The 72,089-nt window shown below is 34.9% G+C and overlaps 2 protein-coding genes across 3 annotated transcripts; one reads left to right on the forward strand and one right to left on the reverse strand.

Moving 5' to 3' along the window:
• The first annotated feature begins 18,666 nt into the window (after positions 1–18,666).
• On the forward strand, positions 18,667–22,466 carry LOC131612217 (uncharacterized). Of its 2 annotated transcripts, XM_058884021.1 has the most exons (4): positions 18,667–18,724; positions 18,780–19,061; positions 22,015–22,142; positions 22,277–22,466. In XM_058884021.1, exons 2-4 carry the CDS (start codon positions 18,854–18,856, stop codon positions 22,370–22,372), a joined length of 432 nt encoding a protein of 143 aa, XP_058740004.1. In that variant the 5' UTR covers positions 18,667–18,724; positions 18,780–18,853; the 3' UTR covers positions 22,373–22,466. The 2 variants fall into 2 exon arrangements, with proteins under 2 accessions (XP_058740004.1, XP_058740003.1); XM_058884020.1 differs by having other exon boundaries at positions 18,670–19,061.
• Positions 22,467–31,468: 9,002 nt separating this feature from the next.
• LOC131612218 (uncharacterized) lies at positions 31,469–35,960 on the reverse strand. Its single transcript, XM_058884022.1, has 11 exons — positions 35,694–35,960; positions 34,942–35,037; positions 34,549–34,633; positions 33,783–33,904; positions 33,644–33,668; positions 33,467–33,550; positions 33,348–33,377; positions 33,144–33,249; positions 32,790–32,854; positions 32,655–32,706; positions 31,469–32,550 (listed from the first exon to the last, which is right to left on the reverse strand). Exons 1-9 carry the CDS (start codon positions 35,781–35,783, stop codon positions 32,791–32,793), a joined length of 702 nt encoding a protein of 233 aa, XP_058740005.1. The 5' UTR covers positions 35,784–35,960; the 3' UTR covers positions 31,469–32,550; positions 32,655–32,706; position 32,790.
• Positions 35,961–72,089: the final 36,129 nt, after the last annotated feature.

Raw genomic sequence — 72,089 nt, forward strand, 5'->3', positions numbered from 1 at the left:
TCGAAGCCAGTGAGTGGATGGCGCTCTATTTGGGTATGGAGCCCGAAGTTGCTGACTATAAGTGCATCACGACATCTGGGCCTCATATCCGGTTCACCATACTGAGCACTTATTTCGAGCACCACCTGGTGGCGGCGGCCGAAGCCGAGGATGCGGGTGACGACCTATTTACACATTATCACCGTGGCTGCGCTCTTCGGTGCTGGTACATGTTTGTGGTAGGCGCTGCAATCTTTGTGGACAAGAGTGCAAGGTACGTCGACGTGACCTACCTCCGCTACTTCATGGACTTGACTACCGTTCACCAGTGGAACTGGGGGGCAGCTACTCTGGCATACCTATATCAGAAGCTGAATGAGGCCTCCAACTAGAGGACGAGGCAGTTGACCGGATCCTGCACACTACTTACGGTACGTTTCATTTTAATTGTTTCGTATTTATTTATATTTCATATTTATTTTTAATACATTATCGTGTTTGTGTTTCAGAGCTGGATCATCTCTTACTTCTCCCGCATCCACGGCTTCCACATTGATCCTGAGTACGATGACGCCATGCCCAGGGCCGCCAGATACTTTCTCCATAGGGGGAACAATGTAGTGGGACCATATCGTGGGTACCTCGACCGCACGATGCACGATGACGTCACTTGGAGGCCATTCAGCGACTACACTCATGTTGTCCCCTTTGACGGCATATCTTTATATTCTGGCTGGTTAGCACGCGGGACCAGCACCATGGTGCGGTATCTCCTTGAGCGGTGCATGCGACAGTTTGGGTATGTGCAGATGATACCCAGGTCACCTTTTGAGGCTGCTCCCGACACGGTGACCCGAGTGCAGCTCACTGGCATATTTGAGGATTGGGAGCGTCATGTGGTACCGGAGGAGTATCGTCGCATTTGGGTCACCCAGGACTGGCACAGTGTGGAGGGGTATGTCACTTGGTTCTATCGGGTGTCACATCCTCTGCTGAGACCCGAAGCTCCCGGCACTCCTAGGCCAGCACACGAGGAGATCCTGGAGAACCAGCAGGCCGAGGATGACCACGCCATTGATCTCCTACCGATCTGCCAGCGGATAGAGATACTTGGGCGGGACGCGTTGGATCGAGGTGTAATTCATCAGGGCGGTCCAGAGGCAGTCGCCGTGATGGAGATGATCGTCACTGATGTGGGCCGTGCGGCGGAATACAGGCGGCAGAGGAGGTCCCAGGGAGAGAGGGTTAGGCATACCTAGTAGGGGTCCGGGTTTATTTTTTTTGTTTTCGGATTGTATCTCTCGCACACTATTACTATTTGGATCGGCTTGTATATATTATTTGGATTTGATTTATCATATTAGTATTTTCTGTTTATATGTCGCTTATTTTATTTGGCATTTTCCTTTAATTAAAAATACGAGACTGTTTCGAAAAACATTAAAAAAAACACAGTTTCTGCATAATTCGGAAGTGCATTTTGGAAACCCCCCAAAATCTGAAAAAAGGTGTTTTCGGAAGTGCATCTCCGAAAACACCCCCCATTTGGTGTTTTCGGAGATGCACTTCCGAAGTCTGAGAAAATTTAAAAAAAAAATACTTCGGAAATGCATTTCCGAAGCAGGGGTAAAGTGGGGTTTTCGCTGGGGTGACCCCCATAAGGAGGTGGGTAAAGAAATTAATTTAGTTACAAAACTACAACTTACTTGCAAAAATATAATTTAGAACCAAAAATACAATTTAATTTAGTTACAAAAATACAATTTACTTGCAAAAATATAATTTAAAACCAAAAATACAATTTAGTTATAAAAAGTAAATTTTAAACACAAAACATCTCAAAATAATAAAGTGGCAAACACAACCAAGAAGTTAAGATATATAAGTCATAAATAACAAATCATAAAAATTTAAAAAGTTTATAGTGTTATTAACTTGTTGGGTGGATGATGTAATTCAACTAGTACGAAAGTTTAATATTTGATAGCGAAAGTTTAATATTTGATAGCGAAAGTTTAATATTTTAGAGTGACATATTTTTTGTATTTTTTATAGAGGAGTTTTAAAAATACTTTTTTTAACACTATCTCATACATTCACTCTCCTAGTATTGTTTTACAAATTTATGTGTCGAAAACTAACATAAGTTAGTTTATTAGTTAAGATTTCAGTCCAAATTTCACAAAAATTTGGGTTGAAATTTCATTGGTGATGTGAGTATCTTGTTTCTAAATAGTATATATTACTATAAATGTTTTTTTTTTATTCTTGATACATTCTTTCATTTTGGTGAGCCTTCTAAAGGTGTTTTTTTTTTTAAAACAAGAATATATTAATAGGAGAATCCAAGTTCTCAAACTTGATAAAAAAATTGGACGTAAACCACTAAAAAAAAATTACACGCCTTAAAATAGAGGATTTCTACTAAACTCGTAAAAATTACAATTGAGTTGGATAATTTTTCCAACAAAAGTCCATCTCCAAACCAAAGATTCACCTCTCAAACAATATCGGAAATGTTCCACGAATCTCCCCTAAACACGACATCGTTTCTAACCAACCAAAGGGTCCAACACACTGCCATCCACACCACTCCCTCCTTACCATTTCTAACTTTCGCATTCTTACTAAACAAGAACCAATTCAAAAAACTTTCCTTGAAATTCTCCGCTTTATAACCTTCAAAACCAATACAATTGGCTATGTCCTTCCAAATTAAACTCGCATTATGAAAAAGCAAAAGAGAATGAAGCGAAGATTCACCATTCGCACAACAGAAAACACAAGAAGAACTAGAAAAGAGGAGAATACCTCTAAAAGCTAACGCATCCCGAGTCGGAAGCTTATTGATAAAACACTTCCAAGCGAAGACTTTGATCATGATCGGAGTTTCCATCTTCCAAACCAACTTAAACGCCGAGTCAAACTTTTTCGTTCGGGCCATAGGTTGTACGAAAGCTATTAATCAATGTGTAACAGCTCTTGACCGAAAAGCAGCCCTCAGCGTCGGGCATCCACGCAACAGAATCAGTTATGTCCAAAACAGGCGCAGAATTCTACAACAATTGTTGTAGCAGCAGCGTTTGAGTTGTTATAGCAACGTTGGGCAGTGAGCCTCGACACATACCGAAGTCGCTCCACCACCACGTTCCTAACCGCCAACAGCTCATAAGAACCATTGAGACATCTTGTAAATGAGAAACAGAATATAACAGAGGAAAACAGTCTTTTAGAATGCCCAAATCCGTCCATCTCGAATGCCAAAATGAAGAAACATAACCGTTTCCCACAGAAAACTTGCAGGCCAAATTGAAGAAATCGTTAGGAAAAGAACTCTCCCATGACAATATATCTGCCACCATGAAGACATAGAAGTCGTTCCCTTGATATTACCTCCCCCATGAACGACTCGAAGCTTTAAATCGTCGTATCTTGCTTTCAAAGTTCTATACCACAAAGATTATATTTCCTCTAAAATTCTTCATTTCCACTTGCAAAGAAGCGCCAAATTAAAATCCTCAATCCTCCTAATACCAAGCCTCCCCTTCTCGATCGGAAGACTAACCACATCCCATTTATCCCAATGAATGCGTCTTTTACCATCCGTTCCTCCCCACAAGAAGTCGCTTTAGATTTTTGTGATTTCCTTAACGATTTTATTAGGAGCCTTATAGAAGGATAAAGTGAAAATAGCTAATAAGCTTCCTAACACCGATTTTAATAGCATTAATCCTCCTCTGAAGCTTAGTAACTGCCATTTCCAACTAGCAAGCCAACCTCTTCTTTAGCTTCCTCAAGAGATTATCCCAAGTAGAAACTCTTCTAGGATTACTTCCTATTGGAATGCCTAAGAACGTAAACTACTTTTTGGAGGTGGCAACTACATTAAGGTGTAACTCAATGTTAATCCATCATTTCTTATTGATAAAGTGCCTTACAGAGGGATAGTTTAAAATTTCAAAGGCATATTTAGTCCTCAAGTCTATTAAGTTAATTTAATATTTCTCTTTAGTCCCTTAACTAAAAAAAATCTAATAAGTTATTCCCTTAGTTTCACTTCAGTTATCTTATTTGGTCCCTTCCGTCAATTTATGACAAAAAAACGTTAAGTTCTGGTAATGTAAATGTACAACAATATTCAAAGTCCAAATGAATGTGTACTATAAAGTAGAGTTTTCACTTAAGTAGGTACCATAAAAATAGGTACCATAAAGGCTCTTTAAGTAGGTACTATAAAATGTGTTTAAATGTAATTGTTGGAATTCGAAGACGTGTTTCCTGATTACATTTTCTCCTTGGTTGTTAGGTCAACTGAGATAATAAGTCATAAACAAAAATATATTAAAAACAAAAAAACAAATTTTCTAAAATTTAATTGTTGAGATTTGAATGTGTATCTGTTGAATACTGTTTCTCTCGCTTACCAGCTCAACCGACGGTGTAAGTACTACTTTTTAAAAAAAAATAATAAAATAAAATGTGGTGCACATTTAGTTCACATCTCGTGTGTTAGTTGGCTAGGGTGAAATATTTGTAGTGGTGAATGTCTTAACATATGCTTAATAGCACACATAAAAAATAAGAAAATTTCTTTACCAACCTCCCAACCTTCTAGTTCACCTCTGGTGAAAAACCCAAACTACCCCTGACTTCGGAAATGAACTTCCGAAATGCAAGAAAAAGGTGTTTTCGGAGATACATCTCCGAAAGCGCCTTTTTTTTAAAAAAATTTGACATATTTCGGAAGTTCATTTCCGAAAACAGCATTTCGGAAGTTCATTTCCGAAATACTGCGCGTTTTGCAGATTAAGCAAAACGGCCCCCTCCCCCAAATCATTTACCCTAATCTTCTTCAAACTCAACCCCAAAGAGATTTTTGTGCAAACCAGTTCCAAGCTACCTCAAAGGCTCCATCTAGTTGCTCTATTACATTCTAAAGTCCTCCAATCTATTCAATAGGTAAGCATTTTGATTTTAAGATCTATGATTAAAATGTATATTAGGGTGTTTACAAATAGCAAAAAATGTATTAGGTTAGGTTTATACTGATATTTAGGATGTTTAGAATGTGTATACATAGGTTTGAATTTTGATTTTGGGGTCTGCCATTGAAGGTTGCAGAAAAGCTCTGCGCAGGGGTGTTTCGGAAGTTCATTTCCGAAAACACCTCCATCCCAGTTTCGGAAATGAACTTCCGAACTGTATCAGAAGTGCAATTTTTTTTTGTTTTTTCATTTGTCTCGCATATTAATCGATTTCAATTTCGATTGTTTACAGGAACATGACAGGCAACCAGCCAGCACGCATCAGACAGGGCAGGGAGTCCCAGACTACGTCGGCTAGACGCGAGCGGGCGGCGGCGCAGCTGGCGTCGACACGCGGGCGGGGCCGGGGACGCCGTGTGCGCGTTACACAGGACTTGGTGGAGAGTTCATCTCCTTCAGGCTATAGGAGTAGGCTGGCTCGGGTATCTTCTTCCCGCCAGCGAGAGGAGGAGGATGATGATGAGGAGGAGGAGGAGGAGGTCATACCGGATGTTGACTCTCCAGTCGGGGAGGAGGAGGAGCAGGAGGAGCAGGAGGAGCAGGAGGTGGATAGCTATCCGGGAGGGCCTTTTGACACTTCCCTGCTGATTCACTACCAGGATCACGTCGCTCGGCGGATCTGGGAGGGAGAGGTATTTTTTTTAACTTAGCCGTTTATTTGTCACTATTTTTTATAATTTTACCGTTTATTTCTCGCTTATTTGTTTTTTGTTTGTAACAGGAGAGAGAGCCATTGAAAATGGTTAACCACTCCAGGAAGATTTTCGGTCTGTTTAAACCAGCAGCTCAGTGGTTTAACGACCATGTGCGAGGTTCAGGGCTTAGCGGGCTCTGCATGACCGGGTACACCACCATCAGCACCGGCATGCAGGGGGCATTTGTGGAGCGCTGGCACAAGGAGACGTCATCTTTCCACCTGCCGGTTGGGGAGATGACGATCACCTTGCATGACGTCCAGTGTCTTCTCCACCTGCCTATTAGGGGGCCGCTGTTGACCCACTCCAAGATCCAGAGGGTGGAGGCCATTGAGTGGATGACGCTCTATCTGGGCATGGAGGAGGAGGTTGCTCACTTTGAGTGCGCCACGACTTGTGGGCCTCATGTCCGGTTCACTACACTGAAGATCTATTTTGAGTTCCACTTGGACGCGGCGGCCGAGGCCGAGCAGGAGGATAACGACCTGTTCACACAGTATCACCGCGACTGCGCTCTCCGGTGCTGGTACATGCATGTGGTAGGCGCTGCATGCTTTGTGGACAAGAGCGCCAGGTACGTCGACGTGACCTACCTCCGCTATTTCATGGACCTGGATACCGTTCACCAGTGGAACTGGGGGGCAGCTACTCTGGCATATCTCTACCAGAAGCTGAATGAGGCCTCCAACTGGAGGACGAGGCAGCTGGTCGGATCCTGCACTCTGCTTACGGTACGTTTGATTTTAACACATTCTCGTATTTATTTATTTATTTATGTTTCGTATTTAATTTTAATACATTATCTTGTTTCTGTTTCAGAGCTGGATCATCTCCTACTTCTCCCGCATCCACGGCTTCCACATCGATCCTGAGTATGTGGACCCAATGCCCAGGGCCGCCAGATACGTTCTCCAGAGGGGGAACGATGCGGTGGGACCATACCGCCTGTACCTGGACCGCACGATGCACGACGACGTCACCTGGAGGCCGTTCGCCGACTACGCTCAGGTTGTCCCCTTCGACGGGGTTGCTCTATATTCAGGCTGGTTGGCATGCGGGACCGGCATCATGGTTCGGTATCTCCCGGAGCGGTGCATGCGTCAGTTCGGATTCGTGCAGATCATACCCAGGTCACCCTTCGAGGCTGCTCCTGACACAGTGACCAGAGTGCAGCTCACTGCCATATGGGAGCATTGGGAGGATCATGTGGTACCGGAGGAGTACTGTCGCATGCGGGTCACCCAGGACTGGCACAGTGTGGAGGGGTACGTCACATGGTTCTACCGGGTGTCCCATCCTCTCTTGAGACCCGACGTTCCCGGCGCTCCTAGACCAGCACACGAGGAGATCCTGGAGAACCAGCAGGCCGAGGATGATCACGCCATTGATCTCATGCCGATCTGTCAGCGGATATCGATGATTGGGCGGGACGCGTTGGATCGAGGTATCGTGGAGCGGGGCGGTCCAGAGGCAGTCGCGGTGATGGAGATGATCGTCCTTGATGCGGACCGTGCGGCGACATACAGGCGGCAGAGGAGGGCCCAGGGTGAGAGGGTTAGGCACACCCAGTAGTGGTCGGGTTTATTTATTTTTTGTTTTCAGATTGTATCTTTAGCACACTATTTTTATTTGTTTCGGTTTGTATATATTATTTTCATCGGATTAGTATTTTTTTTTGTTTATTTATCATATTAGTGTTTTCAGTCTATCTATTGTTTATTTTATTTGCCGGTAACGTTTAATTAAAATGCGGTTGCGTTTAAGAAAAAACATTAAAAAAAAACACAGTTTCTGCATAATTCGGAAATGAACTTCCGAATTCACCCCCCATGAGGCGTTTTCGGATGTTCATCTCCGAACGCACCCCCCATGAGGTGTTTTCGGAGATGAACTTCCGAATCAAGGAAATTTTTTTAAAAAAAAAAAGCGCTTCGGAAGTTCATTTCCGAAGCAGAGGTAGTTTGGGAATTTCGCTGGGGGTGACCCCCCATAGGGAGGTGGGTAAAGAAATTTTCAAAAATAAAGACTCCTAAAAAATAAAAAATCAACAAGTAAGATGTAAAAAGAAACTAAGAGAGTATAGTATAGTTCCTAGATTATCTAACTTTCTCAGCTTCATTTATATTATACAAATGATAATTTTGATTTTACTAATGAAGAAAATAATTGGATTTAAGGTTGATTGTAATGTTCCATAAGTGAATATTTTTGAAGCATCACATACTACGGGATCTTCCAGATCTACTATTAGGACAATGGGTAAGACTTAAGATCATGTAACTAAATTGAAGATGAGGAAGAAGTGTGGCATGAAAGAAAAACAAAATAATAATGAAAATAAAATCATGGAAAACTCTTACAAGTGAATTAGTTAACAATAAAAAAAAATGTTTAATTAAGTGGTCTCAATATTTCATTAAAACGAATGTAAGACATAATTAAGGATGAAAGCTTTCAGTAACCCATCAAAGAATCCCACGGTTTCAACATCACTGGTCAATGATATTATTAATCAGACCGTAACATATGGTGCCGTGGAAGCCTTTGAGGGTAACGGAATGCTTTCTCCTACCTACTTACACAAGCCATGCTGTGATTTTTATTATCAACAACAAAGATTGAATCCCTATTTATACACAAAAATTTTATTCATTTAACATCAATTGATTCTCGTGTATCTTATCATTATTTTAAAATATTGACAGCAAATAACATGCATGATTCGCATTCTTTGGTGTTATGAGTGTCACTGTTTGATTCACCAAATTTTAGATGAGGTTACTTTATGGATCAGGGCTTTAGAATTTATTCTTCACGAACTTGACTGTTTCAATGTGTCTATGATAGAGACAGTGCTTTCTATTAGCTTTTTTAATTTTGACACATAAAAGGATTCATACTTAACAACATAACATAGCCATATAGGAGTGTAAATAATAGCTGAGTGTACATAGCAGAGTTTATATATATTTACTATATATAGTTGTCACCACTGTAACTGTAAATAACTTTTTACCATAATGGAAATTACTTTTACTTTACTCTCTCCTTCTTCTTGTGATACCAACATGGTATCAGAGCTGTAAAAAGCTCTGGTGACCTCGATCCGTTCCTCTTCCTCAATCTTGTTCGTTCAAGATTTGCAGCTCCTTCTTCGTTCTTTCTCGATTTTATTTCTCTTTCTCTCTCTGCAAATCTTCTTCCTCACCATGGATCACCAGAGCTATGCTGACTTTGCTACGAACTCTGCGAATCCCTTCTACCTCCACCCTAACGAAAGCCCTGCCTTGATTCTTGTTGCTCCACCTTTAGACAACAAGAACTATCACACATGGTCGCGCTCGATGCACATCGCCTTGATTTCGAAGAACAAAGAAAAGTTCATCGATGGATCGTTTCCCAAACCGTTCGTCACTGATCCTTTGTATGCTCAATGGATTCGATGCAACACTATGGTGCTTTCTTGGATTCAACGATCAATTTCAGATTCTATCGCGAAGTCTGTGTTGTGGATTGATTCGGCTTCAGGAGTGTGGAAGAATCTCCAGATTAGGTTTTCGCAGAGCGACGTGTTTCGCATCTCAGATATCCAAGAAGAACTTTATCGCTTCCGCCAAGGTACACTCGATGTTTCTGAATATTTTACTCAGTTAAAGATGCTTTGGGATGAACTTGAGAATTATCGTCCTCTTCCGTTTTGTACATGTTCCTTTGCTTGTTCTTGTGGTGCTGTGGATTCTGCCAAGGTGTATCGTGAGCAAGATTACGTTATCCGGTTCTTGAAAGGATTGAATGAACGGTTCACTCAATCAAAATCTCAGATCATGATGATGACACCACTACCTTCCATTGACAAAGCCTTCTCTCTTGTTATCCAACAAGAGCGAGAATTGAATTATGCATCCCCAGCTGAGTCTGTCAATTCTGAGGTCACAGCTCTCCATGTTAAGGCTCCACAAGGGAAACAGTCACAACCTCCAAAGGGAAGAGGATCATTTCCACCTAAGGGAACAAACCGAGTTTGCACGCACTGTGGGAGAACTAACCATACCATAGAGACTTGTTTTCAAAAACATGGATATCCACCTGGATATTGGCAGAAGAATAAAGGCCAGAATGCTCCAAATCCTACAAATGGTTCTCCACAATCACAGGCCAATAATGCATCCAATGGTTCAGTGTCTGCAGAATCTTCTCCAACCTCTGCGTTTGGTTTCACTCAAGAGGAATTTCAGAGTCTTCGAGCCTTACTTCAGCAATCAAAATCCACACCTACTGCAAATTCAATCACCACCTCACCTTTGGCCTTGAATTCTCAAACACCTATGAGTATTGGTAAGCATTCTAACATTTGGATCTTGGACACAGGCGCCACTGATCACATTACTTTTGACCTTGCCAATTTTTCCTCTTATCATACTATTGTTCCTATCTCTGTGTCATTACCAAATGGATCCCACATTAAAGCTTCTATTTCTGGAAATGTTTCTGTCAATCCTAACCTTACTCTTTCCAATGTACTTTTCATTCCTTCATTCCATGTTAATCTGATCTCTGTTGCTAAGCTCACTTCTAATCTAGAATGTCATCTTAATTTCTCTTCAAATGCTTGTCACATTTTGCAGAACCATTCGAGGCAAACGATTGGTACAGCTAGGCTGCACAGAGGGCTTTACATCATAGATACTAATACTCAGCATTCCCATTGTAATGCTCTTGTTTCCAATTCTTTTGAAACTTGGCACCTTAGGCTAGGCCATGCTTCAGATTCTTGTATAGATACACTTGCTAAGAATTTTCCTCTCATTCCATGTAATAAGAATACTATGGCACCTTGTGATTCTTGCCACTTAGCAAAACAGAAAAAGCTGCATTTTCCTACTAGTATTACTTTTACTTCTGCTCCTTTTGAAATTCTCCATGCTGATTTATGGGGACCCTTTGCTACTGCATCCATTCATGGACATAAATACTTTCTCACACTAGTAGATGATTTTTCTAGGTTCACATGGATAATATTTCTCAAAACAAAAATTGAAGTAACACAAAGCATTATTCATTTCATTGCATCTGTAGAAAATCAATTCAATACTTCTTTAAAATGCTTCAGGTCAGACAATGGTTCTGAATTCCTTCCCTTAATGAATTTCTTTCTGTCTAAGGGTATTTCTCATCAAAAATCTTGTGTAGAAACACCTCAGCAAAATGGGGTGGTTGAACGCAAACATCAACACATTCTCAATGTAGCTAGGGCTCTTACTTTCCATTCTAATGTCCCTGACACTCTATGGAACTATAGTATCAAACATGCTGTCCACCTAATAAATAGGATTCCCACTCCTCTTCTTAAGAACAAATGTCCTTATGAAGCTCTTTTCAATTCTTTCCCTGTGCTAATCCATTTGAAAGTCTTTGGTTGTCTTTGCTATGCAACCACCATACAAGCTCATAGAACCAAGTTTCAACCACGAGCTAGGAAGGCTGTCTTCCTTGGTTTCAAAGATGGCATCAAAGGTTACTTACTCTATGATCTTTTATCTCATGAACTTTTTGTTTCCAGAAATGTTGTTTTCTATGAGAGTATTTTTCCTTTTAAGCATGTCATTAGTCCTGTGGATAATACCATGCCTAGACCATTAGATCATAGTACTGTTTTAGATGATTTGTCCCCTGTTTCTAATGGTCCTTCCTTGTCTAATGTGCCCTCTACTCATGACAGTCCTATTCCTCTTTCTTCTCCTAATGTCATAGACTTTGATCCTAATGATATCTTGGATACTCCCTTGTCTGCATCACCTCTGTCCCAGCCTAATTCCCCTCTGCCCCAGCCTATCACATCCCAGCCTGCTATCTCTGTACCCTCTGTACCTATTCCCCATAACCCTCCACGAAAATCCACTAGACCCAAAAACCCTCCCTCTTACTTAAAAGACTTCCACTGCAATCTAATATCCTCTGGTCCAAAACCTTCAGCCAATGCCTCCTATCCTATCTCCAAATATCTGTCCTACCAAAACTGCAGTCCCTCTTACAAACATTTTTGTTGTACTATCTCAGCCATATCCGAACCTAAAACATACCTTCAAGCATCCAAACTTGATTGTTGGAGAAAGGCCATGGATTCTGAAATTTCTGCTCTTGAGGCAAACCATACTTGGACTGTTGTGGATCTTCCTGCAGGTAAGGTTCCAGTTGGATGCAAATGGGTGTACAAAGTCAAATATCTTGCTGATGGTACAATAGAGAGATATAAAGCCAGGCTCGTGGCTAAAGGATATACCCAACTTGAAGGTGTAGACTACTTTGATACATTCTCACCTGTTGCTAAGATTACTACAGTGAGGGTTCTCTTGGCTATTGCTGCTATTAAAAACTGGCATTTGGAACAGCTTGATGTGAACAATGCATTCCTTCATGGTGATCTCAATGAAGAGGTTTACATGCTTCCTCCTCCTGGCTATGGCAGTTCTGACTCTTCTAAGGTATGTAGACTCACCAAATCTTTGTATGGCTTGAAACAAGCTAGTAGACAGTGGCAGGCAAAATTGTCTTCAGCTCTTCTTGACTTAGGGTACAAACAATCTGAAGCAGATCATTCTCTTTACACAAAATGTAATGCCCAACACTTCACTGCTCTGCTCATCTATGTTGATGACATAGTTCTTACAGGTAATTCCTTCACAGAGATCTCAAATGTCAAGAAGTTCCTAGATCACAGGTTTAAAATTAAGGATCTTGGCCAACTTAGATATTTTCTTGGTTTGGAAATTGCAAGATCTTCTTCTGGCATTTTTCTTAATCAAAGGAAATATGTGCTTGAGTTACTTGAAGACACAGGTTTCCTAGGAGAAAAACCTGTCTCTACTCCCATTGATCCAAATGTCAAGCTCTCTTCCACTGGTGGTACTCCACTTGATGACCCTTCTTCATATAGGAAATTGATTGGAAGACTTTTGTACCTCACCAACACCCGCCCTGATATTTCTTATGCTGTGCAGCACCTTAGTCAGTTTGTTGCCAATCCCTTTGTCTCTCACTATCAAGCTGCAACTCGGGTTCTCAGATATCTGAAATCTTTTCCTACACAAGGGGTCATGTTCTCAAGTACAAGCTCGCTGAAACTTCATGGATTTGCAGATTCTGACTGGGCCCGTTGCCCCGATTCAAGGAAATCCGTGACTGGTTTTTGTGTTTTGCTGGGAGATTCTCTCCTTTCATGGAGATCTAAGAAACAAAATACAGTGTCCAGATCCTCCACAGAAGCTGAGTATCGGGCCTTGGCTTCCCTAACGTGCGAGATACAGTGGTTACACTACTTGTTTGCTGATTTTGGCATTAAATTTCCTGAGCCTGCATCCTTGTATTGTGATAGCAAATCTGCTATATATTTGGCTCACAACCCAACATTCCACGAGCGCAGCAAACATATAGAGTTGGATTGTCACGTTATCCGCGAGAAGCTCCAATCCAAGCTCATACACCTTCTGCCTGTTTCTTCCTCCTCACAACTGGCTGATGTTCTTACTAAGCCACTCCACTCTCCTTTATTTTCAACTCTTCTCTCCAAGTTAGGATTGTGTACTGTACACATTCCAACTTGTGGGGAGGTAACAACATAACATAGCCATATAGGAGTGTAAATAATAGCTGAGTGTACATAGCAGAGTTTATATATATTTACTATATATAGTTGTCACCACTGTAACTGTAAATAACTTTTTACCATAATGGAAATTACTTTTACTTTACTCTCTCCTTCTTCTTGTGATACCAACAATACTCCTACATAGTATATTTGAGATATGCAATTGCCTAAAATGCGATTACATTTTTACTTATAAGCACTAAAAACGCGATTGGTAGTTGACATTCTTATATCCACGAGAGCTTCAGCATCCCATAAAGAGCATTATAATTATATTAAAACATTGATTTAGTGGGTTGTTTCCGGTTGTTTTACTTGTTTTATTTTGGTGCTTCTTGTGTCAATATATCTTTTGTTAAATAATACTTCTAAGTTGAGTGTATAGTGACAAGAGTATCACGATTTCTCTGATGCGTCGTGTTCAAGTGTCGTCTACAATGCGTTACTAATATTTTTACGCCAACGTTCTTGGATCCAGTTCCAGAATTAGAATTTGTGACGACACGTGTGAGAGAGTGTGGAGAAGACAGGTGGCATAAGATCTAGGACACCACATTTGTCCATGTGATACTTTATCCTCTTTAGCTTCTTTGTTGAGTTAATGAATGTTAAGTGAGTGATATTTTCTATGAGGGGTTATTTCTCATGCATTGATTATTCATTTTCTCACTTATATGTTTTTATGTCATTTTAGAACACATCCATTGTAATTATTATTGTTATTAATTAAAACAATCCCCCTACTTGTTCTTATAATGACAAGACCAATTCCAAAAAACGAAAAATAAAGAATGTAAATATAGTTAAGTCTCTTTCGATTTAAACATAACATTAGTAAGTACAACACAAAGTCTAATCATAATATTAGGTAGCAATGCTTTGAACATATTATTCGTTGTTATTAGACCAACATTACCTTACACGCTGTCTTTAATAGTTCCTCTTATGCATCTCTCGCCTAACACTATTTATAGCCATGTGATTTTCCTATTTCGTAAACTTATCGTGAGAGAAAACTCTAGTTCTCACTTTGAGATGGCACCATCTTGAAATTCACATAGATGAAGTTCATATCGTATCCTCTTTACTTGAGATACACATTCTTGGCATTGAACTTCATTAAAAACTCAACCCTCCAAATGCAATGGTGAACATTATTACATAATGTTGCACAAACATCCAAATCAACGACTTGTTGTTATCCATTGAATCTTGAGGTTAATATTTTATTAACGTTAGATTGGGTTGTCGCTGTTGTTGAAACTCTTACTCTAGGAGTTTCAAACTCATACCTCTCGAGGTAGTCTTTACTAAATCTCTGGCCAGTGGCTTAGTAAATGAATTAGATAAGTTATAGCTCGATCATATATATGTGAGTGAAATGATTCTATCCTTAATCAATTTTCTCATGAAATAATGTCTAAGACCTATGTGCCTAGACTTTCCATTATACACTTTGTTGAATGCTCTAGCTAAAGTGGTTTGACTATCGAAATATATCATCACCTTTGAAATGTTGTCTTTAGCCAAAGTTACTTCCAACATAAGGTCTCTCAATCATTCAACTTCTTGACCAGCGGAAGCAAGAGCCGTGAACTCTGATTCTATGGTTGAAAAATTAATACATGTTTGTTTCTTGTTCTCCCAAAAAATTGCACCTCCAGCTAGTGTAAATATCCACCCATTTATGATCTCCAACACTCAATATACAATGCTAACCATTTGGATTGTTAGTAAATCTACTCATTTTAGTAACTACCAATGCTATGTCGAGTCTGGTGCATTGCATCAAATACATTAGACAATCAATTGCAATTACATATTCTAATTGAGCCACAACTCTTCCATCATTCTTTAAAAGGTTGATACTAGAATCAAATGGAGAGTTCATTTCTTTAAAACGTAAGTGTTTGAACTTGTCAAACATTTTCTCAACATATTGTATTTAAGTAAGTTCATAACCCTCACTATTTCACTTTACTTTGATCTCTGAAATAGTATCAACTACTCCAAGATCTTTCATCTTGAATGTGGAAGTTAGAAAACTCTTTGTTTCTAAAATTTCATTCATCTCTTTGCTAATGATCAACATGTCATCAACATAGAGACAAACAACTATTGCAATGTTTTCAAGCACCTTTGGGTACAAACACTTGTCACAAGAATTGGGAATAAATCTTTTTGTCAATATAATAGAGTCAAACCTTTGATGTCATTGTTTTAGTGCTTGTTTAAACCATATAAGGGTTTTACAAGCTTTCACACCTTTTGTTGATTTCCAGAATGCACATAACCTTCTGGACCTTCCATGTAGATTTCCTCATCGAGATCAAGCGGCCTGATACATGTTGTGGGTGATCTCAGAAGCGTGCTTGATTTTCTTCGCAAAGATATTCTAAATGAAGGACATGTCCATCATCCATACAGTAGTAACAGCCTCCTCAAGAGTGTGATCAAGTCGAGGCGAGAAAATGTCAAGCATCTACAACAAGGGAATTATCTCCCTTGAAGCATTGTCCCTAGAAAGACGAGTCCATTTGGGATAACCCTCTTTCTAGGGGTAGTGTTGGTCTTCATCCTGGCCCGTCTTTGTTAAAATTAGGGACAAAGTGCCTCCATAATTAAAGTGGTTGCAGCAATAAAAAGCTTGTCGAACCCGGGGGTAATAATAGCAATCTCATCCGGGGGTAATAATAGCAATCTCATTGGTTGAGATGGGAGCAACGGACGGAGCATGAGTAGTGGTCTAGGGAGAGGGTATCACAGCCCTGCTAGAGGGACTAGTCTTGATGCCTTAGGCACTGACCAGATCAAAGAACATCTACAACTTATCCATGGTGTCTGCAAAATACAATCACGCGTGTCAAAAAAACTTTTAAGATTTTGTCCTCATCAAAAATCTCTTTTCTTTTTTCCTGGCTAACCACACTCACGTCACGATGGCGTAAGTGTCAAGTAGCCTCTTCCTTACTTCTGTGGGAGGCACCTCATCGGAATCAAATCCTTCTTCATAGTCAAGCCCTTGAAACCAAAAATGCAAGTCTCTCTACATCGCCGTTTCATCAAGGGAAAGGAGATTTGGTTTGGTGCAGTAAGAAAGGAAGTCTCAGCAAAAATGAGATGAATAACACAAGCGAAAAGATTTAACAGGAGAATAGCACAAGGTGAGGTGAGCCTCTGACATAGGGGGCTTCCCTAACAAGTTTAAATCTCTCAATTACAATGATGATCAAAACATCAATCGAATTTCATTAAGTTCTCTATTTCTTCAAGAAAAAGATAACACATTTGATTTGATTTAATAATAATAATAATTAATAATAATAATAATAATAATAATAATAATAATAATAATAATAATAATAATAATAATAATAATAACCAAAATAAAACTATAAATCTATGATTATTGCATCATCTATGAGCCTCTTGCTTTAAAATCCATGCATTTTAATTAAGATTCGGTGGAGAACAGATGATATTTGCATTTCATTCGTATGTGTTAGAACTTAGAAGGGTTTCAATGTGACCGACAAAAATGATATTAGTGCATTGACATTCTGGTACGCAAAACGTGTCAGTTTACGATAAAACGGCATCATATCGCATATCAAGCGTGCTTTAGAGATACATGCAACTCTCTCCATGCAGAATAAGCTATCCATCCAAAGTGCCACATACATATTCTACACCAATTTTGGTAGATAATTGAATCAACTATACATGTTATTTTGACTTTATTTCCATTTTTTCTTTAATCCAAACCTATAAAAGTCTCATAGGAGTATAAATAGTAATTGTCGGTTGACTCTCTGCTCATGAGCTGATAGATGAGTAAAGAGATGTGTGATCTTATTCATAGAACCTTTAAAGGAGCCTACAATACTATGGTGAAATATTACATTGAACAAAGAGCACCTTGCCCACTAAATTTTTACCAAAAATGGTAACGCACTAAATATATGGATGATTTCACGTCCGTAATCCAACACCAATAACCACTCATGTTCATCCAACAAGTTGAATTGAGCTTTTTACCATTCTTGAAACTTTTGGAAGAACCTACAATGGATAGTCATAGTGGAGAAAAACACTATAAGTTAACATGAATTCTTGCATACACAAAAAAGTTTCATACACTAATAAAATATTGATTTTCAAACGAGTTTTCACCTAGAATGAATATTGGACTGAGGTGAAAATGATAGCGTCACATATCCCCTCGATTGGGAAATGCAATGGAAAAAATAGAGGCTGTTTGGTTTGGCGGTGGGATTCCTAAAAGCGCGGCGAAAATTCATGGTAGATTAAAAGCTACCTTTTGTAGCTTCTCCAAATCACGGTGGGAGGACAAGTGAACGTGCGTTTGCAGCACCAGATGCTAAACCAAACAGACCAATAGATGGTTATGCATCTTTGATTCTCAACAATTACACTTTTTAATCTATTTTAATATATAAAAATCAATTACCATCAAATTCCCTTAATTACCCTAATCACAATCAATTAAACATGGTTTTACATACCCCTGAGCGTCATTTTACATCTAATCATGATTACATTCCAACATCCAATTTAATGCAAAACTTCTTTATTGGAACACGCTTTTTTATTGCATCGGTGCATTTTCATTGGGTCATGCAGACATAGAGTCAAGTGAAGTCTGCATAATTTCAAATTTGCATACCTTTTCCATTCCTCTCATTCAATTTCCTTTGCCTCTTGAATCCTATAATAACTACATAATGCATCTCTCATCCACAAGTTCAACCCTAAACCCATTTGCTTTATTCCATACACAACAGTATTTTTATTGCTTTTACGGTTTAGTGTATTGCTTTTACGGTTTAGTGTATTGGGAATTGTTGAACCATTGTATGAGTCACTACTAGAAATTTGGCCTACGGCCACGCTAAAATTTTCCACAGCTCAGAAACTGTGGCCACCTATATGATTTGGCCATGGTTATCAAAGCGTAGACTGTGGCCACATATATGATTTGGCCATGGTTATCAAAGCGTAGACATATGTTATAGAATATTGAATCCGGAGTGTAAAACTGTGGCATGTACTTCAATTGCCACGGTTAGACAACCGCGACCTTATAATTTTGACTACAAACTGTGGCCCAAATCCAAAAATTTGGTGCCCGCCATGTTTTCCCTCTTTTCTTTTGGTTTCCCTCTTTCTCTTGTTTTATATTTTATTTTATATTTTATTTTTTTTAAGATTAAAAAGAAAAAAAAACTAAAACAAATAAATAAAAGGGAATTAGGGTTAAGTGACCTTTGGAATTCTTCTCTTCTCCCTCTCACGATCGTGAAGCAGCGACGACCTCACTCTCTAACATTAGTGTACAGGCCTCACTCTCTCATGTTTCTCTCTCTCAACTCTCAGCTTAACATTAGTGTACAGGCCTCACTCTCTCATGTTTCTCTCTCTCAACTCTCAGCTCACCTCTCGATCGATATCTCTGTCGGCTCTATCTCATGGTCTCTCTGCTACCGATTCTTCACTCCCTTTGCTATCACCGATCCAACTCTCTCTATCATCATCGTTTTGTTTCGAATTCAGTAACAGCAAACATACAAACCTTCAATCTTACCCTTTATCCCAAACAAACCCTAAGCCCCAATTCGTTATTGATTTTCGGTGATTTCAAGAGTATATTTATAAGTGAATCAAAGCAATTGCAAGGTAAATAACAACGGCAATTCAAGAGCTGATTGTACTTTGTTTGAATCTATAATTTTTTAGCTTCTTGTTGTTGTGTTTTTGGTTGGTGATTGTGATATCTTAAGGATCTGTTATGTTATGAGTTTTTAGGATGATTAGGATTTAAGAATATACAAGATTTTTTAGAGTTTCAAAATTATCTACTTAATATAAATCCAAGGTTGTCATGATGGCAACCTTGAAGAGAACTCTAACCCTAATGCTTATGTGGCATGATTTTAGCAACTCTTAACACAACTCTAACTTATGTGGCATAATTTTAGAATTTTCAATTTTTATAAACCAATTTTTTTCTAACAATATTATTAAAGCCATTGCTTTAACCACTATCTTTTTTAACAATATTGATCTTTCTAACAATATTTTTTTATTAAATCATCTTTCTAACAATAACATCAAATAGTAAAATATTAATAAATAATCATTACTTTATTACTGATCCTTCAATAATTATAAAATATACACTTATAAAAATAAAATTTTGAAATTTTACTATTTCTTTATATATTATCATAATCATAATTCACCTACACTTCTTCAATTAAATAAATAAATAAATATAATAATAATAATAATAATAATTACCAGTAGTAATAATAATAATAATAAAAAATAATTTAATCAATTAACTAATTCTATATAAATACTTTTTTATGTATTTTCACATAGTTATAACCTCCTCCCAAATATATTCTTCTAATAAATTAAATACTTTAAATAAATACTAATAAATTTTTATAACTCCACCTCTTCAAATAATATTCGTAACCTCTCCTACTAATTAAATAATACTAATTAGCAATAAATAAGATTTAGTGAACGGTTGGTAAAAATTAGCAATAAATAAGACTCTATGAATTCTCACGCATATAATTCATACCATTAAAAGGTTTTTATATTTAATTTTTGACATTAAATGATGGTTATGAATTTCAAAGGTATATATTATACCTTTTGCGGGCAAGAGGATTGTTTCAATTTAGTTTTTCTATACTAGAATTAGAATTAGAAGAATAATCTGGTATGAAAATTTTGATATTTTCTTTTAATTCTCCTTTTTTTTAACTCTATTCAATGACTACGAATATTTAATTTTGTTTATTTTTATATATTATATATATTTATATATAATTTTTAAAATTTATTTTAATTTCCCCTTTTTTAAATCTATACATTGATTTAAAATATTTAATTTAATTTATATAAATTGTATATGTTTTTTTCCTATTCTAGATCAGAAGAATAAATGGTATGTAATTTCTCCTGGTACTTAGATGTGGGGCGAAAACGATTCAATGGATGGATGATGATGGCGCATGGTATTGTCATGGAATGAGAAGCACCAGATCCGAGAGCCCTCTCAAGCAAATGCGTGCGTTTTTACTTTTCAAACTGGCCAATGATAGCGTGCCAGCACATCGTCTCCTACCTTGGGAATATATATACACTTTAAAATTCTCTTTTCTCTTTATACACTCCATACATTTATTTAATATATTTATTTTTGTTTATATATTTATATTTTTATGTTAGTTCAGAAGAATAAATTTATATATATATATATATATATTTGTTAGCTCAGAAGAATAAGTTGCATTAAAATTATTAATTGCAGTAATGATATAATCATTTATTGTGTTTGTGGTTTTAAGAAGAAAAAAATTCTATTATGCCTACACTAATTTTTTAATTTGTTCTGTTTTCAATAATTTGAATAATGTTCTTTTATTTAGGTATTGCAACCGATTGACCAAATATTAAACACAAATTTTTTTCATAACAAAAATAATATATAAAATTAATGAGTTTTAATTTTTCATTTAATATCATATAAAATAGGAACATGAGTGGTGAGTACCCACTTTAAAAAATATTGTATCATCAATAATATTGCATTTAATATATCGAGAAAATTTGTTAAAGATTATAATTAAAAAAATAATAAATATAACCGTTTATATTAATAAATGAAATTAATTAAAAAATATATAACTACAATATTATAATAAAATATAAAATATTTCTAAAAACTTATTAAACATCATAAAAATATCCAAAACCATGTTTAATACTCTAATTTTTATTTATTTATAAAATTAAACATCAAAACTAATATAAATTCCTGTATTGATAATTATTTATTAATTTTAAATTAATTAATAATAAACAAGACAATATCACTATACTTCAAAATATATTTAATTATTGAACTATTTTATGATTATAGACTATACAATTTGTTATATAGAACAATGACTTGCAATGAATTAATATATAAAAAAATGAGAACTGAAATATATACAAATAACGTGATAAAACAAATCTTTTAAATTAATTTTAAAATAATAAGCACTATTAGGATGACATATAAGAAATTCTCCATTTCACTCTCTTCAAGTTTTCATTTTTTTTATTTTATTTAATTTGTAAATTTACAGTGGCGGAAAGTTATTAATATATTATTATATAAAAATAATTATTCATTAAAGTCATTGAATTTTTAAGATACAAATTAATTGGATATAAAATTTAAAATAATTCTTATATTATTTACAATTACGTTAATTTTTTTATTGCTCCTTGAAATTCAACATATCTCAAATATTATAAACTCATATATAATAATAATTGATCCTCCATATTATTCTTAAAATTTAACTTTTTCTCAAATATATATTTATACTATATATAATATTTATTTAAATAAAATTATTTAAAAAACACTCTACAATCAAAACAATAATCTAAATTTTTAATGAAGTTTAAAATTTTATAAACAATGACAATAATATATTATAAGGCAACCGCGCAACGCGCGGGTTATATACTAGTTGTTTAGAAATGTTATGGTTTAAGAAGTTAGGTGATTTGATGATTTAATTTTAATAAGTTTGTTTGTTGTTGTTATTTTTAGGTCCTGTTGCTGAGGATATGTTTCACTGGCAAGCAACCATCATGGGGCCGGCTGATATCCCCTATTCTGGTGGTGTGTTTTTGGTTTCGATCCATTTTCCTCCGGATTATCCATTCAAGGCACCAAAGGTAGTCAAACCCTAACTTGTTTCGACGTTAGTTGCTTGTTTGTATTGTCTATTTTTATGATGTTAATAATTCATTGAGATAAGTTTGTTTGTTATTCAAATTGCTGCTTCAAGGCGGATCTTGTATCTTGGCAGGAGGTTGTTCGTGCTTTTGAAAGAGTTAAGAAGGTTTGTCATCTTAACTTTAGTGTGCACTTTGTTTATGTTTCTTCGGTTGTTGATTCTGGTTGAATATGAAGCATATACACATACACCGGACATGACACTGACATATAGACAAAAGTGTCCGTATATGAGTGTCTGCCTTCAACTTGAAGTGAAATATGTTGCATAATAAGGATAGTTTTGCAGTGGAATTTGTTGCGTAGTGCTGATAGTTTTGCAGTGGAATCTGTTGCATAAATATGATAGCTTTGTAGTGGAATCTGTTGCGTAACTTTTTCAATTTGGTTAGAAGGTTCCTTGTGTAGAGTTTTTCAGTAGATAAGTTATTTGCAGTGTAAGGGTCAGTTTAGTGTACCGCTAGAAATTGAAGGATGAAATGTGCATGAACGATTTTTCCATGGGGTGAAATTTACAAAAAATTCATGTTTGATTTTTCACGGGGATGGATTTTATTTTAATAATCATGTCTTAGATTTTTGTTGTATAGTACTTTCATAAGGATTAACAGTGATGCATAGCTAGAACTAGAAGTCATATAAAAACGAGGGGTCAATGCTAGTATTTTAAAATTAGTAAACCCCCAAATTTGTCCATAAGAAATTTGATAGATGGCACATTAATCTTCGAGAAAGAGAAAACCTTACCCATGTTGATGAAGGTGCTGTTTTAGGTTCGTAAGAATATTGAATTGTTTGTAAAGCTTAGTTTTTTTATTGCAATATCACTGAATTGACTTTTCTAATTTTACTAAGGTCTAGGTATAGTTGAATTTGAATTATGATATGTGATTCTCTAATGTTTTTATTTCTTAAGCTTAAGGTTAAATTTGATACTTTTTATCATTCACAAAAACATATGAGGTGCTGACTAAAATATCATTATTAACAGTATCATTAATAAATACTAAAATATCATTATTAGCAGTTTAGCAGTTACTTCACTACTACATTTTTGACTCACTTTGCTTGTTGTGAGATTAAATTTGGTTCTATATAAGTAGGTCTTGGTAAAGGTACAGCAGCTGGTATATCTATAGCAGGAATTTGGTTCTACGGCGCTTTCAGCGCAAGATGGTAATGGTATATTTTTGTATTCATATTCTAATTGAAGTTCTTATTAAACTATTTATTTGAACTTATCTTATGGTATAAGCACTTGTATAGCATTTGAGAAGTCCTATAAGAAATACTATATGACATACTCGGAAGTTGTTCTTTTATTTCAAAAAGCTTTTGGTGATAGCTTATGAAAACAGAACATTCTATAACTATCAAGCAAAATCATTTCAGCAATGCAAAATACATGTAAAACATTTAATATGTAACCCGTTGACCATTATCCGTCCTATAAAGTTAAAAAATATTTAAGACACATAACAAATGCTTAGGATTTGGTAAAAAATAGGTTAATCTTGTGAAGGTTTTGCAGCCAATGAGTTTATCAGAAAAATTGATGGGGGGGTTTCGATCCAAGTTCTGGTTAATTATAATTTATAGTGTACATGGTTCAGAATTATGGTAAAGTTGTTTTTGCTTATGTATAGATGTTTTGGCAGGTTGGTAGCATGGTTATGGACATGGCATACTATTGGTTGTGAATGCACTTGAAGCTAGGACTTGATTACTTGAAGAAGCAGCAAAGTGGAGATGTAAAGAGGGAGTGAAAAGGAAATGGAAGCTTTGTAGTGAGCTGGAAATTGTACTTGTTACTATTGGTCGATGTCGATATACTTTGATGCATGGTTGTTTTGAATTTTGGATGACATCCAAATTTAATTATCTTTATTTTATCGAACTTATTAGTGGGTACGCAACGTCACTTAATGAATATTTTGTTTTTGACGTTAATGATAATTTGCTTGTAATTAATTAGATTCTAATCATCAATATTATTGTTAATTTTATATTGATAAATATTATTGTTAATTTAATTTTATATTGATATATATATATATATATATATATATATATATATATATATATATATATATAAATTGACATATTTATGTAATGATACAGAAATAAACCGTGGCAAGATAAATGGTTTAGAAAGCATAAATATAACAACGGTTTTAAATATGTGGTCATAACCAAACCGTGGCTATATCTTGAACTAATACTGTGTCGTAAACGTTAAAATGAAACTGTGGCTTTACAATATAGCCACAGTTATTAAGTCATGGCAAATACAAACCGCGGCCTTAATCAAGCTACCTAAACGTGGCCTAAAAATGCCACGGTTGTAAAAATGGCGTGGTCTATACCAAAAAACCGTGTACTTTACTTTTGGCCACGGCCGTATACTCCACCGTTAGATTTCCGTGGCCGAACCGTGGCCTCAGCGTTACGCCACGGTTATTTTGCATAAAGCCTCGGTTTTCTGGGCGTGGTAGGAGGCCTTTTTTTCTGTAGTGAGTCCCTCCATCTATCTCTTTGCATCACCTTTTCTTCTTTCATTCTCTGTTATTTATTTCCACCTTCTTCATTCTTTGCATTCTCAATTTTTTATTCTCTTCCTTTGCTCCTCATTCACTGCTCTGCCATCATTCAGTTGCTCTGCTTAACTTCAGATCTTACTATTCTGCATATCTACGAATTTGATTTTCAATTTTAATTTCTGATTCGCTAATATAATTTTTGTTTGTTTCAGGATTTTAAATTCAGATACGTGAAGACAAAAGTTTTGCTTTATAATAGATTTGTGATTTGCACCATCATCTGCATTCAGTTTCCTTACCTTTAATTCATTAATGTATTTTTTTGCAGTGACAAAGAGTGGAAAATTTGACTGCATCAAGGATATTAACGACCACAAAGAAACGTGGAGTTGATTTAATGAGATAAGAAAGAGAGTATGGTGTTTACTTGATTTTATTACAATAGAGAAGACATAAATCAAAGAAAGAAAAAATGATTTTGGATTGAAATAAGCACTTTTTATAAGTGTTTTTGGAGATGAAAAGTTATTTTTACGTTGCTGCACACAAAATTTACATCACTGCATTCTCTTTCCTTCCTCATGGTTACTTCTTTTATTTATTTTTCTTTAATTTTTAATTAAATGGTGAAATGTCATTTCTTACTTGATTTGAAAAATTCAATATAAAAATAATTAAGATTATTTTTATTAATTATTATTGTTAATTAAGAGTCGTTAGTTTTAATTATTAAGATTTAGTTTTTTTAATAAATAAAGTGAAAGGTTTTAATTTTCCCACTTTATTTTTCTAAACTCTTAACTTTTCATTTTTCTACATTACTCTTACTTTATTTTTTTTTGAAAAAGAAAAAAAAATATATGAGAAATAGAAAGTGGAAAAGTTTAATTACAGAGCATTCCATTGAGAGAGATATATTTTGTTTATTTTTTATTTTTATTAAATATTTTGTTATATTATATGAGTATAGAATGAGTATTATCTTCTAAATATTGCTTTAAAAATTTAGGGTGTTATTATATATATTAATTTTTAATATATAAGACCATCAAATTATCTACTATCTATATAAGAAAATCAATAGCCGATTTAAGGTGATTTTTCATACCCTAATTATCTCATTAATCTCTAAACAATTCTTAGGGTCTATATCAATAATGACATTAATCCGCAGAATCTTTTTACGGCTATATAATTAACATTCTTAATTATTTGTTTTTTTCCAAAAATTGCAATTGTCTTTTGGTATTGAATGAGAATATGAAAAATGAATGAGAATATGAAAAAAAAAGACAATAATTGAATGAGAATATGAAAATATTAATTGAATGATAATAAGAAAAATATTTATTCAATGATAATAAGAAATCGGAAGGCAATAATTTTTTATAAATGAATATTTTACATGGACAATAACAATAGGTGAATACACAAAAATCACAAGATCATTTTGGTCCTATAAAAATTGATTTAATAAATTAAGTATGATTTTTTATAAATTTATCTTAAAAAAATATCATAAATTAAAAGAAAATAATTATATTTAATATTATGACTTAATACAAGAAAAAAAATACTTAACTCCTTCTAATAAGAATTTCTGATGATTAATTTTGATTTCAAACTAATAGATAAAAAATATTTATTTAATATTTGATCTAAATTATCTTAAAATAATTGGAATATTCTTACATTACCAAAATATAATATGGTATAATCCTTTTTTTTTTAATTTTCGTATATATGTAATTCATATAAATACTTATTAATAAAACGTTAAATTAATTAATTCAATTTTATTTGGATTTTCAAATTTGTTTTTGATTTAGAGTGTCAATTTTATAGGCAACAATAATTTGTTTCTATAAAAATTGTTTCAATCAATTAAATATGATTTCTTTTATAAATTTTTTAAGCAAAAATATCATATACCTAATAAAAAATGATATATATTATTATTACATGATACAAATAAAAATAAAATTGACATGAAAAAATGTTAGCATTTATTTATGATAAGATGTTAACATTTATTCTAAAAGTTGATACATATATTTGTTTTTATTAAAAAACATGAGAAAATTATGATTGATGAATAAACAAATTTTTTTTATGAAAGACACAAATTTATTTCTTTTTTATATTTAAAACAAAAGGCCAAGATATCAACTATTATATATTTATTTACTATTTATAAAAATATTATATATAAGTAGTGTACATCCTCATATTTAATTCTTTAAAAAAAACTTTTAATATATTTAATTGAAAAAAAATGGGTATATGAATTTCACTGGAGAGTTTAAAATTGGGATTGCAATTTTCTCATGTAAAATTTCAAAAGGAAGGATAAGATTTCACGGGAGAGTTTGACTACGATTCTCTCCTATAAAAATTTCACCAAAAATAAAGTGTCTTCATGGTTCGGAGGACCATCTTAAATTCCAATAAATTAAATATATGATTCACTGAAGTTCAATGGAGAGTTAAAAAAGGATTAGGATTTGATTTAATTCATAAATTAAATATGATTTTTCAATTTATTTATTTCAATCTAAATTAAAAATTAACTACACACAAATAATTATAAAATGCATTAAATTATTACGTGCCAAATATTTACGTTCCAATTAAATTGTTACCATTTTTATTATGTGACTCTTTACGTGCCAAATATTTATGTTTCAAATAATTCAATCATGCTTTGTTTCTTTTTCCAATTTAATTATTTTGATTCTCAATGTTAATTGTAGCTAACGAATCTTAAATGCATTATTACTTTAAATATTAATCATATATATATAATCATATTTGACCTAAAGTCTTTTTCCAAACCCTATTATACTTCCAACAGTTTTTCTCGGTTAAAGAAATTAACCTTTTGAATTCCCACTCTATTCATTCATCAAATTTTTGTTTCGATTTATAGTAGATTTATGATTCACACCAACCTCTGCGTTTGGTTTACTTGCCTTTTATTTATTAATGTATTTTTTTCAGTGACAAAGAGTAGAAAATTTGACTACATCAAGGACATTAACAAAAAAAAAAAAAGTGGAGATGGTTCGATGGGAGAACAGTCTCATTTTTCATTAAATTTTCGTAATAATCAACCTTAAGAGTTTATTAATAACAATTATACATTAATCAACCTAATAAAAATATTATGTTGAGTTAACAGCCCCAAATTATTAATCATAGAAATAATAATATTTTTAAAATTGATATATAATAATAATAATATCTCTAAAAGTTATTTATGGCTAAAAAAATTCACACGATTAATTTTTTTTTGTTTTCCAATCCTAATTTATTTAATAAAATATTAAATAGTTTTATTTTATTTTATCGCAATAAAGGACCAATAGAGGTAGATTTTAGTTGTAGTAGGTTTTAGTTGTAGGTGGTAATAATTAATAGTCTTTTTTAATTAGAAGTTTGAAGAAAATGTCATTGCGAATATGTAGTTTTACGTGATAATAATTAGTTTTCTTTTTTAACATTTGCAATTATTAATATTTTTTAAGAAATAATTGATCTACTATTATAATAACTACTATCATAATAAGAAAATCGATGTCTACCAAAATTAATTTCATGTCCAAGTTTAAACAAATATTTTAATCCGATTTTCATGCCTTCAATTGTCTTTTTTCATCATCAACTCATATTAGCATGCCTTATGTCTTTAATATTTGCCAATAAATAATAAAAACAATCATTATTTCTTTTGCATTCTACAAGTTTTCCAATCAATTCCAATATCTAAAAGTAATCATTACAGTTAATTAATCATAAAAAAGTGAAATTCATATAACTCTCTACCTTCCATACAATATCAACAAATATATAGTACCTTGACATAATTCAAATTCAAATAGAGGAATCAATATAAAATAATTGTAAATAAACATACAAAAAAGATTTTGTATAGAATTAAAAATTAAAAATTAAATGCATATAACACCTTTCAATACGCATTATTGTATCTTTCCCATTGAAAATAGTTGACATTACTTCTAATTTATATTCATTTCTTTAATATCTATAAAAAAATATTTGACATTAATTCTAATTTATATTCATTTCATTAAATATATCAAATATAAAGAAAGAGTTGGTATATAAATCTTTTTCTGTGAAGATTATAAATAAAATTATACGTTATTTTTTATTTAATAAATGTTCTATTTTTGTTATTGGATATGCAATTTGAATTAAATATTTTTGCTGTTTTTATTTCATTACATTAGTATTTTTGATTCGGTATGAGTAGCTAACATAAATATGAGAATTTAACGACATATATGTGATAAGTAACATTAATATTAACAATATACATCTTTTGTACAAATTTTTCTTTGGTAAATCAAATTAAATATATATATTTAAAGTTAAATAATGAGATTTAAATGTGTTGCATTGAATTATAATATGTCATTTCATTATTTTTTGTTTCTTGACTTATATAGATGTTATAATTTTTTTTGCAATTTTTTATTTTGATAATTTGAATTTGCAATTTGAATCATGCTCATAAAAAGGCGGGTAGACATACTAGGGGTGGGAGCCCATAAAAATTGTTGATAATGTGCGTCTGCAGAAAAAAAGGCGGGTAGACATACTAGGGGTGGGAGCCCATAAAAATTGTTGATAATGATAGTACATAATAACTACATTATCTCAATTTTTATTTATTTTTTTACTTTTTATCAAGAACTATATTTTTTCAGAGTTAAAATTTTAATCAACAATAATAATTAATTATCTCTAATATTATTTTAATTTTTATCCAACATAAATATCATCATTGAAAACAACTACAAATTGATAAATTAAATTAATATTGATATGATAATCATCATTGAAGAAATTATTTCGCTTAATTAATATATATTTTAATATAATTCTTTAACCATAACCATATTATATTTATTTAATATTTATACCGACTTTACGTGACCCGTGCGGGCGCACGAGTCCTTTACTAGTTTTATTTAAAAAATAGACTACATGCTTTTTTGGATAAACTAAAAACCTATAGAAAAAGTATTTCAGGTTTGCGCCTTCATTTCTCAACAACTATACCTTTTACTTTTATTTTTAAAAAAAAACAACCCATTGCTTCGGTTGAACAAGCAATCTATGGGAAATGTATTCCCACGGTTGAGTTGCAAACTAATAGAAAAAGCTTCATCTACCCCCTTAATTGTCCAACCTAATGGATAGGAAACCCCTAATTAATGTTAATCATTATTCTTCGATTTTTTGTCTAATTAATAAGAAAAATCTATCCATAACTTATTTCTAGAACATAATGTTATTCCATTCATTCACAAAATACAATCAAAACTTAATGAGCCCTAAACGTAACTTCATCTTCTATTTCGAAACTTCATCTTCTTCACTAAACGAAACTCAAAACTTCATTTCTCCATTAAACAACTCCAAAATAATATTTCTTCTCTAAACTAGTTTTGAAACTTCATCTGCTCAACTTGAATGCCATTACTACCACTCAAAGCAAAAGGATCGAAACTTGAAACAAAGGAAAGGGAGCAAAATTCAAATAGCAAGGAAAAGGAAACGAAACTTGAACCTAAGCTTCATACACCTTTGTCTTTGTCTCTTCATCACGTTTTCTTTACGTAAATGCTTTCTCATGCATGTAACTTAGCATTAATGTTAGATTTTTCAATTTTTTGGTGTAGATTTATTACAATGTGAACTAACCATGTTTTTATATTACAATATGACTTGGCAAAGTTTTGAACTTAAAAAGGTTTTCAACGTTTTGTTCATGCATGTAATTTAGCCTCTCTTTTTTTAATGGTACGAAGAAGCGGCCATTACGGCCCACCTGTAACGGACATTACGATTGAATTTCCCCAATGACAAAACCCCCACTCTCATTAAATTTGTGTAGATTTGTGTAGGCTTTTCATTTGTGTAGTTTACATTTTAATTATGATTCTATTTGTATTGAGTTTATTATTTATTTCACTATATTTTATAGTGATTGATGAATTTGATTCTTCTAAAGTTAGTGCAACATCAAGTGAGTAAATCAAATTGTTTTTATTCAAAATGCATGATTCGTTACTTATGATATACTTGTAATTTCCACTCTTAATTCATTGGTAGACTTTTCTATCTAAAGTGATTTCATGAGTAACTTACCTATTTCAATAAATGATGAGTCATTCATGCTTAATTGGAACAATGTTTGTCAAGTTAAAAAAATTATTTAAATTTACAAACATAACCTACTAAAATAATTCAAGGCTTAAGTCTGGTCTATAATTTGTAAAATATTTATTTTTAAAATTGAGTCTGATCTTTTTAAATATCTTATTGACCTATTAACCTAGATAATAGCCTATTTCATTTAAACATTTAAATAAACAATTTAATTATGTTTAAATAGACTAACTAATTAAAAAAAAAAACAATGAGTCTAAATATTTATTTGTATTGACTTATCTGAATTTTCCTAATAACATAAATATTGTGAACTATTTTATTTTTTAGTATTTATGAAAACAATTATGACATTTTTCATAAGATTTTTTAATATAAATATATCAAAATAACTAAACTTTAATTTTATATTTTAATTCAAAATACAAAATAATAATAATAAATTTATTCATATTTATTTAAATATCCTAAATTGGTTATATCAATAATAAATGTATTCATATTTATTTAAATAGTTAAAAAAAAATTTGTTTTTCTATTGCATGTAGCCTAATCTTTTCATCTAAATAGTCTTTAAAAAAAGTCAACTTTTTCTATAGGTCATATCCCCAGGTAATTGACCTAAACTACTCCCACCCCTTTCTCCAACCATTAAACTTTATAAGCTCCAAAGATTATAATGAAGCTTAGCACACTTTTAGATCCCATTGGGGATGTTTATTAAGGATGCTTTATATTGCATATATTCTTACCAATGAGCAACAGAGTCAAGCTATAAACAGAACTTCTCTAATCAAAGTTCAATCCTAATCAAGCAATAGTATCCAAAAAGATTTGGCCCTTTGTATTTATTCCTTCATCTGTATATATATTTCAACTCTTTTTGTGTACAGTGACATAAAAACGTATCAAATCAAAGGAAGGAAAATAAAAGCAAATCCAGACACACAGAACAGAATAATGTTGATATGACCCAATATTCTTTTCACCTCTATCTCATAGCAAGGGACAACCATGCATGTCTATAAATATAACCCCAACTGTATATTTCTTTATACATAAACTAAGATTGATTGAGGAACTTTCATGTTCCCTCAAAGGCTTCCAGTATTCATTCAGTCATATATTACTTGAATGCTGGAAGGTTTTGTAGGAACTTGATAGCTTCTTCTATGTGAATATTGAGTAATAAGCCTATTCATTTTATAATATTTTATCTATCAGCTTTTGGTTTTCCCTGAGACCGACTGTCATCCTAAGGTTTTCGGTGAATCAAAACACTCTGAAACAAAGTGATGGATTCTCCTTCCTTTTCTTCCTAACTCAGATACAGAGTCTTAAAGTACTAAGTTGTATTTCACAGAGTATAAATCAGCTTCAATAATTCGACTCATGAGCCAGTTTCATATACAAAAGCAATCATATACCAAGCAACCCAAATATAGGCTGCAAAGAATGATGTCATGGGAGTAAAATGGAGAGAGTAAACTCCCAGCAGTAAAAAAATGCATGTCTAGAACAAAAAAAAAATCAATATACAAAGCATAAAAATAGAAAGAGTCAAGGTCATGCTAGCACCGAACTGCTTGGATACTAATTTCCCAATCTGTAAATGTAAAGAACAGGAGTTACTAAGAATGTATATTTATTGGTGCATAGATATGAAGAATTATGTTTAGATTTTAGATAGGAGAAATAGGAAGCACTCACTTTTCATACGACAGTTGTCAATGTCTTTACATTCTTTACGCTGAATGGTTATCTGCCATCAATCAATGCATTTTTAACCGAGGTGGTTATGGAAATAATTGTATAGAAATCATGTCACAGAAGTTATAGATTTACCTCATGATAATATGACCAGTCCAAGGTACAGAGATGCGCAAAGAAATACAAATGATATCATCCCCCTAAAAGTGGAATACATTATAGAAAGGAATGTCAATGATGAATAGTTAAAAACAAAATTAGTGCATGCTAACTATTTCACTATGCCTCCTACTGCTATACTATTACTAAAGCTTCAAGAAACTTCTTACAAAATCGAAACACGCATCATAAATAATGGGTTTTATTTATTAGAGAATAATGCGTGTTAAAAATATTCCAATTTCAATCATATAACTAAAACCAGTAAATTTTGGCCCAAAAGGATTTATTTTTTTGTATTGAAGTATGTTTCCATAAGGCGAAACTCACCAAATAACTCCCCATCCAAAACCATTACAAGGGCATGGGCAGACTTCCGCAAACTTCTCAGCATCACTAGAGTTGACTCTTCTAGATATTAAATCATCATAAATATCTACACCATACAAATTTCAATCATATGATATAAGCGGCGTCAAGATATTTGTTATCCAAATTGAAAATAAAACTTTTAGAAGATGGTTGAAAGTATACCATAAACCGAAAACAAACTGTTCATCACACCTGAAAACAGAATTTTAATTAGTTGTCCATACATTTCAAAGAAATAATCAAACTACTTGTAGGAGAAAGTTAAGAGGATGGGAACATACCAATGAAGAGAATGACATAGCGAAGGATATGGACTTTTGTTTTCTCTTGCAGAAGCCAAACCACAGCAATAAAAATAATAAATCCTGATATTCATTGATAAAGAAGCATAATGTCAGAAACCTTGATGGTATATTCTTTCGTTGTTGACTTTATATTTGAGAAGATAAATCACTCACCAATACAGAGTCCTCGGAGTGTCCACTTTTTGGACAAAAGTATGTTAATAAGGCAGAGAAAAATGGATAAAAGTCAGGAACAAGTATATTCAAAAGATTTTATAAAACAATTTCATTTCTGCAAGTATAAGCATCTTACGTTTTTAGCAATAAAGAGCACAATAACCAGAGCAGCAAGGAAGCAACCAGCGGCAATCCTTGCAGTGAGAATATTTGTGGAAGCAAGAATCAAAGCCATTCCCCAAAATGATGAACCAAGATCTAGAGGAAAACATATCATAAAAATGGTAGATCCAATTAAAAAGTGCTCTTATCAAATTCAAATTATATGCTTTTATGGTGTAGGTGTATGTGCTTCTATTCAAGGTTTGTAACATTGACATATCTATCAAACTCATTATTCTCTGGCACTAGGCATGTATGCAACTTCTCGTCAAAACCATAGCTAACTATATAAGCTAACTAATAGCAGATGAACCTATAGCGGATAACTTAGTTGATAGAGGATAAGCTAACCGATTGAATTTGAAGTGTTTAATAAAATTAGCAGTTGAACTAACTGTTAAATATAAAATCACATAAAAATATATTTTTATGCAATATTTAATGATGGTAACAATAGGAGGAAAAATGGTACACTATTAGTTCAAATGCTACATGAAATAACATTTGAGAAAATGCTATAAGTTATCGAAAAACTACTATAAGTTTGTGAGGGAAGAACTGTTATCAAACAATTATATTTTGACAATACTAGCTTATACGCTATAAAAACGGTTTGACCTTCCTAAACAAAGTCTGCATTCATCGGATGGTGCATAAATAACTAACACATAAACACTCACACAGATACCCAAACACAGAAATATAAACTGAATGAAAGTTATGGGAGAAAAGTGCATTACATCCAGCCGGCAAGATCACCCAGTATATTCCACCACGCGTCTGTGTCACCCCGCCCTCGTTTCCATGAACCTGGATACCCTCCACCTATTGGCATCAAACTAACAATGATTCAGAATGCAGAACAATGAGATAACAAGAAAACAACTTGCAGCAAAGTCAACTTGTGAAACTTTTCAGTTTTAATGTAACAAGACCATTGTGACCCGGTCAGCAGAAACCCACATAATGCTATTCCAAAGTTGAATGTATTTAAAAAAAAATGCTACACAACTTCACTTTTTTTAAGCATGCAGCATTGATGCATTAACATGATGTTGCAGACGAAAACAATCATCAAGAGTTGTCTACTTGTATCAGAAAATAGCATTAACCTCCTACATTTACAGTCTTACCTTGCCACAAGTGAGCAAACAGGCAATCGCATGACTCGCTTCGTGCAGAAACACAGTGATGAGCTTAAACGGCGTAAGCAGAAAAGTCCTCCATAGCTATTATCACCACAACAAAATATTAGCATAACATAACAAAATCAGTTGTATAGCCACTGTGATACATGTCATTATACCCAAAAACAAAAACAAAAACAAAAACTACATAACATAACATAACATAAACATCAATGGTTATTTAATCCAAAAAATATCTGAAACCTCATTGTCTTAACCAATAACAATTCAAATAGGATTTTACAAACTAAGGAGCTTCTTTTGACAAAGTCCATTGTCAAATGTCAAGTCAACCTAGTTAATCAGTTCAAACAACCAAGTAGTATTTAGTACTAATTCAAATTAGGTCATCCAATAGATCCATCAACCAAACTTTGATCTAGTCACAACTAATCCAAGAAAAATTCCAAACAAAAATGCCATAACATATAAACCTCTTAGCTATCCAACCGCGCGATTCTCTCATGAAAAATTTACAATTTATGAAACTAAATGAAATCATATAAAGTAAAACATAGATTGCATTATGATTTACTACAATTCAAATCAATTAACAGTAAAATAGGATCATTAATTATGAATTACAGTAAAATTTGAACTAAATCCTCAATAATTAACTATAATTCAAATACCTAAAGTAATCATTTTTCCATTCTGGAAGCAAGAAAGAAAAATGGGTGTAGAGAGAGAAGTGGTACCAGGAGGATGACAACGGTGTAAACACCAACGAAAGCAATGAAGAGCTTCTGGTCGTGATCACAACAGTTCTTAAGCTCCCAGTTTGGCATTGTTTGCTGTGTGATTAAACTGCAGAGATTGAAAAAACTGAACCTTTCAAGAAGAAATTGAGAATGATTTTTTGTTTTTTTTTTTAAATGAAGAGGTTTTTTTTTTTTTTTGAGTTGGTGGAAAAGGTAAGAGAAAATGGCAAAGAAAGATAATTTTTTGCTTAAAAAGAAAGAGAAATGAAAATAAGAGAAAGAGAAATAGAGTAAAGATTTTTGTACTATTTGATGGGTTGGGTAAGGCTTCGTCTCCAACGCGTAATAGTAAAGTCAAATTAAACAAATCAGTCATTATAGTTTTCTGTTCAACAAATTTCGAGAAAAGTACTAGGATTTTATATTTTTATTGGATTTGAAATTTTAAAATTTGAATGATTATTTTATATCAATGTTTTAAAAAATCAAACTGATCGCAAAGTATTGAGTCAATGGTAGGGATATTAAACATAAATGTCTGCCCTCTTTAATTTCTCTCTACAAAACTCGTAAAATTATAAGATGAGGCAGGAGCGAGTATGGTATAGGGCGCGACTTTTAAATTTAGGTCGGTCCTACAAAAAAAATGAGGGTGGGGCGAATCCACATGTACTATTTTTAGTATAAAATTGTAAAAACGTATACTAATGCATGCATCAACTAAAAAATCCGCAAAAAAAGGAGTAGATTGTGCGAGCATATTATAAAGTGTGGGTCTAAAATGTTGATCTGTCATGCGAAAAAGTGCGGGCAAAATAGGCAAGCACAACGGACCGGATTCGTTTTGTCACCCCTAATCAATTGTCAGGTCGTACGACTATTAACGCGGTCTTTATTGAAAATATGTTATAATTTAATACTTAGAAATTCAAAATATATGTATGTAAAGAAATAAATATGTTATATATTTATTAGTTTTTTATTTGTAATCGAAGAAGTTATCATTGTTCTATAGTAGAACAAGAGTTGATCAATAAATGAGGAGGCAGAGCTTGTTGCGGTGAACATGAACTTTCGATGTGATAGAAAATGGGCTGACATGCAAGATTAGCACTACAACGCTCAAGTCAGTTAGTGAGTGAGAACCGATACTGAATGAGAATGGATTTGAATACCTGTATGTTTTCCTTTTTAAATAGGAAGAGCGGTTGGCGATTGAAAATGTGGAGTGAGATGTGGATCGCGATCATTCGTTAGATAGATCGAGATGGTCAATACAACTCTCAAACATGGAATTGTTTGTTCTAAGAACAAATAAAGTTTACATGCTTAGCGCTTTATTTCTAAGGAATGTCACTCATTCGTGAGGGTGTTTTAGACCAGGCTTTGATTGACGTTGGGTCCTTCATTTTACTAGGGAATGTTTCTCCCAAATGGAGATAAGAGGATATGTAGCAAATATGACGGGTGTGTTATCCCTTTTCATGAGTGCTTATTCTCTATCGTAGGTTTATGTCTTCCTTTTAATGAGTTTGAAGTCACTGTTATGAACCACTTAATGATCTCTCCTTCATAGATACATCTGATGAGCTAGGCATTTGTTAAGGTTTTCCAGCATTAGTGCAAGTACAAATGGGTAAGACCGTCGTGATGTTGTTCTTCCATCTCTCCAAAACTCAAAGTATACCAAATTATGCACACGATTTAGGCTTTCTTTCTTTGAGGCAGAACACGATATTCTCTAAGACCTACTCTAAGAGCATGTAGAATTTTAAGTAATTCCTCTCCCTGGTTCCTCGTCTTATCGAAGAAACTCACGAAGAGATCTGTAAACTAGAACATGGTCCTCCACTTGTGTGCAAAGATTTATTATGTAAGTACTAGAGTCAAAGTCACTTCTTGACACGGCGGGATCCTATGTGTACAAGGAGGATGGCTTGTCTCAAGAAGAGTTATACTTGAAGAACAAACTTGTGGTCTTTTCCAAGGAGCTTGGCTAGGTCAGTGGTATCGTTCCACCCGGAACGGTGTTAAAAAAATGCATGAAAAGGTTCACTCAGACCTGCTGGTTGGTGGATGTTAAATTAGAGAAGGAAAGAAAGTCCATTTTTGGTAAGTTCCCTAAAAATCCCAGTTTTCTTGAACTACCATTCTTGTGACGTCTCCCTTGTTTGTGATGTAGATGTGATGAAGAGTAAAGAAACAATGTGGCATATGAGGAGGTATCTTCAAGCTATCTCCCTTCTTGCAGGCGTTCCTAGTAATTTATCTATCAGGGAAGCTTCTACCCTGTGTATAACTGTCGGTTCAGTTATTGGTTAGGTTGTTCGAATTACTCCCTTCTCCCCACATCCCCACACTTAAATAAAACTTTGGATTTCTCCTAATCGTACTACGATAGATGATGTTTTACCTCCTCCACAGCTAGAGGGCAAGGGATTTCTAAATATCATCCTTGAACTTAAAGAACTTCAGATTGAGAGGTCATTTTCTAAACATCATCGACTCAGATCTTCAGGACGGCAGGCTTCGGTTTGAGTTTTGTCACCTCCCGTGCTACTAGATCAATATGGCTTGGGAACAATTTGGGAGTTCAAATCCTCCGTTTCTGATGAAGATTACACCAACTTCCTGAATCTTTTTGAGGAAGCTCAACATAGGTAATTAGAATAGTTAGCTTATCATACCCACTGGATTCGATCGTTCTGGCTTTCGAGGTTGTTGAGTTGGGGAAAATCTTCTTCTCTTATTGTCTTCGATAGGAGATGGACTTAAAGAACAGGTTGATACCCTCAATGTTGAGTGTAATCAATACTTAGATGAAATCTAAGGGGCTTCCAACTTTTTTATTGCTTTAGAGGCTGTTATAGAGCCTTTTGAATATCCCGACACTCTGGTCGAGAAGGTGAAGTTACATGCTTAGGAAGTGATAGAGAAGAACGATGCTTGGTTTCTACTCTAACATCTTTATCAAAGATGGAGGTCGCTCTAGATGAAATGAATTGGCCTTTAGATCTTGTCCAGAAAAATATAGAAGATCTAGAAAAGTATTTGAAAGAACATCAAGTAAATCTTGAAAATTATAAACAAGGCCCTAGTGAGAAGCGCCTCGAGAATCTTGTTTGTCTAAGAACTTGGCCAAATCTATAGAAGAACGTAACTTCATTTCACATGACTCCTTTAAAAGTGCTTTGAAACAAGTGGAGACTTTTAATCCTATTATAATGATCTCTCGAGAGCAAGCTCGTCTCGATCAAGGTATTGAAGACGGAGGGAGGTGGTTTCCTTGGAGGATTAGTCTTTTCCCCCTTTTTTGAACGACTTGATTATGCCTGGCATATGTAAATCCAATGGATAAGTAATCTTTGTCATTTCACTCCTGCAATATATATATATATATATATATATATATATATATATATATATATATATATATATATATATATATATATATATATTAGTTTGTATCTACTCATATTTTACATGTTTTTGTGGTGCTCCTTTCGGTGCCCAAGTTCGTTTCTATGGGACGTACATTTTTCTTTAAGATTTTGATCGAATTTTGTTGGATTTCAATAGGAGTTGTGCTCAGCCAAGGGTTGATGCCCATTCCCTATCCCTAAGTGAAAACCAGGTTTGAGGTTGACGTATAACATACTCACCACTGCATGTGAAGTGGCTAGCTAGCGAAAGGGGGTGAGCTGGTATTTGCCACTTTATAGTTTTCTTTCTTTATGTGTGTGAATTTGCATTGTGGGTTTGTTATTGCTTTATTCATACGCCTGTGGTGTTTGTGATAACACCCCTGAGTCTTAGGGATGGGGCATTGATCTCTTTTGGTCGTACCTTGAACTCATCGTCACCTTTCATAATCACAAGAAAAAGAGATAGTTCAACAGAAATTTATTATTTATTTAATCAAACAAAAAATTAATTATAGTAATGTGTCATTGATTTTACAAAAGAACTGAATTAAGATAGTCATGCGACATAACCAGAGCTTATTGGTCACAGGTAACGAATTAACTGGATTTGACTTCACTCAGAGCAACCACTTGTACTCGTCCAGTCAAGATGATCTACCTTACCTGTAAGAGGCCAGATAGCCATGTCTTGCAATTACCTGACTAGGGAGGCTAAGTTGATCTTCACGGCTTTGCCTTTTCCTTTTTTTATTCTTCCACAAAGCCTTATAAATCCTCTTTGAAGGATAGAAAAACACTTAGAAAGGGGGGTTTGAATAAGTGTGACTTTAAAAACTCTTAAGATAAAAACAATGAACACAAATATTTTTATCCTGGTTCGTTGTTAATGAAACTACTCCAGTCCACCCCCTTAGAGTGATTTACCTCAACTGAGGATTTAATCCACTAATCAATCTTGATTGTAATGGTTTTCCACTTAGATACCCTCTAAGTCTTCTAGAGTATACTGATCACAACTTGATCACTCTAGGAATTCACCACTTAGAAACTTCTAAGTCTTCAAGAGTCTACTGATCCAACTGATCACTCTAGGAACCTTTTACAATCAATGTAAAATAAATGTTACAAGAGTATGAATTGCTTCTAAGAAAGCTATAATCACAACTGTGATATTTCTCTTAAGTTCTAAGCTTAACACTCACTAAATATTACAATAGTTGTGAGGTTGAAGATGAAGTTTGTGAGATTTGAATTCAGCAGCGTTTCAGTAAGTTTCACAATAGTTGGTTACTGCTTATGATCAGAACTTCCATATTTATAGGCGTTTGAGAAGATGACTGTTGGGTTGCATTTAATGCTTTGCGTGAATAGTACAACGCTGCATTTAATGTTTCACACTTTTGTCAACTACCTCGAGCCATGCTTTTGCTGCTTTTACTGACTTTGCCTTTTGTAGCTTCTAACGTTCCTTTTGTCAGTCAGAGATTAGAATTAATAGCCTGTCATCTTGTACTTGCTTCTGATCTCAGACTTATGAATACAACGTTTGAATAATCAGAGTCATTCAGCTCGGTGCAGAGCATCTTCTTGTCTTCAGACTTTGAAGTGCTTGAGCATGATACCATAAGAACTTCAGTGCTTCTGCTTCTGATCTCATGTTCTTCAGATGCTTCATAGACCATGTTCTGATTCTGCTTGACCATCTTCTGATGTCTTGCGAGAGCATGTTCTGATGTTGCAATCTTGAACCTTCTGAGTCAGTGCTTCTGAGCGCTGAATTGTGCATACTCTTTATGTATTTCCTGAAATAGAAAATGTAAAGGATTAGAGTACCACATTGTCTTATACAAAATTCATATACATTGTTATCATCAAAACAAGAATATTGATCAGAACAAATCTTGTTCTAACAATCTCCCCCTTTTTGATGATGACAAAAACATATATAATTGATATGAATTTGCAATCAAAATATCAGATGACAAAAGACAATTACACAGATATAGCATAAGCATATAATCAGAGTGTGTGAATATGTCTCCCCCTGAGATTAACAATCTCCCCCTGAAATAAATACTAGAAGAATTTATAACTAAAAGACTTCCCTGAGTATTTTTCATTTCAGCAGAGACTTTCACTTTGCTTAGAACTTCAGAATATTCAGAGCTTCTTGCTTCCATATGACAGCTTCAGAGCTTTGAATTTCTTCTTTGTTGTCATAGCATGCTTGATTGTATCAGAACATTCTTGAATGTATCAGAGCATCAACGGAGCATCTTTACATCCTGAAATGTTTCAGAACATACTAGACAAAAAAATATCCGAGCATGAATGTATCAGAACATTCTTAAGAAAGAACATGTATCAGAGCATTTAAGAGAAGAAAATGTATTAGAGCATATTCTACAGAGAGAATATCAGAACATTCTTCTTGCTTCTGATCTTGAAGCTTCACAGCACTAAGCTTGCTTCAATTTTCCTAGAGCATGCTTCTTTATAGAATTGCTTTTCCTCATGTATTTGCTTCTCATGTTGAGCTTTTTCAGAATATCTTCAATCCTGTAAAAAAATCTCAAAGACATAGAACTTACAGATAATATTAGGAAATGTTGAGACTTAATCCCAGCAACTGATATAATAAACCAAATCAATTATCATGTTTCTCCCCCTTTTTGTCATAACATCAAAAAGCAATAAAAGATTCAGATGAAAAAAGACACATATGGTGAAGAAAATAATGATTTCATTGATTAGCAAAAGATATCAGAAGTACAAGAGGGATAGAAGCAGATGCAAGAAACAGATGCATAAAACAAGAAAACATCTAAGACCAAGACAGACTACGACTAGCCTAGCTTAGAAGCTAACTTGGCCAGAAGGTTTTTAATCTCAACAGTGCTTTCTGTCTGCGTCTTCATGAAAGATCTGAACTCATTGTGAGTATCCTCATGCTTGTCCAGACGAGAAGCAAGATCAGCTTGATTCTGTTGAAGAGCCTTCATGGTGTTTATCAACACAGAAGGTCCAGCAGAAGAAGCTTCACAACTATTGTCCATAAGAGGAGGATTCTCAATAGCAGCATCGACCATGAGTCCATTACTAAATTATGCTATGTTTTCATAAAACAAGAAAATAAGAGAAATTTGAGAAATAGAGGAGAAAAACCTAATAGAGAGAGATGGAGAAGTCATGGACAAAAGCATTTTCGTATTCATGGTGCAGCCATCACAAAACGGGCCATAACTCTCTGCTCGTAGCTCCAAATAAGGTAATTCTCGAAGATTCGGGTTCTACACAAAATTTCCTTCGATTTGATATATTAATTAGTGTCAGGGAGGTTCTCGATGAGGGAGATAAGATAGTTTGAAGATTGGGGATTCTTGCTGAAAGTGAAGAAAAGAGACTTACGGGTCTGATGGAGAAGAAGGGGAAAAGTCCAAATTTTTGGCTAAGGTAAGGGGGACTCTCCATTTAATCTCTATTATCGTGTTGTGAATGATAATGTTAATTAGGAGTATTGTTTAGATCAATAGGTTCTATGTTCTGATTTTACTGTTGTGTTCATCCTTGGGTTGAAATCTATGACTGTTAATCCTTAATAACTGAGTAGAATTAGGCTGTGATGAGTAAAATCGAATATAGGGTCATATGCTATTGATGTTGGATGAATCTTATGCTGTTTAGAATGTGGAATTTCTGGTATGAGACCCAAATCGCAGGTTGAAACAAATGGATTCGCGAAGAAGACGAATGGGTAAGTTGCAGGTTTTTGGAACTGCTGACCATTCGCGTATGGTACGCGTATGGGGGTGGTGGTACGCGTATGGTACGCTCCCCATTGTGCACCAGAATTGCACCTTCTGCTGAGACGCGTATGGTACGCGTATGGCGAAGTGTTGGTACGTGTATGGACTGTTGATACGCGTATGTGCGTGTTTTGTGTGGAAATATGATTCTATTCATACGCGTATGGCCAGTGTGAAATGCAGATTTTTGCTGTTTATGAATTTTAAAAGTTTGATGATGAGTAACTTTTGAATTGATGATCTGTTTGGAATGATGTTTGAATTATGATGATTAGAATGAGATAAATCGTATGATTAATTAATATATGATTTTATTGAATGATGTTAATATATATGAACATGCTTATGATGATGATGATGATGATGATAATGAAATGAGTATAAGATTATGCTACTCGTAAAATGATGATGATAAAAGTATGTTGTATATATGTTTGCATGCATTCATAACCATTTGATGAGGGCTGAATCCTAATGATGAGAGGATTCAGTGAAGGGCAGGATTCCTGATCGGTAAAATAGCAAGTGTACTATTTTGCCCCTTGTAATAATAGGTAAAATTCCCCGAATGTCGATCTCAGGGACTACGCAGGAATAATGAGTTCAATGCAAGGTTCAATTAAACAAAAACTTCAATGGGGTTTTGTTTGGTAATTATAACTTAACGTAAAATAGAATAAGCAGTAAATGAAATTGACTTTGTAACAAATATGAGTAACATGCTAGGGATAGTGGATGATTGACAATGTAACAACTCTGAAATTTCTACTGCAACAACTTATTTTAAATAATCAATTACCGGTTCTTAAGGTTGTTTGATCCTAAGTCTTTAGTGAAAAACGTTTGATCCTTCATCCTAAACCCTAAGTCCTTAGAGGTTTACAATGAAATCAAGCACTTAAGTTATCAAGAATATCCGGTTACTATAAGGTATTCCTAGTCCTAGGTAATATCTATTATAGCACATTCTCATGAAAGCATTATCAATGGTGGTCCGCCTAAATGATAATCATAGATCAATTCCAATTTGTCCGAAAGGAAAAGCATTAGAAACATCAAGAGAATAAATCAACAATTAAAAACATGATTGTTATTGCAATTGCAAACTCAGAGTCATTACAAAGTTAAATCAGAGCCACCCCCCCTAGCATTGGGGGGTTTAGCTACTCATAGTATTCAAAGAAAACAAAATAATGAATAAAGACATAGATACAAATTATAGCATATCATATATCAAAGAATAATCAATATAATAATAATCGTGTACCTTGTATGTATTGGAGAGAATATCGGTTCAGGCTAAAGAATTATTGAGAGACCTTTTGAATTGAGACACCGTTAGAGAGAATGAGTATGAGAGGATTACTACCCTCATTGCCGTCTAGGGTTTTCACAGTATGTTAATCGTCTAATGGGGCAACGCTTAAATAACTAAACGGTTGAGGGCAGAGACCTCTCATTGGGCTTAACTGAATGGTCCAACCCATCACGGTCCATTCAGGCACAAAGCCCAATCAAACAATCCATCAATAATTAGTGTTTAATAACATTTGACCATAATATAATTAATTAATAATTAATTATTTCAATCCATTTGATTAATTAAATAATTAATCTAACAATCTCCCACTTGGATGACAATAATTAATTATTAAAAATATTGATTCTAATATTAGAATACCAATAATGGTCAAAACACTAATCAATCCAAAGAGAAGTAAGTTTCAACGCTGCAGGAATAGTATCCGATAGGGAAGACAAATCATACAAGTTAAAACTCACAACTTAAATCAACAACGATGAATTTAGAGTAACATATTTAAGTTAAGAGTAATATGTTATAAACAATGGCCCAAGCATATGAAAATGCTATTAATAAACTCCCACTAACCCAAAATATCATAAGACTTACTCATGTGTATAAGTCTTGGGAAGTGATTATACTAATGAGTTTTAAATTATATGTCATAGAATATCCACATAGGTCTACGAATAGTAATTACATATAGGAATATCCTATTACAAGAGTAATTACATTTAACCATAAGTACCTTCATAATACAATATCATACTCGATAGGAGTATGAATATTTATTTGTACTTTCATATTATGACCCGACAAGAGTGGACTATTGAAGATAGAATAACACAATATTATTGTATGCTAAAGAATTATTGTGTCTTTTCAATATCGACCCAAACATCCAATTATGATGTTTCCTGAGATTAAGAGAATAATATATATATATATCTCAGTATACTAGGATAAGACTTCTTAGAGTTATTGTACATTTTGAAGTCTTTTTAGAATATGTCATATTTTATATTGCATAAAAGAATATATGACAATAGGAGAATAATAATCTATTTCTTTTTCTTTTGGATTATATTATTTTGTGTACACATGCACTCCCACTGATCCAATATAAAGCAATGGATATACATTTATCGGAGCCCACTAGTATTAAATACTCTGATTATTCAATGGGGTACTAATTTTATTTTTAGTGCAAAACTACACAAATAAGTGGTTGTATAATATATCATCATTAGAATTTAACAAACTCAACCACATATTTTGCACGTAAACAAAATATGTCATTATAGATATAATTTCACATGAAACAATATGATGGTCATATAAAAGGTTTTCCATCGTTGAGTGACATCAAATCCATATAATTTTAAAAATAGGATTATATACAACATCTTAATAATTCACTCAAAACTCAAATGCTACAAATATAACTACACACATTTGAGAAACATATTATGTTATACGCAGCGGAAAGGATATGAGACTTTAATTCAATTAATATTGAGGATATAACACAAATAGTCATGAATTTCCATGAATAACATATGACTACATTATCCTCAATATAAGTCTCCATAAAACAATATTATATTATAAAAATAATATTTATTTCTCATTTCTATACAACTGACATGTTAAATTCTCCTACTTGATAGAGAAAAATAGTTGAATTATTAATCTAAGATTTTAAAATATGTATACAAATACTCAACTATTTTCTTTATCACACACTAATCATGTCAAGTACTATCACACCGATAGGGTATGTCCATCACTTACATAATATAAAGAGAATTGAAATCCATTTAAAAAATACTGAAAACAATACATGTCTTTAAAAGAATTTCTTATTTTCAAATAATACTTTCAACAATATTAAATAAGAAATATAACAATGTACAAATAGTATATCACCAAAAATTCTAATACCGATAGGGTACTCGAACCATAATTTACATAATCATACATTAGAAGTACATTGAATTAAAATTACATTAGTAATAACGAACCCGATAGGGTATAAATATAATATTTATTATAATTTTAATTAAAATAATTTTAATTATTTTAGTAAACAAAATTTATACAATTATACCCACGATAGGTGAGTTACAATCATACAAATTAAAATTGATTATATTTTATTCAAAATAGAAAAATTTGTATAATTGTATCCACGATAGGTGAGATTACAATTATACAAATTAAGTGGTATTATCTAGAATAAAACTCTCAAATTAATAAGATTTCAAATATACTCATAAGATTATTTTATTTATTTGAGTATATAACAAAAAATCAATTTATGATAATAAATAGAGTTTTAATTTTCACAATATTCTAGAAAAATAACAATTTTATATAAATGCATATTTTATATTTTTTTAAAAAGAGTACAAAATATTAGTAACAATTTTCTCCTTATATGCATTATATAATATGTCACAAAATATTTAAAAATAATAATTAAATTATAACTAACCCCTTTAAAGAGAATGTGACATTCATCTTTGTCCGAGCAACCAATAAATTTTAATGACTTATAAGATATCAAAGTGTCATCTTAAATAATTCATAAATTAATAACAAATCATAATTTAACTTTATAAATGAAATTCTTAGAAATTTTATTTACCAGAATATGATTAAAATCAATTTATTGACACATAATAGAAAAAAAAATATGTATCCAATAAACAAAGAATACACACTAAACATTATTAACATTATATTTAATTAACAAAATTAATATAATATTATTGCAATATTAATGCCAATAAAGATTAATTCAAGAATGTTACCACTTTCTTTCATCACAAATACGGTGGATTTGGAAAAACTTTAAAATTTCCTAAAATTATGCTATAAAGAAGCATAGACTTACCGTCAATAAAATATGTGTATGTATCCAAATAGATTTCATGGTAGAATTATTAATTATAATAATAAAAAAACAAACCTTTTTAAAAGGCTAGAATATTAAAGGATGGTGGTTTTAATAATCAATAATATAAATACCAATAAGTTAATAAATATAATTTATAATTAATCACACTATTTATCATATACTATATTTAACAAGAGAATCTGGAATAAAAGTAAAAATCAAGAAATACAATGATTTCTTTAATAACTAGCAAGCGAATTTTCTCCCAAATGATTTTCAACGCTACCAACATTAATCAAATCTAAGAAAACACCGATTCATAGCCAAACATTCATGTTCTCTTAGAATTGGCAAAAATAATACAATAAATTTCAGGCTGAAATTTTGAGAATATGACCCCAAAAAAAAATTATATTCTCAAATAGAGTATTATTAAATATTAATATATGTCACCAAAATTCAAAATAATAATAATATCTCTGAAATAATTTTTTTTTGACGAAATAAATAAAATTTGCACATAACCGACATGCTCTTGAACGCAATCTTTTTGACCCGTTCAATTTATATTCTATCACAACTTAAAGCATTGTCAATCCAACTAAGAAAATTCAAATTGAAAAGAAAACTGAAGTTTTGCAAATCTTTTACATAAAATGCAGTTTCTTCATTTTAATTTATTTTATTATTATTATTATTTTTAATAAAATAAATGTACAAAGAAGATGAAATTTTCGATCTTCCCAAATCATAAAGTGATTTCGAAAAACTATTGTGTACTATATCATAGTAAAACAAAAGACATGATACAAAACAAATTTAATTTCACCTTTTCAATTATTCATAATGCATAGACATATTTCAATATCGGTGATATATAATCTCAAATAAAATCAATGACAGATTGATATGATACGAAGATAGCCACAAAATGTATCTAATCAGGCTCTGATACCAATTGATGGATTTAACTTAATTGAATAGATACAAATTATAGCATATCATATATCAAAGAATAATCAATATAATAATAATCGTGTACCTTGTATGTATTGGAGAGAATATCGGTTCAGGCTAAAGAATTATTGAGAGACCTTTTGAATTGAGACACCGTTAGAGAGAATGAGTATGAGAGGATTACTACCCTCATTGCCGTCTAGGGTTTTCACAGTATGTTAATCGTCTAATGGGGCAACGCTTAAATAACTAAACGGTTGAGGGCAGAGATCTCTCATTGGGCTTAACTGAATGGTCCAACCCATCACGGTCCATTCAGGCACAAAGCCCAATCAAACAATCCATCAATAATTAGTGTTTAATAACATTTGACCATAATTTATTAATTAATAATTAATTATTTCAATCCATTTGATTAATTAAATAATTAATCTAACATAAAGACATTACAAGAAATTGGAGGAGATTGAATCTTCAATTGCTTCCGTTCATGAAGATCTTCTTCTCTCTCAAACCCTTGCTTTCTCCAATCTTCTCTTGTATTCTTTTCTCTAATCTATCCAAAAAGTCCCCTCTCTCTTGCCCTAAAGTTGTTTTTATAATCAATCTTCCATTCCGGTTGAAACCAAATGCCAAGAATACCCTTAATGATCCCATTTGAGTGAGGAAGCTTATAAACACATATTCAGCCCGCGCTCATCAACACGGGCCATGTTCCTGCACACGGGCGCCCGTGTTGATCCTCTGACTTTGGTTCAAACTCACATTTCTAGCCACATTTTAACACGGGTGGCCGTGTTGATTAACATGGTCCATGTGAGCCCTTAACTTCATAATTTGGCTTTGTGTTCTTCATCAAAGTTGTAGCCCTTTTCGTTAGCGAAATTTTGCCACCGAAACCGCGTCATTCCGAGTTACGAAGCTCTAGTTATGATCAAAATACTACACGCATATCACGATGAGAAACATGCTGAAAATTTCCATATCTCACACTTGCTAACACGAGCCGTGTCAGCCCCGTGACTTTCATCTCTTTTGCATTTTCTTTGCCACGCTTCATCCTAACATGGCCAGTTTCAGGTGACACAGGTGGTCGTGTCAGACCTCATGTAGCTTGACTTTTCACTTCCTTCGAAACTCCCCTTTTTGTACTTTTTGGCATTGATTTGTCTCGATTTATTCCTTTAAGCCTGCAAACAGTAAAATACACAACCAAAGCATAAAATGTAGAATAAAGAAATAAAACACTCAATAACATAACTTAAACATACTTAAAAACAACGGTAAATATATGTGTGAAAACCACTGATCAAACTCCCCCAAACTTAAACTGTTGCTTGACCTCAAGCGACAATTACAAAATTTAATGACCCTCAAAGCACACGGTGTTCATACGTGAGATATCCATCTGTATTGATCAAGAAACAGTTGGTTCGACATTCACATGACGCGACGAGTTTTGTTACCACATTAAACCTCAAGCTCCCGTTTCGGATACCTCTCCAACTATGCTTTGCACTTAAGTCTCTTTCCGATTTTCCTCCTCTTTCATTCGGACAATCATATTAAGGCACTGCATCTCTTATAATACTCATCACCTGCATGAGACGAATCAAGGCTTCTTATTTTCTTTTCGTGGCACCAAACTAGCAGCATTGGCTACTTTTTATTACCGATGAAATTTTCAAACTCTGCAGTTATATATTGTCCTTTTGGACGACGTTTGGGGATCTATCTCCTTTGGGCTGAATAACCGGGTGAGGGTTACCCAACTTAGCGAGCCGATTGCCTTTTACCGCCTTTTCATCATTTGGTGCCAACTTTATATCTCTTTTTTTTCTCAACCAGTCACCATGCAAGTGAATCTGAATTATGCCCGACTGTATCAATAAACTACTCGAGAAGTACTTCTCAGGGGACAAGTACTATGGTGCAAATCTACATGTTAGACTCGTATTTCTTTTAGGGAACCAAGGGTGTTTAAACAAACCTCTTCTTGTCACATTATTCCGCACTTCCTGTCCTCAAACAAACCTCGCTTCATCTCTATATACTATTCCCGATCGCTCTTTAGGATCAAAACTTCTTCAACAAAAATTAAAATTTGGGTCAACATTTGGGCAGAATTCACTTTATGGTTTCACATCATACCAATAACATAAAAATAAAATGCAAAGAGAAGAACCTCCCCCAAACTTGAACTAAACATTGGCCTCAATGTTTCAGAACGAGCCTGAGAGAGGTGACTCACAGAGGGTAATGCACTCTAATGATCACTTCCAAGTTTTCACCAGAGACGTCCTCTTTTATTTCCTGAAAATAAAACAAACAAACAAACAAAGAAATTAATTATTAAAACAGTGGGTTGCCTCCCACGAAGCGCTTCATTTAACGTCGCATGGCTCGACGGTCTATTCCCCTTGTTAGGGTGGCACATATGACACAAAGAACACGTCATCTTTTTTCTTTCTTTTGTTTGGTAGCAATCCCATGAACTTAAAGTACCGATGATGTTGCTGCCAAATCCTTTTCAGCTTAATTTTATTGAACAAGGCATAAATGTCTTCCAATACTTTGTCAATTTCTTGTCTTTCATCTGCCTTGTTGTAAAAATAGTTTTTGGGGATACTCTTTTGTTGAAAATTTTCTTGTTGGATGTCCACATCTTCACAAATTGTTAAATTTGTGGTTTTATCCAAAACTCGATCATCTTCAAGTTTCCTTATTTCTTCTTCCCCATATTTCTTTTTTACCTCAAATTCTTCTATTCTTACTGCATCCTCTTCATCTGATGTTAAGCATTTTTCTTCTGGTTCCACATACTCTTCTTCCAACTGTAACTTTCTCCAAATAAACCTATCTGGATAAAAGTTAGCTTCCTTACATTCATTCATAAGGATTCTTACCTCCCTCTTATAAGCTTTGAAAATTTTAGTCGCCTCTTCCAAGGTGACTCCTGAATCAGGCGACCAACATGCAGGAGATACAGGTGGCAATGTATCAAAACAATACATAGCAATAAAACTCAGACAATTTGTTAGTAGCAAAGTATAGAAGAATTCATGAAGCAAAAATAATCAACCTTTTTTTTTCTTTTTTTTTTATAATAAAATCAAATTCAAATAAACAAAAACTTAAAACAAAATTTTAGCTGACGAGCAACAAAATTTCAATTGAACTAAAATTAAAACTCTATATTTTGGCAGTCCCCGGCAACGGCGCCAAAAACTTGATCGGTAAAATAGCAAGTGTACTATTTTGCCTCTTGTAATAATAGGGAAATTTCCCCGAATGTCGATCTCAGGGACTGCGTAGGAATAATGAGTTCAATGCAAGGTTCAATTAAACAAAAACTTCAATGGGGTTTTGTTTGGTAATTATAACTTAACGTAAAATAGAATAAGCAGTAAATGAAATTGACTTTGTAACAAATATGAGTAACATGCTAGGGATAGTGGATGATTGACAATGTAACAACTCTGAAATTTCTACTGCAACAACTTATTTTAAATAATCAATTACCGGTTCTTAAGGTTGTTTGATCCTAAGTCCTTAGTGAAAAAACGTTTGATCCTTCATCCTAAACCCTAAGTCCTTAGAGGTTTACAATGAAATCAAGCACTTAAGTTATCAAGAATATCCGGTTACTATAAGATATTCCTAGTCCTAGGTAATATCTATTATAGCACATTCTCATGAAAGCATTATCAATGGTGGTCCGCCTAAATGATAATCATAGATCAATTCCAATTTGTCCGAAAGGAAAAGCATTAGAAATATCAAGAGAATAAATCAACAATTAAAAACATGATTATTATTGCAATTGCAAACTCAGAGTCATTACAAAGTTAAATCAGAGCCACCCCCTAGCATTGGGGGGTTTAGCTACTCATAGTATTCAAAGAAAACAAAATAATGAATAAAGACATTACAAGAAATTGGAGGAGATTGAATCTTCAATTGCTTCCGTTCATGAAGATCTTCTTCTCTCCCAAACCCTTGCTTTCTCCAATCTTCTCTTGTATTCTTTTCTCTAATCTATCCAAAAAGTCCCCTCTCTCTTGCCCTAAAGTTGTTTTTATAATCAATCTTCCATTCCGGTTGAAACCAAATGCCAAGAATACCCTTAATGATCCCATTTGAGTGAGGAAGCTTATAAACACATATTCAGCCCGCGCTCATCAACACGGGCCGTGTTCCTGCACACGGGCGCCCGTGTTGATCCTCTGACTTTGGTTCAAACTCACATTTCCAGCCACATTTCAACACGGGTGGCCGTGTTGATTAACACGGTCCATGTGAGCCCTTAACTTCATAATTTGGCTTTGTGTTCTTCATCAAAGTTGTAGCCCTTTTCGTTAGCGAAATTTTGCCACTGGAACCGCGTCATTCCGAGTTACGAAGCTCTAGTTATGATCAAAATACTACACGCATATCACGATGAGAAACATGCTGAAAATTTCCATATCTCACACTTGCTAACACGAGCCGTGTCAGCCCCGTGACTTTTGTAACATCCCGAAAATTCTTATTTAATTAATTTAATCAAGTTTTAAATTAATTATGGGGAATTAACATTTTGTTGAATTATGTGGAAAAATAATGAAATGTTAAGTCATTGGGCCATGCGGTGGAATTAGTAAAGTGGAGGTGTAATTGTGTAAGAGCCCATTTCTAATTTTATGTTTTTCATAAAATAAAGGAAAACAAGAAGAGAAGGGAAAAATTAGAACGTGGAAACCAGAAGCTGTGAGAAGAGGAACCGAAGAGCGTGAAGGAGAGCCAAAGAGGAAGAGGAACCAATTCAAGAATTTGGCTAAGGTAAGGGGGGATTCTTCTCATTAACCTCTATTATGGGTTGTATGAATGATTCGATGGAATTTGTATGTTAGGATTTCGAATTGGATTATATGTCGGGTTTGGGGTTTTGGGGTTTATAGAACTTTGATTCAATTTAGGTTGTGAATGATGATTGGTGATGAATAATGATGTTAAACATGATTAGAAGTATGTGTAGACGTGCAATTTATGTCGTATGTGTGATTTATTTTTCTGAAATTCGTACTGGTATGATTTGAGAGTATTTGGGAGGTATAGAATGCTGTTTTCTGCAGGTTGGGGTTTCTGAAATCACCGGTTCGCGCCGCGTGCACAGGGTGGCGCCGCGAACAGGTGGGCTGAATGTCAGGATGTTTTGATACGCACAGGTCGCGCCGCGTACCTGTGTTGGCGCCGCGAAGGCGTAACTTTTTCCTCGCTTCGCGCCGCGTGTAGGTAATGGCGCCGCGAAGGCGTAACTTTTTCCTCGCTTCGCGCCGCGTGTGGATGTTGGCGCCGCGTGCTGTGCTGTTTGGGATTTTTGTTAAAGTTTAACGATGTATAACTTTTTAACTGTTAGTCTGTTTGATGTGCCGTTTCGAACATAGTGAGGCTAATTCAGTGATATATGCAATAAAATAGTGTTTGAGTTGTGACTCGAATTTAAATTAAACACTTGATTTAATTGGTTGTGGTGGTTTATATTGTTATTGCATTGGTTGATGATTATGATTGTTCCGTTGTTTGGTGTTGATGATTAGCATGCGGTATGTGATGCATGCATTTCATAATCATATTGTGGGCTGTATCCCTTATGGTAGTGGGACAGCGGTAGCTAATTCCCATTGTGTGGAATTGGTGAGAGAAGTAGCCGAATCTTTATGGTGGTGGATCGGTGAGATGGGTTATCCCATGTTTGGTACCACATGCATTTAGTTGCATTGCATTAGGTTGTTGTGTATAATTGTAACATGAATGGAAGTTGTCCAATGTTATAATTTGTGTGTATTTTGGTATGAATGTTGCTATATTATCTGAATATAATTGATTTGGGTGAATAATGTATGGATGAAGTTGTATTGTTTATATACCTATAACATTTGTTAATGCGAATGAAACTCACCCTTACTGTTGTTATTTTTCAGATTGAGGAGTAGCTTGTGTACTTGGTGAGGATTAGCTCGTCAAGTAGTTCGTTAGAGTCAGTTGGGTCTGTGTCATGCTCTGGTCGTGTAACACCGGGAACGTTATTTTAGAATTGGCTGATAAACTTCTGTTTTGTTTATGGTTTATGGTTGAATTATGAGTCTTCGACTCCAGATGTTTGATTATTCAGTTGTTATGAATATTCCGCTGTGTTAACATGCTACCTGAATAATTTTTGGTTTATCGTTCCTTTATGGCAAGACATGAATATTGTTTATTTTGTTGGCGTTGTAATACTCTTCTTCATGTTTTACTCTGATTTTAATGTTAATTTCCGCGGGGTTTAGAAGGGTGTTACAATAGTGGTATCAGAGCTAGCAGAGTTGAAGAGTCAGCTAGAAGAGTTACTGAAAAAGAATTCATTCGTCCTAGTGTGTCGCCGTGGGGTGCGCCGGTGTTGTTGGTAAAGAAGAAAGAAGGTTCTATGAGATTGTGTGTGGATTATAGACAGCTGAATAAAGTTACTATCAAGAATCGGTATCCATTACCGAGGATTGATGATTTGATGGATCAATTGGTTGGTGCGAGTGTGTTCAGCAAAATTGACTTGAGGTCGGGATATCATCAGATTCAGGTGAAGACAGACGATATTCAGAAAACGGCATTTAGAACAAGGTATAGCCATTACGAATATACAGTGATGCCATTTGGAGTAACTAATGCACCGGGAGTTTTCATGGAATATATGAATAGGACCTTTCATCCTTACCTGGATCAGTTTGTGGTGGTATTTATCGATGATATTCTAATATATTCTAAGAGTGAAGAAGAACATGCAGAACATCTAAGAGTGGTATTAGAACTACTGAAGGAAAAGAAACTTTATGCGAAACTGTCAAAGTGTGAGTTCTGGCAAAGTGAAGTAAGCTTTCTTGGGCATGTAATTGAAGGATAGAAAAACACTTAGAAAGGGGGGGTTTGAATAAGTGTAGCTTTAAAAACTTGACAGATAAAAATAAATTGCACAGTTATTTTTATCCTGGTTCGTTGTTAACTAAACTTCTCCAGTCCACCCCCGCAGAGATGATTTACCTCAACTGAGGATTTAATCCACTAATCGCACGGATTACAATGGTTCTCCACTTAGTCAGCAACTAAGTCTTCCAGAGTCTTCTGATCACACACTGATCACTCCAGGAACAACTGCTTAGGTACCCTCTAAGACTTTTCTAGAGTCTACTGATCCACACGATCACTCTAGTTACAACCTGCTTAGATAACCTCTAAGACTTCCTAGAGTATTCTGATCCACACGATCACTCTAGTTCCTTACAACTTAATGTAATCAATTCTAAGAGTATTACAAATGCTTCTTAAAAGCGATAATCACAAACTGTGATATTTCTCTTAACGTTTAAGCTTAATCTCACTAAAATATTACAACAGCAATGTAGTGAGCTTTGATGAAGATGAAGATTCTGAGCTTTGGATTTGAACAGAGTTTCAGCAAGTTAATTTGAATTGTTTTGTTCAGGATCGTTAACCTTGCTTCTCATCAGAACTTCATATTTATAGGCGTTGGAGAAGATGACCGTTGAATGCATTTAATGCTTTGCGTGTTCCGTACAGCATCGCATTTAATGTTATACGCTTTTGTCAACTACCTCGAGCCTTTTTCACGCTGTGTCTACTGACGTAGCCTTTAGTAGCTTTTAACGTTCCTTTTGTCAGTCAGCGTAGCTTGCCACTTGTACTTTCTTCTGATCTGATGTTTGTGAATACAACGTTTGAATATCATCAGAGTCAAACAGCTTGGTGCAAAGCATCTTCTGATCTTCTGACCTTGAAGTGCTTCTGAGCGTGATACCATCAGTACTTCAGTGCTTCTGTTCTCTTGTTCTTCTGATGCTTCCGTAGACCCATGTTCTGATTCTGCTTCGACCATCTTCTGATGTCTTGCCAGACCATGTTCTGATGTTGCATGCTGAACCCTTTGAGACAAAGCTTCTGAGCGCTGAATTATGCGTACTCTTTATATATATTTCCTGAAAAGGAAATTGCAATGGATTAGAGTACCATATAATCTTAAGCAAAATTCATATTATTGTTATCATCAAAACTAAGATAATTGATCAGAACAAATCTTGTTCTAACAATCTCCCCCTTTTTGATGATGACAAAAACATATATAAATGATATGAATTTGCGATCAGAAAGAACAGACGGCAAAAGACAAATTACACAGCTATAGCATAAGCATATGAATATGTCTCCCCCTGAGATTAACAATCTCCCCCAGAGATAAATAATCTCCCCCTGAAATAAATACTCGAAGAACTTTAATAAAAGACTTCCCTGATTATTTCGGTAGAGACGATCATATAAGCTTCTGTCTTCAGAGAATTCATAGCTTCTGACTTCTGCTTCCATTGGACAGCTTCAGAACTAGAATTTCTTTAGATCCCTAGAATACTCACAGCTTCTGATTTCTGCTTCCATTTAGGACAGCTTCAGAACTTGAATTTCTTTGATCTTCTGAACATTCACAGCTTCTGACTTCTGCTTCCATCTAGGACAGCTTCAGAACTTGAATTTCTTTGATCTTCTGAACATTCACAGCTTCTGATTTCTGCTTCCATTTAGGACAGCTTCAGAACTTGAGTTTTCTGGATCTTTAGAACATTCACAGCTTCTGATTTCTGCTTCCCTCGGATAGCTTCAGAGCTTTGAATTTCTACCAACATCACTTCATGCTAGATTTGTATCAGAACATTGTTGAATGTACCAGAGCATCATCTGAGCATCTCTACATCCTGAAATGTTACAGAACAAAAACTAAACGACAAAAGTCAGCATGAACGAGTCAGAACATAAAATGTATATTTGAACACATGATATGTATCAGAGCCATATAGGCTAAAATAATGTATCAGAGCAAATAGAATTTTGTCAGATCAAATAGACAAATATGGATCAAATTCTATCTTCTTTCTTGCTTCTGATTTCTGAAGCTTGACAGCACTCAGCTTGCTTCAGTTTCCATGGTTTTGCTTCTTGTGTTTGCTTTGAAGATTCTCTTCATTTCTTTATACCTGCAAAACACTCAAACCATATAGAACTTGCAGTTCTTGTTAGTAAATGTGTGGGAGCTTTGCCCAGCAACTGATAGATTTAATCAAATCATTTATCATTTATCTTCTCCCCCTTTTTGTCATAACATCAAAAAGAATATTTCAAAAGATTCAGATGAATAAAGCGACAAGTAAAAAACACTGGAATGTAAATCAAGGAAACTTTTTATTGATAATCAAAACAGATTACATGAGAAGATTTTTAACAAGCAGATGCAACAAGGAAAGTAAAACTACGAAGACCAAATCCTAAGACCCTAGCTAAGACAAAGTCTGTGCCAGCATGCCATGAAGGAGTGAAACGCCTCATTGACTGCTTCTTGGACTTCCAGGCGAGGGGTCAGGGAGACTTGGTTCTGATGCAGATCTTCCACAATCTTTATCAGAGACAACATTCTCAGCGGGTGAAGATGAAGAGATTTCTTCGGAATGGGTTGAGGGAGAGGAAAGGTTAGATGAAGAGGAAGTTGAGTCTAGAAGGAAACAGGATGAGGAAGAAGATGGAGATGATGGAGGGCTTTCACCAGGGGGTTGAAACACACGTCTAGAATAGTTTCCAGATAACATTGCTTCGAATGGATTCACCTTGAGAGGGTCATAGGTGATTTTTATCTTTTTGGGTTTGGAGGGAGATGTTTCAACAGCTTTCCTCTTGTTGTTTTGATCTTTTCCATGGTTTCCTGGGCTTGATGAGGAGTTCATGATGGATTTGCAGATAATGAACGGGTAGGGTTTGATATGAATGCAAAAAGATAGAGTGAATAGAGAAAATATGAGAGGGAAGGAAAAATGATTGAAGAATATAAAGAAAAACTGAAAGAGAGTTAATGATGAAAATCATTTAATGTTACGTGACGTGAGGAGAGATAATAAAGACAATTGAGGTGACTAGCACAGTTACCTATGGTCGGCGTCCCTTCAACTGCACGCACGCTTATCCATGAATAGTAACGACAGGTTTACCATCCCGAGATAAAACGTTACAGCTGTTTTGCTTTAAAAGAGGTTCTGAATCAACTTAGATAATGAAACGTTAGTAATAACCGAATCATAATTTCTAAAAGATTTCAATCAGAACTTCTGAAAAAAAATAGTCCATTTTCACTTCAGAAGATACTCATACATAAGAACTTCTCATCTTCTCATTCTGGGCATAAATCCATACTGATGTTCTTCAGAATGAACTTAAACCTATCTTCAGCCAGGGGTTTTGTAAAAATATCAGCCCATTGATGGTCTGTGTCAACAAAGTTTAAAGATATAACACCCTTCTGAACATAGTCCCTTATGAAATGATGTTTAATCTCAATATGTTTAGCTTTTGAATGAAGAATAGGATTCTTAGATAAACATATAGCAGAAGTATTATCACAGAATATAGGAATGTTACTCTCAAATATCTGATAATCTTCTAACTGACTCTTCATCCAGAGCATCTGTGTACTGCAACCAGCAGCAGCGACATATTCTGCTTCTGTTGTTGATAGAGCAATAGTTGCTTGCTTCTTGCTATACCAGGAGATCAAATGACTTCCAAGAAATTGGCAACTTCCTGAAGTACTCTTTCTTTCAATTCTGTCTCCAGCATAGTCAGCATCACAGAATCCTACTAAGTTGTATTCTTTAGATTTTCTGTAAACTAAGCCAACATTAGTAGTACCTTTCAGATACCTTAGAATTCTCTTAACAGCCGTTAAATGAGATTCTCTAGGATCTGATTGGAATCTAGCACACAAACAAACACTGAACAGAATGTCAGGTCTAGAAGCAGTCAGATATAGAAGAGATCCAATCATACCTCTGTATAACTTCTGATCTACCTTCTTACTTACCTCATCCTTACCTAGGATGCATGTTGGATGCATAGGAGTTTTGGCTTCTTTGCAGTCTAGAAGATTAAACTTCTTCAGAAGTTCCTTCACATACTTGGTTTGGTGAACATACGTTCCTTCTGATGTTTGATTTATTTGTATTCCAAGGAAATACTTGAGTTCTCCCATCATGCTCATTTCAAACTCAGCCTGGCCACTGGTGCAAAGGTTTCTGTATAGTCAATCCCTTCTTGCTGACTATAACCCTGAGCCACCAGTCTGGCTTTGTTCCTTACCACTTCACCTTTCTCACTGAGCTTGTTTCTGAAGACCCATTTTGTACCAATTATATTGAATCCATCTGGCCTAGGAACAAGATCCCAAACATCATTCCTTGTAAACTGATTCAGTTCTTCTTGCATAGCAATTATCCAGTCTGGATCTTCTAGAGCATGATCAACAGAAGTTGGCTCGATCAAAGATACAAGACCTAATTGACAGTCTGCATTGTTCTTAAGGAATGCTCTTGTTCTGATTGGATCATCCTTCTTTCCAAGAATGACATCTTCTGAATGACCAGAGATGAGTCTGGATGATCTTCTGACAGATGGTTCTTCAGATATGCTTAGATTCTCCAGAGAAGCTGATACTTGATCTTCAGATTCTTTGCTTCTGAGAAGCTCTGCTTCTGATGCGTTGCTTCTTGGCTCAACAACTTCTGATATATCAATATCACAATCTGCAAAATTATCAAACTGCTTTGGTTTTTCAGAACCAAGCTTATCATCAAACCTGATATTGATTGATTCTTCTACAATCAATGTTTCAGTATTGTATACTCTGTAGCCTTTTGAGCGTTCAGAATATCCAAGAAGGAAACACTTTTGAGCTTTGGAATCAAACTTACCAAGATGATCTTTAGTGTTCAGAATAAAGCATACACATCCAAAAGGATGCAAATATGAAATGTTGGGCTTTCTATTCTTCCACAATTCACAGGGAGTCTTATTAAGAATAGGTCTGATAGAGATTCTATTCTGAATATAGCATGCAGTGTTTATTGCTTCTGCCCAGAAATGCTTAGCCATATTGGTTTCATTGATCATGGTTCTGGCCATTTCTTGCAGAGTCCTATTCTTTCGTTCTACAACTCCATTTTGCTGTGGAGTTCTAGGACAAGAGAAATCATGGGCAATACCATTTTCTTTGAAGAATTCTTCAAAGGATCTGTTCTCAAATTCACCACCATGATCACTTCTGACCTTTATGATTTTACACTCTTTTTCAGATTGAATCTGAATGCAGAAATCAAAGAACACTGAATGAGTCTCATCCTTGTGTTTCAAGAATTTTACCCATGTCCAGCGGCTATAATCATCTACGATGACTAATCCATATTTCTTCCCTCTGACAGATGCTGTTTTGACTGGGCCAAACAGATCAATGTGCAAGAGTTCTAATGGCCTTGAGGTAGAAACAACATTCTTGGACTTGAATGCAGGTTTGGAGAACTTGCCCTTCTGACATGCTTCACAAAGAGCATCTGATTTGAATTTCAGATTAGGGAGTCCTCTGACAAGATTCAGTTTGTTAATCTGAGAAATCTTTCTCAAACTAGCATGACCTAATCTTCTGTGCCAGACCCACTGCTCTTCAGAAACAGACATAAGACAAGTCACCTTCTGACTCATAAGATCTTGCAGATCTGTCTTATAAATGTTGTTCTTCCTCTTGCCTGTAAATAGGATTGAGCCATCCTTCTGATTTACAGCCTTGCAAGACTCTTGATTAAAGATTATATCATAACCATTGTCACTCAATTGACTGATAGATAAGAGGTTATGTGTTAATCCTTCTACAAGAAGTACATTAGAAATGGAAGGAGAGTTACCAGACTTTATAGTTCCAGAGCCAATTATCTTGCCCTTCTGATCTCCTCCAAACTTGACTTCTCCTCCAGACTTAAGCACCAGGTCTTGGAACATAGACCTTCTTCCTGTCATGTGTCGTGAGCATCCAGAGTCCAGGTACCATGACATGTTGTGCTTTGTCCTTTTTGCAGTCAAGGATATCTGCAATAGGAATAATCTTATCCTTAGGTACCCACATCTTTTTGGGTCCTTTCTTGTTAGATTTTCTCAAGTTCTGATTGAACTTGGGTTTAACATTGTAAGCAATAGGAGGAACAGCATGATAATTTTTAATGTGAGTTACATGATATTTCCTAGGTTGTGTCACATGCTTTTTGGTGTGTGTTATGTGAAAACTTTGAGCATGTGAAGTGTGCCTAATATCATGAGAGTGGCCATACTTGAACTGATCATACAATGGCTTGTATGTGAATTTCATTTCATCAACAGGTTCAAGTTTGTATGGGGTTTCACCCTCAAAACCAATGCCGACTCTTTTGTTTCCAGACACAGCATATATCATAGAAGCTAGCTGACTTCTGCCAATACTTCTAGATAAGAACTTCCTGAAGCTTAAGTCATATTCTTTCAGAATATGGTTTAGACTAGGAGTGGATTTTTCTGAATCAGAAGGAGATCCAACATTATTGGATAATTTTGAAAGTTTTTCTTTTAATTCAGAATTCTCCAACTCAAGCTTCTTTGTTTCAAATTCAAATAGCTTTTTCAGCTTTTTGTATTTGAGACTGATCTGAGACTTGAGTTCCAGAAGTTCAGTTAGACCGGAAACTAACTCATCTCTAGTAAGTTCAGAAAATACCTCTTCAGAATCTGATTCTGATGTAGATTCTGATCTGTCATCTTCTGTCGCCATCAGCGCACAGTTGGCCTGCTCATCTTTAGAGTCTGAATCATCTTCTGACTCATCCCAGGTTGCCATAAGACCTTTCTTCTTATGAAACTTCTTCTTGGGATTTTCCTTCTGAAGATTTGGACATTCATTCTTGAAGTGTCCAGGCTCATTGCATTCATAGCACATGACCTTCTTCTTGTCAAATCTTCTGTCATCAGACGATTCTCCACGTTCAAATTTCTTTGAACTTCTGAAGCCTCTGAACTTCCTTTGCTTGGTCTTCCAGAGTTGATTTAGCCTTCTGGAGATCAAAGACAGTTCATCTTCTTCTTCAGATTCTGATTCTTCGGGATCTTCTTCTCTAGCCTGAAAAGCGTTAGTGCATTTCTTGATATTGGATTTTAATGCAATAGACTTACCTTTCTTTTGAGGCTCATTTGCGTCCAGCTCTATTTCATGACTTCTCAAGGCACTGATGAGCTCTTCCAGAGAAACTTCATTCAGATTCTTTGCAATCTTGAATGCAGTCACCATAGGACCCCATCTTCTGGGTAAGCTTCTGATGATCTTCTTTACGTGATCAGCCTTGGTGTATCCCTTGTCAAGAACTCTCAATCCAGCAGTAAGAGTTTGAAATCTTGAAAACATCTTTTCAATGTCTTCATCATCCTCCATCTTGAAGGCTTCATACTTCTGGATTAAAGCTAGAGCTTTAGTCTCCTTGACTTGAGCATTTCCTTCATGAGTCATTTTCAAGGACTCATATATGTCATAGGCCGTTTCCCTGTTAGATATCTTCTCATACTCAGCATGAGAGATAGCATTCAGCAAAACAGTTCTGCATTTATGATGATTCCTGAAAAGCTTTTTCTGATCATCATTCATTTCTTGCCTTGTCAGCTTTACGCCTCTAGCATTTACTGGATGTTTGTAACCATCCATCAGAAGATCCCATAGATCACCATCTAGACCAAGAAAGTAACTTTCCAGTTTATCTTTCCAGTATTCAAAGTTTTCACCATCAAATACCGGCGGTCTAGTATAACCATTGTTACCGTTGTATTGCTCAGCAGAGCCAGATGTAGATGCAGGTGTAGATTTTTCACTTTCATCAACCATCTTTTACTGAAGCGTTTTTCTCTTCCTGAATCTTTTCTAAACACGGTTAAGTGCTTGCACCTTAGAACCGGTTGAAGGATAGAAAAACACTTAGAAAGGGGGGGTTTGAATAAGTGTAGCTTTAAAAACTTGACAGATAAAAATAAATTGCACAGTTATTTTTATCCTGGTTCGTTGTTAACTAAACTACTCCAGTCCACCCCCGCAGAGATGATTTACCTCAACTGAGGATTTAATCCACTAATCGCACGGATTACAATGGTTCTCCACTTAGTCAGCAACTAAGTCTTCCAGAGTCTTCTGATCACACACTGATCACTCCAGGAACAACTGCTTAGATACCCTCTAAGACTTTTCTAGAGTCTACTGATCCACACGATCACTCTAGTTACAACCTGCTTAGATAACCTCTAAGACTTCCTAGAGTATTCTGATCCACACGATCACTCTAGTTCCTTACAACTTAATGTAATCAATTCTAAGAGTATTACAAATGCTTCTTAAAAGCGATAATCACAAACTGTGATATTTCTCTTAACGTTTAAGCTTAATCTCACTAAAATATTACAACAGCAATGTAGTGAGCTTTGATGAAGATGAAGATTCTGAGCTTTGGATTTGAACAGAGTTTCAGCAAGTTAATTTGAATTGTTTTGTTCAGGATCGTTAACCTTGCTTCTCATCAGAACTTCATATTTATAGGCGTTGGAGAAGATGACCGTTGAATGCATTTAATGCTTTGCGTGTTCCGTACAGCATCGCATTTAATGTTATACGCTTTTGTCAACTACCTCGAGCCTTGTTCACGCTGTGTCTACTGACGTAGCCTTTAGTAGCTTTTAACGTTCCTTTTGTCAGTCAGCGTAGCTTGCCACTTGTACTTTCTTCTGATCTGATGTTTGTGAATACAACGTTTGAATATCATCAGAGTCAAACAGCTTGGTGCAAAGCATCTTCTGATCTTCTGACCTTGAAGTGCTTCTGAGCGTGATACCATCAGTACTTCAGTGCTTCTGTTCTCTTGTTCTTCTGATGCTTCCATAGACCCATGTTCTGATTCTGCTTCGACCATCTTCTGATGTCTTGCCAGACCATGTTCTGATGTTGCATGCTGAACCATTTGAGACAAAGCTTCTGAGCGCTGAATTATGCGTACTCTTTATATATATTTCCTGAAAAGGAAATTGCAATGGATTAGAGTACCATATAATCTTAAGCAAAATTCATATTATTGTTATCATCAAAACTAAGATAATTGATCAGAACAAATCTTGTTCTAACAGTAATTTCTAAAGATGGTATTGCCGTTGACCCAACGAAAGTAGAAGCAGTGTCTCAATGGGAAGCTCCGAAGTCAGTTTCTGAAATCCGTAGTTTCCTTGGTCTTGCGGGTTACTATAGAAAGTTCATTGAAGGTTTTTCAAAGTTAGCGTTGCCGTTAACTAAGTTGACTAGGAAGGGTCAAGCATTCATCTGGGATTCGAAATGTGAAGAAGGATTCCAAGAGTTGAAGAAGAGGTTGACTAGTGCGCCGATCTTGATTTTGCCGAATCCGGCGAAACCTTTTGTGGTATATTGTGATGCTTCGTTGTTGGGATTAGGAGGTGTACTAATGCAGAATCAACAGGTAATCGCTTATGCGTCGAGACAACTCAAAGTGCATGAGAGAAACTATCCGAATCATGACTTAGAATTGGCAGCAGTGGTATTTGTGTTGAAGTTGTGGAGACATTATCTGTATGGTTCGAGGTTTGAAGTGTTTAGTGATCACAAGAGTCTGAAGTATCTCTTTGATCAAAAAGAGCTGAATATGAGGCAAAGGAGGTGGTTAGAGTTCCTTAAGGATTATGATTTTGGGCTGAATTACCATCCGGGTAAAGCAAACGTGGTTGCCGATGCTTTGAGTAGGAAGTCCTTGCATATGTCTATGCTGATGGTAAGAGAATTGGATTTAATTGAACAATTCAGAGATTTGAGTTTAGTATGCGAAGACACTCCTGTCAGTGTTAAGTTGGGAATGCTGAAGCTGACTAGTGGTATTCTGGAAGAAGTTCGAGAAGGTCAGAAAGCTGATGTAGAATTGGTGGACAAGTTGACTCTGATTAACCAAGGCAAGGGAGGTGAATTCAGAATCGACGAGAATGGTATTGTAAGGTTTGGTAATCGTGTTTGTGTTCCTAATGTTTCCGAATTGAGGAAGAGTATTCTCGAAGAAGGACACCGTAGTGGATTAAGTATTCATCCTGGTGCTACCAAGATGTATCATGACTTGAAAAAGCTGTTTTGGTGGTCTGGAATGAAGAAAGAAATTGCCGAGTTTGTGTATTCTTGTTTGACTTGTCAGAAGTCAAAGGTTGAACATCAGAAGCCATCTGGATTTATGCAACCGATGTTTATTCCTGAGTGGAAATGGGATAGCATATCAATGGATTTTGTTTTGGGTTTGCCGAGAACTGTTAAGAATTGTGAAGCTATCTGGGTCGTGGTAGACAGATTGACGAAGTCTGCACATTTTATACCAATAAGAATGGATTATCCGATGGAAAAGTTGGCTCAATTGTATATTGAGAAGATAGTTAGTCTACATGGTATTCCTTCGAGTATCGTGTCAGACAGAGATCCAAGATTTACGTCGAAGTTCTGGGAGGGTTTGCAGAAGGCTTTGGGTACTAAGCTGAGACTAAGTTCTGCTTATCATCCGCAGACGGATGGACAGACTGAAAGGACAATTCAGTCGTTAGAAGACTTGTTACGTGCTTGTGTGTTAGAAAAAGGAGGTGCTTGGGATAGTTATCTGCCTTTGATTGAATTTACCTACAACAACAGTTTTCACTCGAGTATAGGTATGGCTCCGTTTGAAGCATTGTATGGTAGGAGATGTAGAACTCCATTGTGTTGGTACGAAGCTGGTGAGAGTGCTGTGATTGGACCAGAAATTGTACAACAGACTACGGAGAAGATTAAGATGATTCAAGAGAAGATGAAAGCTTCTCAGAGTCGTCAAAAGAGCTATTATGATAAAAGGAGGAAGACACTTGAGTTTCAAGAGGGAGATCATGTGTTTATGAAGGTTACTCCTATGACGGGTATTGGTCGAGCTTTGAAGTCAAAGAAGTTGACTCCGCGTTTTATTGGACCATTCCAAATTTCGGAAAGAGTGGGAGAAGTGGCATATCGTATTGCGTTACCGCCAATGCTTGCCAACTTGCATGATGTATTTCATGTGTCTCAATTGAGGAAATACATTTCGGATCCATCCCACGTGATCCAAGTGGATGATGTGCAGGTTAAAGACAACTTAACGGTTGAAACGTTACCTGTGAGGATTGAAGATAGAAGACTGAAGCAATTGCGGGGCAAGGAAATAGCTTTAGTCAGAGTAGCTTGGGGAGGACCAGCTGATGGAAACGTCACCTGGGAGTTAGAAAGCCAGATGAAAGATTCCTATCCGGAACTATTTGCTTGAGGTATGTTTTCGAGGACGAAAACTCTTTAGTGGGGGAGAGTTGTAACATCCCGAAAATTCTTATTTAATTAATTTAATCAAGTTTTAAATTAATTATGGGGAATTAACATTTTGTTGAATTATGTGGAAAAATAATGAAATGTTAAGTCATTGGGCCATGCGGTGGAATTAGTAAAGTGGAGGTGTAATTGTGTAAGAGCCCATTTCTAATTTTATGTTTTTCATAAAATAAAGGAAAATAAGAAGAGAAGGGAAAAATTAGAACGTGGAAACCAGAAGCTGTGAGAAGAGGAACTGAAGAGCGTGAAGGAGAGCCAAAGAGGAAGAGGAACCAATTCAAGAATTTGGCTAAGGTAAGGGGGGATTCTTCTCATTAACCTCTATTATGGGTTGTATGAATGATTCGATGGAATTTGTATGTTAGGATTTCGAATTGGATTATATGTCGGGTTTGGGGTTTTGGGGTTTATAGAACTTTGATTCAATTTAGGTTGTGAATGATGATTGGTGATGAATAATGATGTTAAACATGATTAGAAGTATGTGTAGACGTGCAATTTATGTCGTATGTGTGATTTATTTTTCTGAAATTCGTACTGGTATGATTTGAGAGTATTTGGGAGGTATAGAATGCTGTTTTCTGCAGGTTAGGGTTTCTGAAATCACCGGTTCGCGCCGCGTGCACAGGGTGGCGCCGCGAACAGGTGGGTTGAATGTCAGGATGTTTTGATACGCACAGGTCGCGCCGCGTACCTGTGTTGGCGCCGCGAAGGCGTAACTTTTTCCTCGCTTCGCGCCGCGTGTAGGTGTTGGCGCCGCGAAGGCGTGACTTTTTCCTCGCTTCGCGCCACGTGTGGATGTTGGCGCCGCGTGCTGTGCTATTTGGGATTTTTGTTAAAGTTTAACGATGTATAACTTTTTAACTGTTAGTCTGTTTGATGTGCCGTTTCGAACATAGTGAGGCTAATTCAGTGATATATGCAATAAAATAGTGTTTGAGTTGTGACTCGAATTTAATTTAAACACTTGATTTAATTGGTTGTGGTGGTTTATATTGTTATTGCATTGGTTGATGATTATGATTGTTCCGTTGTTTGGTGTTGATGATTAGCATGCGGTATGTGATGCATGTATTTCATAATCATATTGTGGGTTGTATCCCTTATGGTGGTGGGACAGCGGTAGCTAATTCCCATTGTGTGGAATTGGTGAGAGAAGTAGCCGAATCTTTATGGTGGTGGATCGGTGAGATAGGTTATCCCATGTTTGGTATCACATGCATTTAGTTGCATTGCATTAGGTTGTTGTGTATAATTGTAACATGAATGGAAGTTGTCCAATGTTATAATTTGTGTGTATTTTGGTATGAATGTTGCTATATTATCTGAATATAATTGATTTGGGTGAATAATGTATGGGTGAAGTTGTATTGTTTATATACCTATAACATTTGTTAATGCGAATGAAACTCACCCTTACTGTTGTTATTTTTCAGATTGAGGAGTAGCTTGTGTACTTGGTGAGGATTAGCTCGTCAAGTAGTTCGTTAGAGTCAGTTGGGTCTGTGTCATGCTCTGGTCGTGTAACACCGGGAACGTTATTTTAGAATTGGTTGATAAACTTCTGTTTTGTTTTTGGTTTATGGTTGAATTATGAGTCTTCGACTCCAGATGTTTGATTATTCAGTTGTTATGAATATTCCGCTGTGTTAACATGCTACCTGAATAATTTTTGGTTTATCGTTCCTTTATGGCATGACATGAATATTGTTTATTTTGTTGGCGTTGTAATACTCTTCTTCATGTTTTACTCTGATTTTAATGTTAATTTCCGCGGGGTTTAGAAGGGTGTTACAACTTTCATCTCTTTTGCATTTTCTTTGCCACGCTTCATCCTAACATGGCCAGTTTCAGGTGACACAGGTGGTCGTGTCAGACCTCGTGTAGCTTGACTTTTCACTTCCTTCGAAACTCCCCTTTTTGTACTTTTTGGCATTGATTTGTCTCGATTTATTCCTTTAAGTCTGCAAACAGTAAAATACACAACCAAAGCATAAAATGTAGAATAAAGAAATAAAACACTCAATAACATAACTTAAACATACTTAAAAACAACGGTAAATATATGTGTGAAAACCACTGATCAATTCCCACTGTGTGGAATCTGTGCTGGCAGGGTCGTATCTGAATGATGTTAGATCGGTCAGTGGGTGATTCCCATTGATGATGTTTGGTACCACATGCATAGTGTCAGTTTCATACATATGCATAACTTTTATAACATGAATGATGTATTATGTGTTATGACTTGATAATTGATGAAGATGTGTATGATGGAATGTCTGAATATGAAACGATTGGGTGAATGATATAACTATGATATATTGTTATTTATGATGCAATAACATTGGTTAACTGTGATGAGACTCACCCTTACTTGTTGTCATTTTCAGATTGAGGATAGCGGCTTGACTTGGTGAGGATTAGCTCATAAGTCGGTTTAGTAGTTGTGTCAGGTGTCATGCTCTGGTAGATGTAACACTGGGAACGCGATGTTTCGAGTTCTAGATGATAACTCTATTTGTTTAAGTTGTTTTGAAGTCTGATACATTAATGATGTGATGTTGACTTAACGATGTATTTCCGCTGTGTAAACATGATAATTTGAATTATGAGTTATGTTTAGATGTTCTTGGTGAATGCATGACATATGACGATTGAGGTTTTCTTTATTTATGAATTGTTACACCCTTGTTGCATGTTACTCTGATTTAATTTTGTTAATTGCCGCGGAGTATTAGAGGGGTGTTACAATAGTGGTATCAGAGCAGGTCGGTCTGTTCGGCCAATTGTCGAGTCTGTTGAGTTGCGCGACATTTGTATACTGTCGGTGTTTTATCCCTTGGTACGCGACATGTGAGTGAATCACTGTCGGTACTTACTTGTTTTGTTGCAGGAGTTGGTTTGAGCAAAGTGGGGGAGAAGCTTTGCTTATCGGAAGAGGTTCAGTTGCAAGTTTGCAAAGAGGATTGCGGTCGTAATATTTCAGAAAGCGGACTTCAGCGAGGGAATGTGTCGCTTAAGTTATAAGAAGTTTGGGAGTGAAGAGATATGATAAAGGACTGTTTGGAATGTGATTGATTTGAAGATGATGAGTTTTGGAGTGGAATTTCCGTAAGAAAAACGCAGGAAGGTTGCTGAACCGTTATAAAACTTCGAAAATTCATAACTGGAGTTCTGGACATCCGATTTGAGTTCCGTTTGAAGCGTCAGAAAGATAACAAGACGAACTTTGTTATAAAAATGGTTGCAGCAGCTGTAACATATTTAATTGTGACAGTATGATGTTGGAAAGAGGTGAAGTTACAGTTACGCTTGTTCTTAAAACTAGACTTGTTTGTTGGTGCTGCATGGGATGTCAGTGTCATAGTTGAACGGAATGAAGGAATAATTAAAGGCTTGTTGGGAAGAAATTTTAGGAATTAAATGTGCCAATTGAGGAGTTTTGGAGATATTGTATAGAGTGTCGCTGCATGGCATCGGTGTTTCATTGTTGGATAACGATTGGAAAATTCATATCTTGAGCTCTGAGTGTCGGATTAATGTACCGTTTGAACCCACGAATAGGAGAGATTATGTTCTCCCTTATGGAAGAGTTATAAATACAGTAGAGTGGTCCTATGAAGAGTTATTATGAGTTCGGTTAAAGAAGCATGAAAAATTGTTGAATAGGAATGTCTACTACCGCGATTGTTTGAAACGGAATTGAGTAGAATATGTTGTTGGGGAATAAGTTGATGAGATGTTCGGTAATAAAGATGATTTAAGTGCCGATGGATCTTAGAGGGGATTGAATTAGTAGTAAAGGTGAATTAAACTTTAGAACGGTTGAAGTTGTATTTGTGATGTGTCACTAATGGGTTTGAGTGGTGTATTGACGCAAAGTCAGCAAGTAGTAGCTTATGCGTCGAGACAACTCAAAGTGCATGAAAGGAATTATCCGACTCATGATTTTGAGTTGACAGCTGTGGCTTTGTTTTGAAGTGGCGGTGACATTAAATTGTCTGGGTCAAGATTCGAAGTGTTTAGTGATCATAAGGGTCTGAGGTACCTCTTTGATCATAAATGGCTTAATATGAGGTAACGAAGATGGTTAGAGTTTTGTTAGATTATGTTTTTGAACTGAATTACCATCCGAGTACAAACGTAGTTGCTGATGCGTTAAGCAGAAAGTCCTTACACATGGCTATACTAATGGTGCGAGGATTGGATTTGATTGAACAATTCCAAGATTTGAGTGGGTATGCAAAGTTACTCCTAATAGTGTTAGATTGGGTATGCTAAAGCTGACTAGTGGTATTCTTGACGAGATTAGAGAAGGTCAGAAAACTGATGTTGAATTGATCGGTAAGTTGACTTTGATTAATCGAGGCAAGGGCGGCGAATTCAGAGTTGACGAGAATGGTATAATGAGGTTTGGTGACAGAATTTGTGTTCCTGATGTTGCTGAACTTCGAGAGAGTATTCTAGAAGGAGGACACCGTAGTGAATTATTGGACTACGACGATGTTAATGAGTTTGAGTGCTAACTCAGAAAGGACACTATTATGTAGTAACGATAATTTATGCTTAAATATGATTGTCGGCTATCTATTGACAAATTGAGGACTTTATCACCCTTAATCTCTTGTTGATAGTAGATGGAATCATATAGATGGTATGAGATTGTTTGTTACCTTAATGGCATAAGATGTGATGAATGCTAAGCCGTGAGAATAATCATTCACCATATTGTGGGAACTTATGAAGAAGTGAATATGAAAGAGTGCAACGTATTGGACGGTGACTTAAGACGGGTAATCGGAGTCGCATAGCGAAAGTGTGATATGGAGCAGTGTTATGGGTACTACTCGTGGGCAGTGAGTAATTAATACGTCGGGAGCCTACGTGGAGAACACGTATTGATCCATATGTTGGATTTAGGAGCTAGTGGATGTAACGATGTTGTATCATAGAATTAGAACTTTTTTTTGAATAATTGTCGAGATGATGAATATGTTATTATGGTTGTACAAGGTTGACGAGTATGTATTCGGCGAAGTTAAGATGTTGAGTTGATACTATACGATGCTATAATAATTTTTGTGCTGTTGTAAGGTGTTAGGTAGATTTCCAGATATAATGAGGAATTATACCCTATGAAGGACAGAGTCGATTTGATTCTTAGTAGAGAGCGGGACTCAGTTGAGCTATTTTGTAAGCAATGGTATATTAAAGCTGATGAGTGTAATTATAACTACTTGTGTGTACTCGTTCCGATGGTGGGAATGTTTTAATAGATGTAGTAACTCAGGAATTTGTTTTGAGTACGTGTAAGTATTGTTAAGTGGTAAATTAGTACCATGTGTGGTAAAGGAGGATTTTAAACGAATGAGTAAAGAGAATCAGAATTGGGTAAAACTAAGAAAATCTAACTGGTGATGATGATTGTAATGAGTACTCAGAGTAGTACAGCAAAAGCGGAATGTAACGTATTGGATAATTGCTGGTGTGACTTAAGAGGAGACGGATAGTTGAAATCCAATGATATAGGAATATTATTATTGAGTTTCTTAAAGGAAGCGGTTGGTGAAAAGTGTAAGTATTACCTTATCGCTCAAATGGAAAAGCGTGTCTAAGGTTGGTACGTTCGATGGATGGGATCCATTATTGCAGTGTTGATCAGTTGTGATCATACCATGGATTGT

Source organism: Vicia villosa, linkage group LG6, assembly GCF_029867415.1.
Source record: "Vicia villosa cultivar HV-30 ecotype Madison, WI linkage group LG6, Vvil1.0, whole genome shotgun sequence".
In the NCBI taxonomy this organism is placed as follows: Eukaryota; Viridiplantae; Streptophyta; class Magnoliopsida; order Fabales; family Fabaceae; genus Vicia; species Vicia villosa.

Bases quoted from the DNA above. Each gene is read 5' to 3' on its own strand.
- LOC131612217 (XM_058884021.1), top strand. From the start codon at position 18,854: ATGGTCTCTCTGCTACCGATTCTTCACTCCCTTTGCTATCACCGATCC. The intron at 19,062-22,014 runs GTAAATAACAAC...TGTTATTTTTAG, and splicing joins TGAATCAAAGCAATTGCAAG to GTCCTGTTGCTGAGGATATG. The intron at 22,143-22,276 runs GTAGTCAAACCC...GTATCTTGGCAG, and splicing joins ATCCATTCAAGGCACCAAAG to GAGGTTGTTCGTGCTTTTGA.
- LOC131612218 (XM_058884022.1), bottom strand. From the start codon at position 35,783: ATGCCAAACTGGGAGCTTAAGAACTGTTGTGATCACGACCAGAAGCTC. The intron at 33,669-33,782 runs GTAAGATGCTTA...TTGTCCAAAAAG, and splicing joins TGCTCTTTATTGCTAAAAAC to TGGACACTCCGAGGACTCTG. The intron at 33,250-33,347 runs GTATACTTTCAA...TGTATGGTGTAG, and splicing joins CAGTTTGTTTTCGGTTTATG to ATATTTATGATGATTTAATA.